The 72089-nt window shown below is 38.2% G+C and overlaps 1 long non-coding RNA gene and 1 pseudogene across 2 annotated transcripts; one reads left to right on the top strand and one right to left on the bottom strand.

Moving 5' to 3' along the window:
- The first annotated feature begins 26664 nt into the window (after positions 1-26664).
- On the top strand, positions 26665-35089 carry LOC309868086 (cytochrome c oxidase subunit 7A2-like, mitochondrial pseudogene; annotated as a pseudogene). Its single transcript has 2 exons — positions 26665-26832; positions 34542-35089. The product of its transcript is annotated as a cytochrome c oxidase subunit 7A2-like, mitochondrial pseudogene (transcript).
- Positions 35090-45651: 10562 nt separating this feature from the next.
- On the bottom strand, positions 45652-57290 carry LOC309868236. The gene is made up of 5 exons (XR_014313593.1): positions 57011-57290; positions 55564-55681; positions 53038-53108; positions 47198-47366; positions 45652-46003 (listed from the first exon to the last, which is right to left on the bottom strand). It is a non-coding gene; the product is annotated as an uncharacterized lncRNA (long non-coding RNA).
- Between the last annotated feature and the right edge of the window lie 14799 nt (positions 57291-72089).

Genomic DNA, 72089 nt, shown 5'->3' with positions numbered 1-72089 from the left:
GGAACCTTTATGGGCCAAATAGCCCAAGTTCCTCAAAAGAAAAACTGTAAGGAAATGAAGGAATAGAAGAATTTATAGAGCAGGAGATACTTAGATTACAATTTTTTTAAACCAGGCAAGACTAACTGATAGTGTGATGGGATCCGTGTTTGGGTGACAAAACTCTTTTTACAAAGCAAGGAAGTGGCTGTTATAAAAGCCAGATGGTGGTTATTTATGTGAGAAGGGTTGTGACTGGGATGGAACACATGGAAGTAGCTTCAGGAGCTGCTGGCAACAATCTACTTCTTGACTAGGGTGATGTTTGCCTTATGGTAATTTCTTGGGTTACTCATTTGTTTTATATGATTGTTATGTCTTCACTTCTATTTTACAATAAAATGATTCTAAAAAATTATTTCCAAGTGGATTTTTGGCTTGCACCAACATACTCAACCATCTGAACTAGGAATAGGACCTCAAGTTTTTCTTCCTGTCAGCTGATTGTAGGGAACGTCTACTAGGCCAAGGTATGAGCTGAGGGAAAGGTGTTGGTGCAACAGAGGCAGGCACATGGGATACAGGTTGGTGTTGTTTATCTGTGCCCTCTGGATCTATGCAGTCCTTTCTTCCCTGCCCCAACTTACATATTACTGGATGCAACTCTTGCTGAATAGCTCTGGTCACACAGTCACTTACTGTCCTATGGTCAGGTGCTCAGTCTCTATAAAGGCCCAATAGCAAATCAGAAGCTGCTTTTCAAATGATACATAATTTTCTGCTGTTGCTCCAAAACACTAGGGTCTTCAGTCCAGCTCTCCTATTTGAGACTTACCAGAGATGGCAAAGCATCCTTGTCTACCAAACATGTCTAGCACACAGTATTTGCTGGATTGTAACCTATATGCCAGGGTTGCTTGTAGTATAGACTAAGCCTGCCGCAGACCCCCTCTCTTGCCCTTACAGGCAGCATTTGGAGTCATCTGAGCAATGGGTTGGATTCCCAAATGTGTGCATGGTCTCCAAAATCTGAAGATGGGTTCCACTCACTGCGCCTTTCTTAGTAGGAGATGCAAGGTTCAGTAAGGTGTTCTTAACCTTAGATAAGCATGACCCCCTATCCAGTCTCACTCAGTACCCTAACTTCATTATTGGGGCAGGTCCTCTGATCACTGCAGGGTCTTCTTCCACTTTCCAATGCACACTGTTTCTTATCAGAGCATATAGAGTACTTGTTCCCTCCCTCCACCCCCAATTCCTAGGTTGATTAATAAGATGCCTCAATAAAACCGGCCAGCATAGCATTTTGTGAAATGTCCAGGCAATCCAAATTCCTTTGGCCTCTACTGTAATAGACAGCAGGAGAATTAATTTAACCAAGATAGTCCTGGGACAAGACCATGAATGTGAACTGATATGTGGTGCAAGTGAGTGTGAATTGCTTCCGATGTTTTTTCCTGGTAAGGATTTAAAAGACTACAATTTGCTAGATTAATGGCTGCACACCACATGCCAGAGCTTGTCAGTCTGTTCCATTAAACATAGCACACATCAAAAATCAACACAGCAGCCGGGGCTGGGGCTATCACTTGGCTCAGTTTATAGCAGCCGGATGTTCTGCCGTGTTCAGTATGAGTTTTGCTGATACTGGACCTGTACCTTAAAGAGATATGACGAGGACCACTGCCCTACCTCTTTTATCTTTTTTTTTTTTTTTTTTTTTAAGACAGAGTGAGTGAGGGAGTGCAAGGGGGCCTGTGTGGGGGCAGGGAGAGAAGGGGAGGGAGAGAATTTTAGGTAGGATCTATGGACCAGACGCGAAACACGCCGCCCCCACCCCCTCCCTGCTTGCTGGCGGCTGGGGCTCCATCTCAGGACCCTGAAGTCAAGACCTGAGCCAAAATCAAGAGTCAGAGGAGGCTTAACCCACTGAGCTACCCAGGTGCTCCTCGCCCTTACATTTTTAAGGATGTCATTACACTGACATTTCACCCAGCTTACAGTATTACTTTTAGTTGACTTATAATTTACTGATCAATTATTCTGAATCTTAATTTTCAAGTCACATGTATGCTCGATTTGTGTTGCTATAAACAAAATCTACAAAGACATCTTAAAAACTAAAAAGTTTCTAAATTTTCTGGTTACTGTAAGATTTAATAAGATTTTATACAAGTAAAGTTATAGTTTAAATCTATTGGTAGATTTATATAAACTGAACAATATTCCACAATTCTGCAAGAAGTTTTTTTTTTCTTTTTGCACTATGAATGATTTTCTCTTTTGTACATATTTTGATATGACTGTCAAGATTCTCTAGAAAAAGAGAACCAACAGGGTTTTTTCTAGGAAGAGATTTATTCTATGGAATTGGCTCACTTGATGATGGAAGCTGAAAAGTCCAGCCATCTGCAAACCGGAAGTCCAGGAAAAACTGATGGTGGAATCTTGTCACCAGAGACGGGTTCTTGGGCCCCACAACGATAGAAACTACCAGGCTGGGCCCAAAAGGCACAGGGATATGAAAGGCTTCTTTGGCGCTCAAGCACCAGCTAAACGGAGACACGGTACAAACACATAAAGTTGTTTAGGTGCCTTCCGGCAACAGCTGTTAACACCCTGCTTAGATACCGAAAAATTCCCTTTACGTTTCAAAACGCTAATAAGGGAAAAGGGTTGGGGGGACAGTGCTTCCTCCTGATTGGTTGGAAGGGCCTTATTTTGATTGGTTGGAAGGACCTATTCTGATTGGTTGATATTGGCAGGCAATTCAGGCAGCTCATTGGTGGTTTTTGGAGCGGGCTTGCCCCTTATATATAGGGCGGTGACGGTTGTGCTCTGGTTGCGAGCTGTGTTTCACTTGGTGCTTGTCCTGCAAGTCGCTCACTGTCTCAGCCTCACTCTACATTGAAAGACCTTGAGAAGCAGGAGAGCAGATGACATAAAGACCATTCCGAGGGAGGGAGACGACTATGTTCCAACTCAGCATTCGGGCGGGATGTAAAAAGGGCGGCCAAATTCCTCTTCCTCCTCCATTTTGTCCCATTTATACCCTCACTGGGGAGTGCAACTTATTTTTCTGAGTCCACCAGTTCGAATGCTAATCTCTTCTGGAAAAAGCCTCACAGACACACTCAGGAATAATAGTTAGTCTGGGCACCCTTTGGTACATAAAATGAGCCATCGCAGGCAGGTAACTGTTTCTTTTTTCCTTCTTTGATAGTATTTGAATTGTTTCCAAATGAATTTTTAAATTCGGGAGTTTTAAAGCTTTCATTTGTACTATTATTAGAAACTGATATTATTAGAAATTGAGATGTTTATTTGGATTTTGCAGGTTTATTAAGATATTTAAAGAAAACATTTATTACTAGGTCTGGCACATAAGTTTTTCTTTTAAAAAAAATAAAGTAGTTTGAGGGCGCCTGGGTGGCTTAGTAGGTTAAGCGTCTGCCCTTTGCTCAGGTCATGAGCCCAGTCTCCTGGAATCAAGCCTGGCATCCAGCTCCTTGCTCAGCTGGGAGACCACTTCTCACTCTGCTGCAGCTCCCCACTTTGCTGCTGCTCTCACTGCTTGTGCTTGCTTTCTCTCTCAAAAAATATAAATAAAAAAATATATATTTTTTAAGTAGTTCATGGGGCACCTGGGTGGTTCAGTTGGTTAAAGCGTGTGCCTTTGGCTCAGATCATAACTTTGTGGGATTGAGCCACACCTGGGGTCCCTGCTCAGGGAGCCTGCTTCTCTCTTTCCCTCTGGTGCTCCACCTGCTTGGGCTCTCTCTGGGGCACTTTCTCTCTCAAATTAAAAAAAAAAAAAAAATCTTAAAAAAGTAGTGGGGCGCCTGGGTGGCTCAGTGGGTTAAAGCCTCTGCCTTCGGCTCAGGTCATGATCCCAGGGTTTCTGGGATGGAGCCCTGCATCAGGCTCTCTGGTCTGCGGGGAGCCTGCTTCCCCCTCTCTCTTTGCCTGCCTCTCTGCTTACTTGTGATCTCTGTCTGTCAAATAAATAAAATCTAAAAAAAAAAAAAGGTATTTTAGGGGCACCTGGCCAGCTCAGTCGGTGGAGCATGAGACTCTTGATCTTGAGTTGTGAGTTCAAGCCCCATACTGGGTGCAGACATAACTTAAAAAATATAAATCTTAAAAAAAAAAAAAAAAGTAGTGGGACGCCTGGGTGGCTCAGTTGGTTAAGCCGCTGCCTTCGGCTCAGGTCATGATTCCAAGGTCCTGGGATGAGTCCCACATCGGGCTCCTTGCTCGGCGGGGAGCCTGCTTCTCTCGTCGCTGCCTCTGCCTGCCTCTCTGCCTGCTTGTGTGTACTCTCTCTCTCTATCTCTGGCAAATAAATAAAAATCTTTAAAAAAAAAAAGTAGTTTAGCTAAGATTAGTTCTTATTGCAGTGAATGCTATTCTTTTTTATTTTTAAGATTTATTTATTTAAAAAAGAAAGTATAGCATGTGAGTGGGGGGAGGGGCAGAGGGCAGGGGAGAGAGAATCTAAGACTCCACACTGAGTGCAGAATCTGAGTCGGTGCTGGAATTCCAGGACCCCAGGATCATGACCTGAGCTGAAATCAAGAGTCAGATGCTCAACCTACTGAGCCACCCAGGTGCCTCTTAATATTATTACTATTTAAATCTCAAGATCCAGCACTTGAACACAGATCTATAATTTTTTTACTTTATAATTGTTTTCTTCTCATAATAAAACCATCCTTTTATAGAAAAATTTGTACCAGTTCTGTTATAGTGTTACAATGATTATACTAGAAAAATATCCCATTTCCTAATATCGCTTGTAGAAAGCACACTGAAAGTTTGTAACGAGACATTTAAAAGTCTCGAAAATCTTTATTTCTAACACCAGGAAAAAAAAAAATGCTTTCTTAGTTCCCTTCATAACCAACTGTGAATTATGTTAATGTAAGATTCAACTGGAACATTCAGCAATAATTTTCAGTGATCATACTGATCATCAGATTACAAAACTCAAAAAAGATGCCAATAAAAAAGATTGAATGACTCTTAGCTAATGTGTATATTTATCACATGTGCTCCACTGTGTCTCTCAGACCACGGATAGTTGGCTGCAGTGGTTGTTGGAATAAGCACATTTCTTGCTAAGGATTCTTGTTTTGCACTCTGGTATTTTCTATTCTACTGTGGTAGTCAGATTCCAAGATGGATCCCAGTGTTCTCAGCTCTTGGTAGTCACATCCTTGTGTGGTCGTCTCTCACACTCAGTATGATTGAGCTGTGCAGCCAATCAGGCATTATCTAAATGATGGCGTGTGACTTCTGAGGCTTGGTCATAAAAGACACTGTAGTTTCTACCTTGCTATCCCTTGGATCACTCACTCTGGGAGAAGCTGGCTCCTGTGTCATGAAGACACCCAAGCAGTCCTGTGGAGGGGTCTACATGGTGAGGAGCTAAGGTGTAGGGCACCTTTTCAAACTTGTGAGTGATTTATCATTTCAAGAATGTTATATAAACGAAATCATATGCTATGCAATTTTTTGGCTTGGCTTTTTAAATTCAGTGTGATTCTCTGGTGTGGGACCACAGCTTTTTCTGTGCTATTTGGCTGGAGTAGAGTGGTAATTCTCTAGAAGTTTACTGTCTTGCTAGACTATCTCTTTTCTGGTACTTTGGCTTTAGAGGTTATTGCGGGGGCTTTTTTGGTCTGCACCCACTGACGATAACAGGTTGATGCTTCTTCATCTCCAGGTCTGAGATTATGTGAGACAAATAAAACAAAAACAAAACCCCAGGGAACTCACCATTATGTTATTCCTCAGATCCGAAGTCCTTTCGCTAGTCTGTGTGTCTTTTCCACATTACAGAGTCTTCTAATATTTGTGTTGTATGTTCTCAGTTTTAGTTAGTGGAAGAAATAGAGAAAATTATGCCTGCTCCATCTTTTTGGAAGTGGAAGTCCCCAGGGCTTCCCTCTTCCCTGGTGGGAAAGGAAATGATTTTTTATAATGTAGCTTCTATTTTTTTTTGTCCTTATGGTTTGAATATTTTAGTTGCAGAAGAGAACATGTTGATCTTTATTCATTTGTCCACCTTTTATTATTCACTTAAAACAAATAGAAATAAACTAGGTCTTTGGATTGTCCAGTTACTTCTGGTTGTTTTCATACTTACTTGGATGGATTGAGAGAAGTGCATGAAAGAGTCTGGAAGGTCACTAGCAAGCAGTCTTGCTCTGGCCCCTAAGGTATTTTAGGAAACTCATACTCAACAAAAACCTCTTCTACCACTGAATTCTACCCCCAAAGTCGGATAAAAATGTTTTCTAATTGACAGGTTTAACGTGGGCTTTATTGTCTAAGTAAATACACAGCGAATGACAGTTCCAACATTCCTTGGCCTTGAGTCATGGTGCCCCTTTTGAATGGCTGGTTGGTTTGGGGGAACTCAGCAATACAGTACAGAGAGCTTTCTGTAATTTCAGGTAAAGCCTTCGGGTCTATCCCGAGTGGTGCACAGACTGGAAAGGAGTGTTTGAATTAGCACAGAGCCAAAATTGAACAGGGATCCATTCTTCATACAGGCTATAGAGAAATTTTACCCCACCAGTACAATGAATTATTATAAGATCAGAATTACCCACTTTTAGTATAAAAAGACATCCAAGCTGAGGATAACACCCTAGACCCCTAATGTCAGTATTTTTTTAAAATTTTATTTATTTATCAGAGAGAGAGAGAGGGGAAGAGAGCGAGCACAGGCAGACAGAGAGGCAGGCAGAGGCAGAGGGAGAAGCAGGCTCCCTGCTGAGCAAGGAGCCCGATGTGGGACTCGATCCCAGGACGCTGGGATCATGACCTGAGCCGAAGGCAGCTGCTTAACCAACTGAGCCACCCAGGCATCCCTAATGTCAGTATTTTTACTTGACTTTCTCCTTGTGCTCCCCAAAGGAAAACAGCATCTATGTTAAACTGGATTGTGGGCTTTTGCCCACAGTCATTTGAGCTTCCCTGTTTTTTCCTCCTTTATCTTTGCTTTATTTTTCAGAATATGCATGATCTTTTTTCTGTGATCTCTCTATGCTTTCTATTTGTTAGTCTTTTCCCGAAGAATGCCTCAGTATATCCCGTTTTCCTACCCTTCACCCAGCCTTCCTAAGATGGATTATATCATAGACACCTAATATTAGTGACCACAACTACTTTTTATACTGTCTTTTGTACCTAGAGCTACCTTCTTTCAGTAGTAACTGCAAAAGAAGCTAGAGAACAAACTGTCCTTGTTCTTCTAAGGTAATTTTAAGGCTTTTGTTGTGAGTGTTAGTCTTGTTCCACCTAACCCACTTTCTTTCCCTTTTTTCTATTTCACATGGGTGTTTACTTGTCTTGCTTATCAAGACCTGGTTATCCTTACACCTATGCAGTATAACTTTGATCTATTTATTTCTAGAATTGTGACTTTTTCTTGGCAGTTGATATCTCATATTCCCTTGGCTAAACTGATCTGTTTCCCGACCTGAGGCTTACTCAAGACCAAGAGTTTGTGGAATCTTTACTGTCTGATTCCTAGACTTTGGCGTATTTTTGAACATCCACCTCAATGATTAGCTTTGGGTCACTTAACGTGTTTCTGCTCTTCATCCTTCCTCATCAATCACATGTGGCAGCTTTGTGAAATGTGAACTTCTTTTTGTCACACTTGAACTTATGACCTTATCCAACCCTCTCTAGGCCTACACTTACACTTGGAAAATTCGACTTTCTACATCCATTTGATCATGAAACCCTGTCAATTTTGTGTTCTAGAAATTTCTAAAACCTACTCCCTCAGGATTAGGCAGGACTGCTTCAGCTGCAAATTAACAGAAACACAATTCAAGCTAGCTTTGCAATAAAGGAAATTTATTCTTTTATTACTAGAAAAGTCTAGAGATTCATTAGAGTTCATTAGACCCATATATTCAAGTAACGTCTTCAGGAACCTGCCTCTCTCCATCTCTCAGCTCTGGTTCCTTCTGTGTGGCTTCACTATTTGGCAAGCAGAATTTTTTGTGGTGAGAAAGACGGTGATCTACAGTTCCAGGCTCACACAGCACTTAGACATGCCTCTGGGTAAGGCAATTGGAGGACTGGTGTCCAGCGATGGGAAGGAGACCTATTTTGGCAGGATTTGAACTCCTTTAACCTTGTGCTAACTGATTAAATAAGTGTACTGATTCATCATTACAAATTGTATTATAAATTGGAAATTCAATCCGTAGAGATATGAGCAAAATAGAAAATAAAAACCCTGTTAATCAGGGAGAAGGTGAGAAAGGTATGGACAACAGTATCAGATACTGTCCAGTGGATGAGCAGGAGAAGAACTGAAAAGTGTCAACAGGATGAACAACATGGAGGTCAGTGGTGATCTGACAAGGACAGGTTTGTTGGGACAAGTAGACAGAATATGGTGGGTTGGGAAATGAAGGGGAACAGAGAGGGAGTGAGCACGTAGGAGGGAAATGTTGGGAGACTGATGGGAAGGAGCCAGTAGAGTGAGACAGTTTGAAGATACAGGATAGAGTGAGGCACTTGAGAAGCCATAAGAGGTAGGGCACTTCTTCCTCTGAAACAGGAGGGAAGAAAAGAAGATTCAGACATAGAGAGATTTGTGTTATTGTTCTGGTGGCAGGAATTTGAGGGGGTCCTTTTGATGGCTTTTGTTTCTCTATGAAAACAGAAGTCTGATTGCCTCAGATTGCCTGCTGAGTGATTCTGCAGGGATGAGTGGGGAGGGGTGTGTGTGTGGCAGAATTCAGAAGTTTGAGAAGAATAGAGAAGATTTTTATCTATGTTACAGAGGTATGGAGAATAGAAAAGTAAGACAACTAGAAAAACATAATTCTGTAGTTTCTTTTCAGTGCTGAGAGGCCATTTGAAGTTGATGACCATAAAACTATAGTAGCTTCCATCTACTTGACTGTGATTTTTCTCCAGCAAAGCTCATAGGACAATTGGAGGAGGTAGGGAGTTGGTGTTACCCGGGGTCAGAAGGACAATGGGAAAATGGAATTTAAAGCTGTGTTCTTAATCTGTAGTCTGTTCTGCCTTCTTTGACAACATTTTCCATTTCTTTCATAGACATTGATCTGATCAAGTAATGCTTGTCATTTTTATTTTGTTTAGAAAATTCTATATTTCATATATATTTTTAAAGTTTTGGCATGAAATTGTAGACAGTATTTTGTAAAGAAAAAAAAATCTTCCAGATCTATCGTTATAGCCTTGGTTTCATTCCTTTCTTTGTGGATGTATTTGTTCTTTTTTCTTGATTAGCTAGAGGGTTTTTTTGTTTTTCTTCCTGAGATAACCCATTCATAGATCTCTTTCAATTCCTGTTTTTAAAGCCACCTTTAATGTTATTCATGCCTCTTTCTGTTTCCTGCATTAGACAGCTGCTTTGGGGGAAGAGGGACACATATTACCCATCCTCGTGCCCCTAATGACAGTGGACTCTGATGTCTTCCACAACCATGAAATTCAATTCATTTTTATGAGATTGGTTTTCATTTTAGTGTGTCATCATTTTTGCTTAGACTCTGTAAAAGAAACTAGAGGCTTCATTAAATTTGCCCTAGTTTTCTGGTTTTAGGACTCAAAGGTATGGTTTTGCAACTTTTAACAAATTAGTGGAAAATTTTACACATTTTATAGGTTAAAAGACTGTGCTTCCAGTGGCAATGTGGAAAAGGGAAGAGATTTTAAAAAGCTCTATTTTACGGTTTCTGAAATTGGAAGTAAGAGCTGAAGTTTAAATGGTTATCCAGCTATCAACTTGGTACCTTTGGATTAGACCCAAAGCTTCAATCCAGAGTATTAGGTGGTGTGTATACAACAGAACTGAAGAGGTTAATTTTCCTTCTGCAAAAATGTTTTGGTAGAATGTTAGTGAGTGGGTGGGTTAATGGGCATAGTACATTGCACGGGAGGAGGTAAATACCATTATGGCCTGCATGAAAAGCCATTTGGCAATATGAAAAGCCTTACATATGTGCATATTTATATGTTCCAGAAATACTGCTTCCAAGAAAGTATCCTATGACAATAATATAGAGAAGAGGACAAAGATATATGTAAGTACATAGATATTTATTGCATTACTGTTTTGAGTAGAAAACGGGAACTGAAAATTTTGAATAATAGTGATTTGTATAGATTCTAATATAGCTATCTAATAGCTGACATATTATGTAAAAACAGGAATGTATCTGTATAAATATATATATTATATGTGATTATAATACATATAAATTACATTTAAAAACCTGGAAAAGGTTTTAGTCAAGGTAGAAGCAGGATACAGATAGCATACTCAACTTGAGTAATGTGAGAGAGTTCATATAGGGATTATTCACAAGGTGTAGGCGGGGTATAGAGAAACAACAAGGAATGGTATAGAACCTAGAGCTGGTGAGGGTGTCAGGGATAGGATATTCTTACCACCTGCAGATCTGCCCGAAGGGGATAGAGGAAGGGGCTGTGAGGCAGGGAGAGCTATGTGGAAATAACTTTTGACAGATTTATGACTTTTTCTAAAGTGTGTAGCTTTCCCACAGCAACTGTACAGTGTGGGTGCTAGGGAATGAATGTCTTGGCCTCTCCTTCCACCCTCTACTCTCTTACCAGTGTCCTTCATTCACTGAGCTCAAGCAGAAATCAGGCTGCAAAGGGGTTCTTTGATGCCATCTATATAGATCAGTCTCCTGAGGCATAGATCAGGATTGAGAGAGGATCCAGAGGGACAAATAGAAAATATCCAGATCAACAGAGGTACACCAATATGTTCATAGAGGTTACCCTGGGCAGTGGGATCATGGATTGATATTCTTCTGATTTTTTGAAAATGAACACATATGACTTGGGTAATTTTTTTTTTTTTTAAGATTCTATTCATCTATCAGAGAGAGAGAGAGGGAGAGAGAGTGAACACAGGCAGACAGAATGGCAGGCAGAGGCAGAGGGAGAAGCAGGCTCCCTGCCGAGCAAGGAGCCCGATGTGGGACTCGATCCCAGGACGCTGGGATCATGACCTGAGCCGAAGGCAGCCACTTAACCAACTGAGCCACCCAGGTGTCCCTGACTTGGGTAATTTTTTTAAAAAAAAGTTTAAAGAGTTTTTTTCCTTCCCATAGTCATTATCTTAGTCACCTGAAAATTACGAACTTGCTTTGCCAAAATTCAACTTGCATTGCCAAAATACCTACACAGCTAAATGCTTTCTCTTAACCCTTAGCCCTTACTTACTGAAAAATATCCTCAGGGTTTCTTTAATTTGATAACAAAAAGTTTGCCTGATTTTCCAATGTTAACATTTGGGGGTGGGTGGGGGATTGGATTTATTTGGGGATGAAGATTGCCTTTTGATGAAACTCTTGGGACCACTGTGACATTTAATGTCATTTCATATAAGAGCAGCTTGAGTTTCTCAGAAGAAAGGAGCTTTAAAAACACCATCTAATTCTATAATCCTGATAGAATATAGAATTTAGTTGGGTTAATAGGTAGCATCGTTAAAGCATTATTCTTGAAATGAATTTATTAGACCAGTTTAAGATAAAATAGCTTACATTATGTCCTTCAGTAGCATGTAAGGAAACATTTATATTATTGGAGCAGCTTTAATGTATACTAATTTTCTTCCTTTATTTTGAGATCCTAGGACCTTGATAATAATGTATAATCATTCTAGAAATGTTGATATTGCCTATAGTTAACTAAAAATGACAATGTCTTTGAAAGGTGTACTTCAGTAGAAATTGTTTTGTATTATTAACCCAACTATGCATTGTTAAACTATTGCTTCTTTTTAATGGCACAATTTTTTAAATTGCATTTTCTATTCGTGCCTTTTCTGGGGAAAAGATGGGAGTATGTGTATGGCATGTAAAGATGTCTCTTTCAAAACCTGTGATTAAAAAGAAAAAAAAAGCTTAAAATCAGCCAGAGAAGAAAAAAGACATTGTATTAGTTTTCTATATCTGCTAACAAATTAGCTCAGGAGTTTAAATCAAGCCAGATTTATTATCTTACAGTTTGTTTTTTTTTTTAAAGATTTTATTTATTTATTTGACAGAGAGAAATCACAAGTAGATGGAGAGGCAGGCAGAGAGAGAGAGGGAAGCAGGCTCTCCGCTGAGCAGAGAGCCCGATGCAGGACTCCATCCCAGGACTCTGAGATCATGACCTGAGCCGAAGGCAGCGGCCTAACCCACTGAGCCACCCAGACGCCCTATCTTACAGTTTTGTTGGTCAGAAATCTGACAGGGGCCTCACTGGGCTAAAAACAAGGTATCACCAAGGGCTGCATCCCTTTCTGGAAGTTCTAGGAAAGAATTGGCTCCCTTGTCTCTTTGAGTGTCTAGAGGCCACTCACATTCCTTGGCTATGGTCCCTTCCTCCATCTTCAAATCCAGCCCATAACATTTCTGTGATCCTGCTTCCATAGTTACATTTCTTTTTCTCACTCTATTCTGCCTCTCTCTTCCATTTTTAAAAAACCCTTGTGATTAGATTGGACTTACACAGATAATGCAGGATTATTTCCCTATTTTAAGGCCACCTGATTAACAAACTTTACTCTATCTGCAAATTTAATTTACATATAACATAACATATTCATAGGTTTCATGAATCAGAACATGAGATCTCTGAGAACCATTTTTCTGCTAAACATAGTCCATCTTTCTGTCTCCCAAGTGTATCTGTTCATGTCCCACATGTAAAATACATTCACCCAATCTCAAAATATCCAATTATAGCATCAACACAAAGTAAAAAATTTCATTAGCTCAAAAGTCCCAAATCTCATCATTTAAATCAAGTATGGGAGTTGGTTTTTTCTTTTTGTTTTTTTTTTTTGCTTATCATATACATATTACAAACAGAGGAAAAAAGATAAAGATGACTGTAGAGTTTTCATTTGACACGCTGCCAGTGAAAAAATAGTGGAGCAACCTACTTTCAAGTAGTGAGGGCAAAATTGTCAGTTTAGAATTCTATACCCAGCAAAAATATATTTATTTTATTCAATTCAAAAGAAGGTAGAAAAAAGACGAGAAAGGAAAAACAACAGATGAACCATAGAGAAAAGAAACAGTAATGTGATAAACTCTAACAACTTAGCCACATCAATGATGACATTAAATGTAAATATAAATGGTCTGTAAGGTATAAATGATCATATTGAATAAAAGCAAAACTCAATAATATGCTGCTTACAAGAAACACAGTTTAAATATAAAGACACAAGTAGGTAAAAAATAACAAAGGGGAAAAGCTATTTCATGCTAATATTATATAAAAGCTGGAATGGTTATTGGTAACAAAGTAGATTTTAGAACAATGACTATTAGTAGGGATGAAGAATGTGATTTCCTAATAATAAAAGAGTCAGATTATCATGAGGCATAATAATCCAAAACATTTATGCAGCCAGCAAAAATTCAAAATACAAGAAACACAAACTGATAGGACTTCAAGGAGTAGACAAATGCACAATTATAGTCAGAGATTTAAAAACCTTTCAGGTTGATGGAACAACTAGACAGAAAATCAGCAAGGACTTAAAAGACTTGAACAATACTATTAACAAACTTCAGCCAACTGACGTTTTTAAAAACCCCATCCAAAAAAGCAGAATGCATATTCTTTTCTTTTCTAAAGATTTTATTTATTTATTTGACAGATAGTGAGAGAGGGAACACAAGCAGGGGGTGTGGGAGAAGGAGAAGCAGGCTTCCCATCGAGCAGTGGGAATCAGTTTGGGCAATCCTAGGACCCTGGGATCATGACCTGAGCCAAAGGCAGATGCTTAAGGACTGAGCCACCCACGTGTCCCTGCATATTCTTTTATATGTAACAGATCATTTACCAAGATAGATGGTATCTTGGGGCATAGAACATGTTTAAATGAGTTTAAAGGTTTTCATGTCAAGACAACATATCTTCTCTGGTCACTATGGAATTAAGTTAGGCATCAATAACCAGAAGATCTCTGTAAAATGAAGAGCACATTTCTAAATTCTAAATAATTGGATTATGGAACAAAGAAGAAATCAAAAGAAAAATTTAAGTATTTTGAAGTGAACTTAAAGGGAAACACAACACACAAAAACATGTAGGATACTGCTGCTAAAATAGTACTTAGTGGAACATTTATAGTACCAAGTGCCTACATTAGAAAGGAAGAAAATTCTCAAATAAAAGAACTCAGTTTCTACTTAGGAAACTAGAAAAAAAAGAGAAGATTATATCTAAAATAGAGAGGAGAAAGGAAATAATAAAGAGTGGAAATAAAATGAAACAGAAAACAAAATCAGGAGAGAACAGTCAAGGAAGCCAACAGCTGAGTCTTTGAAGAAAACAAAGTGATCAGCTTCTAGTCAGAGTGATCAAGAAAAAAAAGAGACAAGACACAAATTACCAGTATCAGGAATGAGAAAGGAAATCACAGTCTGTGTTACAGCTATGTAAAGGATAAAAAATTATTTCAAACAACTTTAGGCCAATAAGTTTAACAACATAGATGAAATGGAACAATTGCTTGAGAGATGCAAACTACCAAAGCTCTCTCAAGAGAAATAGATCACTTGAATAGTCTTATATCTATTAAGAAATTGAATAACTCAGATACCAATAAGGAAAAAAAAAAACCATACCTAGAAACATCACCAAAGATAAGGGAAACAAGAGCAAAAATGAACTATTAGAACTTCATAAAGATAGAAAGTTTTTGTACAGCAAAGGAAATGGCCAACATAACCAAAAGACAACCAATAGAATGGGAGAAGATATTTGCAAATGACATATCAGATAAAGGGCTAGTATCCAAAATCTGTAAAGAACTTACCAGACTCAACACCCAAAGAACAAATAATCTAATCAATAAATGGGCAGAAGACATGAACAGACATTTCTGCAAAGAAAACATCCAAATGGCCAACAGACACATGAAAAAGTGCTCAACATCCTTCGGCATCAGGGAAATACAAATCAAAACTTTAGTGAGATACCACCTCACACCAGTCAGAATGGCTAAAATTAACAAGTCAGGAAACGACAGGTGTTAGTTGAGGATCGGAGAAAGAGGACCCCCCCTACACTCTTGGTGGGAATGCAAGCTGGTGCAGCCATTCTGGAAAACAGTATGGCAGTTCCTCAAAAGGTTGGAAACAGAGCTACCCTGTGACCCAGCAATTGTCCTACTGGATATTTACCCTAAAGATACAAATGTAGTGATCCGAAGGGGGACATGCCATATAAACCCCAATGTTTATATCAGCAATGTCCACAATAGCCAAACTATAGAAAGAGCCTAGATGTCCATCAACAGATGAATGTGGTATATATCTACAATGGAATATTATGCAGCCCTCAAAAAACATGGAATTTTGCCATTTGCAATGATGTGGATGGAACTAGAGGGTATTATGTTAAGAGAAATAAGTCAACCAGCAAAGACAATTATCATATCTCACTGTTATGAGGAATTTGAGAAACAAGATGGAGGATCATTGGGAAAGGGAGGGAAAAATGAAATAAGACAAAACCAGAGAGGGAGACACACCACAAGAGATTCTTAATCTCAGGGAACAAATTGAGAGTTGCTGGAGGGGAGAGAGTTGGGAGAGATGGAGTGGGTGGGTGATGGACTTTGGAAAGGATATGTGCTATGGTAAGTGCTGTGAAGTGTTCAAGCCTGATGAATCACAGACCTGTACCCCTGAAACAAATAATACATTATATTTTAATTAAAAAATAAAAAACCAAAACTATAGATACATATCTCTCATTAACATATATGCAAAAGTTCTAAATATAATTTTGGCAAATCAAATTCAACAACATACAAAAAGGATACATTGTGACCAATGGAGTTTATCCTAGGGGTGTATGACAGGTTTAACAATTGGAAATCAACCAATAAAAATAAGTATATTGGGGCATCTTATGGTTCAGTTGGTTCAGTGTCTGCCTTTGGCACAGGTCATGATCTCAGGGTCTTGGGATCAAGCCCTGCAATGCAGAGCCTGCTTCTCCCTCTCACTGCCTCTCCCCCTACTTGTGCTCTCTCTCTCTCTATATCAAGTAAATAAAATCTTTAAAAACAATTAGTCTATTAAGAAACTAAAAAAGAAAAATCATATGTCCATCTCATTAGATTCATAACATTATTGTACAAAAGCCAACACCTATTCCTGATAAAAACTCTCAGGAAACTAGGAATAGGAAGGCACTTTTTCAACCTATAAACAATCAATGAAAAATCTAGAGCTAACATCATACTTAATGGGCAAAGAATTAATGTACTACTAAAATCAGGAACAAGGAAATTATGTATGTTTTCATCATTTCTATTCAATATTATGTTGAATTATATGAAAAGTACTAGCCAGTGCAACTGGCAAGAGGAAGAAAAGGCATCCAGGCTAGAAAGGAAGAAATAAAACTGTTCTGTTGACAGGTGACATGCAGAAAACCTTGTGGATTCTATGAATATAATACTAAATATTACTCTATCAAGGTTGCAGAACATAAGCTGTTCAGTTATGTTATATTAAATACCATATTATGTGCTATATGTTAGAATTGTATGTCTATACACTATTGATAAACAATTAGAAATTGAAATAAATAATATTTATATAGTATAAAAATGTAAAATACTTAGGCATAAATCTGACAAAAGATGTGTAACACCTATGTGCTAGAAGCTGCAAAATATCACTAAGCAAATTAAAGACCTAAATAAATGAAGAGGTGTGTCCTGATATATATAGGAAAACTCCATATAGTTAAGATATCAAGTGTCCCCAAATTATCTATAGATTCAGTGCAATCTCAATAAAAATCTCTGCACACATTTTTACAGAAATTAGTGAGTGAATTCTAATGTTTATAAGAAAATGCACAGAATGTAGAATAGTCAAAACAGTTTTGAAGAAAAGCAAAAACAAAAATACAGTTCACGTGCTCATATGACATTTGTTCAAGGGTTATTACTGAGCTGCAATAATTAAGATGGTGTGGTCTTAGTAAAGACAGATGAACAAATCAATGTAATGAAGTAGAAAGTCCAGAGAGAGGGGCGCCTGGGTGGCTCAGTGGGTTAAAGCCTCTGCCTTCAGCTCAGGTCATGATCCCAGGGCTGGCTCTCTGCTCAGCAGGGAGCCTGCTTCCTCCTCTCTCTCTGTTTGCTTCTCTGCCTATTTGTGATCTCTGTCTGTCAAATAAATAAATAAAATCTTAAAAAAAAAAAGAAAGTCCAGAGAGATACCCACATTTTTAAGACAATTGATTTTTGGCAAATGTGTATAGGCATTTTCATGTAATGGGCAAATGTGTATAGGCGTATTTTCAGTGGTGAAAAATCTTTTAATCAAAGGGTTCTGGAATATTGAATATATATGAAAAATAAAACCTTCATCAATACGTTATATCATGTATAAACATTAACTCAAGATAGATACAAATCTTAGGGCATCTGGAGTGGCTTAATTGGTTCAGCATCCGATTATTGATTTTGGCTGGGGTCAAGATCTCAGGACTGTGAGATTGAGTCCCAGGTCAGCCTCCGTGTTGGGCCTGGAGCCTGCTTAAGATTCTATTTCTTCTGGATGAAAGACCTAAATATGAGATAGGAATCCATCAAAATCCGAGAGGAGTACATAGGCAGCAACCTCTTTAGCCTTGGCCACACAACTTCTTGCTAGACATGTCTCCAGAGGCAAGGGGAACAAAAACAAAAATGAACCATTGGGACTTCATCAGGATAAAAAGCTTTTGCACAGCAAAGGAGACAATTGACAAAACTAAAAGGCAACTGACAGAATGGGAGATGGTATTTGCAAATGACATATCTTGACAGATAAAAAGGTAGTAATCAAAATCTATAAAGAACTTACCAAACTCAACACCCTCAAAATAAAAGAAAAATCCAATCAACAAATGTGCAGAAGGCATGAACAGACATTTCTCCAAAGAAGACACATGAACCGCTAACAAACACATGAAAAAATGCTCAGCATCACTCAGCATTAGGGAAATACAAATCAAAACCACAATGAGATACCACCTCACACCAGTCAGAATGGCTGAAGTTAACAACTCAGGAAACAACAGATGTAGGCAAGGATCCAGAGAAAGGGGCACCCTCTTTCATTGGTGGGGATGCAAACTGGAACAGCCACTCTGGAAAATAGTACTGAGGTTCCTCAAAAAGTTAAAAGTAGAACTACCCTATGACCCAGCAATTGGTCTTTATCAAAATGTCTTTAATTAGGTCTTTATCAAAAGGATACAAAAAAAGTGATTCTAAGAGGCACATGCACCCCAGTGTTTGTAGCAACAATGTCCACTAGAGCCAAAATGTGGAAAAAGCTCAGACGTCCATCAAAGGATGAATGAATAAGGAAGATGTGGTACACACACACACACACACACACACACACACCATGCGCGGATATTACTCAGCCATCAAAAAGAATGAAATCTTGCCATTTGCAACAATGTGGATAGAACTAGAGGGTATTATGCTAAGTGAAATAAGTCAGCCAGAGAAAGACAAATACCATATGATTTCACTCATATATGGAATTTAATAAATGAAACAGATGAATATAGGGGGAAGGGAAAGAAAAATAAGATAAAAACAGAGAGAGAGGCAAATCATAAAAGACTCTTAACTATAGGGAACAAAGAGGTGGCTGGAAGGGAGGTGGGTTGAGGGGATCGGGTAACGGGGTGATGGGCATTAAGGGGGGCTTTTGATGTAATAAGTACTGGTGTTCTATGCAACTGATGAATCCCTACATTCTACCCCTCCAAGTAATAATACACTATATGTTGACTAACATGAATTAAAAAAAAAAAATAAAATTCTCTCTCTCCTTCTCCCTCTGCTCCTATCCCCCTTTCTAAAAAAACCCCAATAAATAGAGATCTTATGTAAAACCTAAAAATATAAAATTGCTAGAAGAAAACATACAAGAAAACCTTCATGACTGTGTTAAACATTTCATCCATATGAAAACAATCTACAAGAAATCTTGATAAATTGGGCTTCATTAAAATTAAAAACTTTTTCAAAGATGCTATAAGAGAATGAAACGAGAAAATATCTTCAAAGCCTAAATCTGATAAAAGATACATAATCCAATTTAAAAACAGGCAAAAGATTTGAACAGAGACATCACCAAAAAATTTATATAGGTAGAAAATAAACATATTAAAAGATGCTCAGTATCATTATTCATCAAGGAAATGCAAAGTAAAACTACAGTGAATACCACCACACACCTTTTAGAATGGTTAGGATGAAAAAGACTGATCCTATCAGGAGTTGATGAGGATGTAGATGAGCCAGAACTGATATATGTAAAATGGAAATGTAGGTGAGTTTGGGAACTAGTTTGGCAGTTTTATAAAAATGTTAAACATACTCTTACCATATGACCTGGTCATTTTGCTCCTAGGTATTTACCCAAGAGGAAAAGAGAGCTTATGCCTATACACAGACTTGAACATGGTTGTTCTTAGCAGCTTTATTTATAATAGCCCCAACCTAGAAACAATCCAGATATCCCTCAGTAGGTGATAGATAAATTGTATTGTATCTATGCCATGGAATACTACTCAGTAATGAAAGAGAATGATGAGTACAACAACACAGATGGATTTCAAAATAATTATGCTGAGTGAAAAAAAGCAAGATATAAATAGTACCACTTAGGTAAAATTCTCAGAAGTGCAAAGAAATTTAAAGTAATGCAGTGCACTGATGAACATAAGGGAAGGGAAGGAAAAATAAAAGAAGATAAAAACAGAGAGGGAGGCAAATTATAAGAGACTCTAGGGAACAAACTGAGGGTTGCTGGAGGGAAGGTGGATGGGGAGATGGGGAGATGGGGTAATTGGCTGATGGGCATTAAGGAGGCACTTGATATAATGACCACTGGGTGTTATGTGCAAATGATGAATCACTAAATACCACCCTGGAAATAATATTCTACGTGTTAACTAACTTGAAATTAAATAAAATCTGAAAAACAAAGTAATTTAGTGCAGATCCAAGGTTACTTAGAGTTAAGGGAAGTAGGGCTAGTGAGGGGCAGGAATAGAAAATACAAATGAGAATGAGGAAAAAAATTGTGCATGCCTATAAATATATGTTAAAACTTGCCATATTGTACATTTATATATTATCAGCTTATTGTATCATATGGCAATAATTGTTAAATAAGATTTTTTCCCCCAGAAGTTGCTATGTTCATGTTATTTGTTCAATCGGTAATGGGTAATGATTGTGATTAAAAAATCCTTGGCTTATGCTTTTGCACTAATTTTTATATGTAAAATGTTTGGGAGAATACAAAAGTTTAGGGAACCCATCTTTTTTCAATGTTGCCCTTTGAGTGAAATACTGCAGTCTGACTATGTAATTATCTTTCGGTTTTTATCCATGGAGTGTTAGCCAATCGTTCTAGACCAACAACAAATTTCAAAATCTTTTTTCTTTCAATGTTATATAAATAATAGTGATAAACACTTTTCCAATGTTCCCTTTGACAGAATGTGAAGACACCTGAAATTGGTTCATTATCTTCTCTGACTTGTCTCCTTTCACATCCTCAGCAGGCAGCAGTGTGCATGTCTCAGAATTCTAAAAAGCAAGTACACTGAGCTGGTATTTGGGCTGTTTGGGTTCCTGGCAATCCCATGATGTTTTTGTTCACACACATAGGGGGATTTTAGAAAGAAACTGCTGATTTGTTTCCTATGCAATAATTCTTTTTTTTTTTGGATGTAAATAAAATGACATTTTGAAGCTCAGGATGCAAAATATACTCATGACCGTTAAGTGTTGGGGAGCCCTGGAGATTCTGGGTAGCAGAGATGCATGAAATTTGTCTTTGAGGGATAATGAAAGCTGGGGAGATTTCCGCCCCGGTTTCTACTTTTGGATTAAAGATGAGTCTAGAGATTGAGTCTTCACTTAAAGATTGTTCCACAGCTTTTCATAACCAGTGCATTTCAGTCGTAAAGGGGTGAAGCCAATCTTTTCACAGTGTGTTTTGCTTCTATTCTGATCTGGTCTCCCTCAGTTGCCAGGTGCCTCTAATTTCAGCTAAACTATATGGTAGTTTATGGGATCTAAAATAATTGTATTGGTCATTTTTGTTGCATTTCAAGAATGCAGGCATTAAGGAGGTCTCTAAAGGAGTAACCGCGTAATTGATATGTGGCTGTCAATGGACATTACTTTACTTTTTCTCTCCCTGTAGTCAGTCATATACATTTATGGTTCAGAATCAGCAAATGTGACTGATGCTTCCGGTTAGAACCAATCAAGGCAGGTAGTCGGTAACTTTTTAAGATGGCAATTAAATGTCTCTGCATTTCAGATGTTGATTGACATTTTGACATTTGTTTGATTTTTAATTTTTTCCCGAATTGGAGTTCAGATTATATAAGCTAAGAACTTGCACAATACTCATTAAATTTCTTACCCATGAAAAGTTATACAAATGTGTATAGATATATGTTTTAAAACAATTACTTTGGTTGAAACCTATTAAAAAAAGAAACATTAATTTTATCAATTATATTCTGTACTGTATTTTTCACGTCATAAGATGCTTGATAATCTCATATTCATCTATTTTGCTTTGTTTTTTTGCTCTTGGCTAGAGTGATCCAGATACTTGAAATTTTTGCTGCTCTTTTAAATTTCAAAACACTTACTTTGAATATTATCATAGTTCAGTTATACAGATAAGACAAGAAAGACCAGACTAATGATTAACTGAAGTTTAATAAAAAGTCAAATTATATATAAGATATATGTGTATCTCTTAAACATTTTTAAAGCTAACTTAGTCTGGGATCATACAGCTTTTCACCTGGACACTTGAGATATCCTTTCATTTGGTTCATTTTATTCTCAGACTGTAAGGTGGCGCCAGTCATTCCCATGCCCTGGTGTTCGTATCCTGTATAATCCGCTTCCCTTGAATATGAGCAAGACCTGTGACTTACTTCTAGCCTGTAGAATATGGCAAAGGTGAAGGGATTTTTCAGGTGTAATTAGGGTCCTGGATCAATTGATTGCAAAATCAGCTGATAATCCAGATTATCCTGGGTGGGACTGACTTATTCAGTTAAGAGCCCTTAAAAAAGAGGGTCTAGGCCCTCCCTAAGGTAAGACACTCTCCCCCTTGTTGGCTTTGAATAAATAAACTGAACAAAGCAAGTGGGCGTGTTGGAAGAAGGCCAGGTGACGAAGAGCTATAAGGGACTTTTAGGAGCTGAGGGTGGCCTTCAGGAGGAACTAAAACCTTCAGTCACGTAGCTGCAAGGAAGTGAATCCTGCCAGCAACATGCGGGAGCTTGGCAGTGGCTCTTTCCCCCGTTGACCCTCTGGTGACTCAGCTGACAGTTGGATTGCAATTTGGTGAGGTCTGGAAGCAGAGGACTCAGCTAAGCTCAGCTTCTGACCTATCGAAACTGTGACATAATTAACTGTGTTGTTTTAAGCTGCTAAGGCTGTGGTAACTTGTTACACAGAGATAGGAAACTCATACAGTCAGTCCCCTCATCTCTACTTTCTTCTTATTTTTCTTTCTTGTTTCACCTAACTTGGCCTTTCTGAATGAAAACTTTGATAGTATTTCTCCTCTGCTTAAAATCGTACAATAGCTTCCTCTGGCCTAAAAGATGAAGTCTAAACATCCCATGTGTGTTAAGAGTCTTCATGATTGGCACTCACCTGACTTTCCCTCTCCTCATGCTTTCCTTACGCATACTGTATGCTTTTATCATCAAAATCACCATTATAAAACACTCTCTCACTCCCATTCCCTTGCATATGTTTTTTGTCTTTGGTTTACTTATTCTCTCCACTCCTTGGTAGGCAATAGGGTTATTCCCCAGTGTTCCTAATTACTCCTGGGTAGATAGTAGGATGGTACTTCCATTCCCGTCGAAGCTAGGTGTGACCATGTGACTTACTCCGGCAAATGAAAACAGAGCAAAGGTGACACACGTGTTAGAGAGCCAGTGCATTATTTATGACATCCCCTTTTGTTGCTTCGAGCAACTGGTGACGCTCCAGATGGTGGAAGCTTCATCAGTCTGGGACCCAGAGTGAGAAGATACGAAGAGCTCCCAAGCTAACCTGACGGGTTTTGTGAACAAATGTAAATGTTTGTTATGAATCAGTAAGATTTGGGGTGTTTGGGGTCCTGTGGTCTATCTTGCACTATACTGACTGAAATATCCCTCTTTCTTGTGGATATATACATCCTATAGGATTAGCTCAAATGTCTGGCCTACCTAGGTAGAGTGGAAGGGCTTTCTTTGTGTTCCAAAAAATCTTAAATATACCTCTTTGTCTCTTTAATATCTATCTCATAGATTGCTGTGAAGATTACTTGTGTAAATATATAAGGTGCTTATTAGAAATGACTGGCACACTGTAAGTGCTCAAAAAGATTAGTTATTATTATTTTATAATACTTGTTTTATTGCAATTAACTTTTAAATGTTTGTCTTCTTTTAGACTGCTCATTTGGAGAGCAAGGACTATGTTCTCTTTCACTGTTGTATCTTAGTCACCTGGTCTAGTACCTAGGACATGATAAATATATATTTAACATATGCCCAAAATACCTATTTCTAAGTTCCTTCATGTAGAACTGTAGCGCCAATGTGTATTTTGTTACCAAAACTCTCAGACAGTGTGAATAAGAAAGTTATGTTTCTTACAGCTGTTGAACAATGAGGAACAGTTACGAGACTACATTGAAGATTTTAGTAAACTTGCATTCAGTCAGTGACCTTGGACAAGTTATTTAATCCTTTATTTAATCCTTTAAGTTTCTTTTTCCTCATTTGTAAAATGGGTACCTACCTACCTCATGTGGTTGTTATAAGGAATTAATTAATTTTTGTAGAATAACACAGTGCTTGGCACATAGGGAAACCTTTATTTATTATGATTTTTTAATTGCTTGACTTACATATATTGTGAAATAATTACCATAATAACTTTCGTTAGCATCTATCACACAGATACCATAAAAAAAAGCCAAAAAAATTTTTTTTTTCTTAATTTTTTGTTATTTGTTGTTATTAGTTTTTGTTTTCATCTTTGGCTTTTCCCTGAACTATTTGTTTAGGTACTGTTTACAAAGGTATGAGTCTAATACCTTCCCCTTTATTTTTCATAGAAATGATTGGATAATTAATAATTTATACCACACACCTTAAATTTCACACTCTAATTGCAAGTAACATGAAACAATATTGTGTGTATTTAACCATTTGAATTAAAAATGACAGCAGTTGTTTCTACTATCATTGTATAAGAAATTCACTAATGTACTTAGCATTCTCAATGTGATAAAATTCTACAAAGAAAACTGTGCTTGTCCAAAGAGATGTGAGCAGTGAAAAGCACATCTTACATATCTTTCCTGCCAATATCACAATTACATCGTTTCTATCTCAAAGAACCAAGTATTATCTGTATTAAATCTAGATGTACCATTTTTTACAGATCCTTGCATCTTTAAAGGTAGCTGCCAAAAATACTCTCAATGGGTAATCTTTAACTCATTCTAGAAAGCCTGTTCAATTCTTTTCAAATGAAATTGCAATCTAGTTAAAACTAAGTGTCCCTTTAGAAACAGAATAGAAGAGTGAAGAAGATTAAAAAAGAAAACGGTCCCAAAATGTGACTCATTCCTCTGGTTTGAGGTTTTAAAGAGACATGCAAGGGAGAGCAGAATATAGATTTTCATTTCATGGTGAGTAAAAAATTACCTGAGTGGTAAAGTGGATACCGTTTTGCATGAAATACTGCAATTTCTTGAAAGAGTAATCTGAAAACTTATTTGGATTGTTGTTAGCAAAGTTCACACCAAGTTTCTTCAAAACATAGCTCCTAATCTTTTCCCAGACTTTTCACAGAACTATAATGGTAGAATGAGGAAAATATTTTGATATTAGAAAAGATTTCCTCTGCATTGTAATGAAACCCCCAATTATCACAGTCCATTATTCTAACAAAGTTTATATTGTGAGCTCTTAGTTCTTTTCTCTTTCATAAACCATGTTCCAAAATTAATTGCAGTACTCTGAAATGTTAACTGTGGTGAGTGAGCATTTGGAATTGATTTGTTTCTTATAAAACATTTTGAAGGTTAGAGGTATCTTTAAATGGTTGGGCCAGATTTTCGTCTACCTAACTTTTAGAAGAAATGGAACTACTTTCACTACCTCTTAGAACTTTTCTGTGACGTGGCTTTGCTTTTTGTAAAGTAGGAATAGTTTATTGCTACTTTAATCAAAAGTGATATGGTGGATATTTGAAAAATAGGATTCTTATACATTTTTAACTAAAATGATTCAGTGGAAACTGTTTTGTTTATGTATCTGTTATTTCATCCCAGGACACTTCTAGATGACATAATTCATATGTAGAATTGGTAATTATATATTTATTTTAATACATAATAGGACTTGATTATAGTGCCGCTGTCACCGATATATTCTGATGCCATAGAGGTTAATATCAAATATTTAAGAATCTAACGGTTAACAAGTAATGATATGATAGCTTGTGTTTATAGCACTTAACTGTACTCATCTAAGCAACAAAATAAGAACAAAAGCAATTTCTTCTAGGATGCAACATTTATTTCCTTTTCTATAAAAGTAAATACTACACAAGAAGAGTCATTTGGAAAAAGGCTTTTATGAACAAAACATGCCATGTTTCAACTTTCTGATTTATAATAACATCTGCATTTTCAGAGGCATAATTGTCAGTCACAAAAAAGCACCATATTTTAATATGGGAAAAAGGTCATTGCTGTCCAAATAGTCCCTTACATAGGGTAGTATGGGTGATGTGCTTGGGTCTGGAAATCAGACAGACCTGGGCGTCTTCCTTAGTTTCTCTTTCTTGCAGTGTGGGACAGGCAAGTGACTCAGTGTCTCTCAGGTTTGTCACTTCTAAAGTGGCAATGATAGCATCTATCTCCCAAGGTTGCTGTGAGGTTTAAATAAACCCTTGTTGAACATATTGCCTGGTACAGAGTAAGCACTTAATACCTATTACTATTATTATGACAAGTATAGTGCTTTATATTTTACACTTTACAAGGTACTTTCACATACAGTCTCTCATTTGAGATAATTAGTTCCTGGATGACAGTACAAATTTTATCACAGAAAGAACTACGTGCAAATATTTAATAAGCATGATTGCTATTGGATTTGTTCAGATGGAAAAGCAGCAGATTACATTCCCTTTGCTTTGATGTAAGATCACAATGTGTTAAAGGTACAATTTTTTTTCTTTTTACTTAAATTGCACTGACTTCAAGTCATTTTAAGACACAATTTCATTCACTCACCCTTGCCTGCCTTTATCCCACAAAGCTATCTTTTATACCCACTTTATATTTGGGGAAGAGAAATGTGAACAAACTTCCTGAAGCCAGGGAGGGCAGTCAGCTCTCTAACCAGCCCTCACTAGATGATGCAATACTCAGAACACGCTATCTTCTGCTCTGGTGCTTGACGGATCCTGAAATTTTCAAATATTGTTGGTAAGCATTTGAATGCACAGAAGTGAAAAGCAGATGCCAAAACAGTGGCGGTATGAATGAAGCCTTTGGTAGCAGTCCTGACACCCAGTCTTGTCCATTTATGCCTTTAATCTTCTCAGTGATCGGCAAGTGTTCAACCCATGCAAAAAAATACCCTGTAACCTCCGACCTTAAGAAGATGAAAAAATGGTTTGGGGAGCAGTTAAAGGCCCCATTATATGTGAATAATTTTATTTATTTATTTATTTTTATGAGATTTCCTGAAAGTACTCACATTTAACCCCCAGGCTGAGAATTTTTTGTTCTCTCTTGGTCTGGATGGAGTTAGGTTCTTGCCAGAAGGAAACGGGGAAGTATTAGTAATAGTCTCAGAAGAACCTGTGAGCACACTCTGCTTTAGGGGTATTTCTAGAGGCGAATGACAATGGCTGCCATTCTGTCACCCTGAAACATGCTTGTGGTAGCGGTGGCCAGTTTGCATACACAGCAAACATTGCAGTTGAGCTCATTGACAAATTTCAGTTTGTTCCGGGGGGGGGGGGGGGAATATTCTAAGAGCCTTGTGGGAAAACGGGACGTATGTGGAGCCACTATTATTCCATTCCGTTTTCAGCACATTGCTATTTATGAATGGCTTCCTTTTAATTAGGTGTTTAATTTAAAACAGAACTAGTGACTGTAACAACCCCCAAAGCTCAAACTTGGAACATTAGCCATTTGATGGGGGGGTGGGGGTTTAGAAAGACTTTGAGTCATAAGGTTATAATTGATTGTATGGCACATGAAAGAATTCTTTATTATTTTACAGGATAACTAAGAAAACATTATGAAAACAGCTTCCCCTATTAAATAAAACCTAATTTGTTTCTCAGAATTACATTTTTTTGGGTAAAAATTTCTACCTCAGTGAACATTTATTTTTACTTTTTGAGTGGGGATAAATTCGAAGAGGTCTTTAATTTGGGTATTTAACAAGAAACCTTATTTTGAAAAGGCAAAAGCAAAAGTATTTTTCAATATCTTGTTCCCCTTTGCAGGTAGTTTCCAAGTCTAAAGCCATGATATAGGACAAAAGCAAGTGGAAACGGACCTTACATTATTAATGGTCACAGGAACAAAAGCCTAATAAACTGAGTCATCAGTAAATTACTATAACCCCAGGACTCTAACACCCTTAAGGAAAAACATGGCATGCTTGGCAAATAATACTTTAAGGGTTTATTTAACAATTTTCTCCCCAGATAAAAATTAAAAGTGTTTCATGGAGTCATTCTGAGATAATCTCATATGTATTAGCAAAAAGGAACTGGTCTGTTTTATACTTCATGGGGGAAAACGTTCGTATTTTAGAATAGCATTCTGTGATTATTTTTAATGGGAAAATAAAATATAGGTGACTTCTCCAGGAATCAATATCCTCTTTTCTCCATTCGTGGTGTTTTGCAGGCTGATTAATTTGCAGAGGTTGGGTTTGATTGCTGCTGAAGTAGAAAGCGTTATAGATTCTCTGTTATTCTTCACTCCACTTGGCCGAGGTCTATGGTTCTATCTGTATGTATTTATCTACCTTTCCACATGGTGCTTAGCACTGTAGCTCTGGGCCTCTCCTAAACATATTGTGAAAATCTATTGTACTGAACTCTCAAGTCTCTTGCTGTGAATAGGTAACTACTCTGCCCGCTGCTGCTATCCCCCCCCCCCGCCCCCAGGAGAGCTGTTCCGTTAGGTAAAGGTAAATGAGCCAGACAGAAACAGGCATTTAGAAAACAGCTTTGTGTGTATACGAAGGATGTATCCAGCTAAGTTTTAAAAGCAAAAAGAGGTCACACAATTTATATAATTCCTATAGCAATTAAAGAAATGATGACAGAGCCAACTTGCTCAACATGTGGCATTTGTAAATGGTTGGATGGAGGAGCGCAGTGTCTCTAATCTCTGACACTCTTGCGCACTGCCCCAGTTTGTTATCCCAGATACAGATTTTTTTTTTTTTTTTTTTTTTTAGTTTCTGGTGAACAGTTAATTACATGAACTAGATCAGCAATATTCTCTATATCAACTTTTTTCAAAAGTTTGAGAGAAATAAAGCATAAAAAAAGGGTTGGTGTTGTTTTGTCTAGTCTAGCCGGAAATGTTTCTGATAGATCACTTCTTTAATCAAATATTTCTCTATATTTGAAATATTTCAACTTTGAATTATTGAAAGTCCTCTGACTTTTAAGTGTAGGTATTTTGAAGTTGTGGGGTTGTGTGTGTTGACAAAAACTGGGTAACAATTGTATAGCTTCAAAGGTTAAGTTGATTTAAATACAGACCAAATCTAGTATAACATAAAAGCCTTTCAATATACTTGATCCATTTTTTAGTCATTTGATAACTTATTGTACAGCTTATTAGAGTGACCATCAAGACCACATTAAAAATGAAAACTCTTTAAAGTCATGCCATTTAGAAGGGTAACTTGATTATAAGCTAAATATATCATTTATGCAGGGATAGACTGATGCCTTAAAAAAATTCCTCAATTGGGTTTGTTGAAAATATTAATTTATAATATTTAATTCATTACCTTTTCTGAAAAATATAGTATTAAGTATTTTGATATAAAGTATACATATAAAATACTTTGAATTCTTTCCCAGAAGCAAATCCAGAATCATGTTGGTGAATAAACATTGCTCTAGCAAACAGCTCCTTAGGAAATCTGCTCCCAATTAACCTTATAGACAAGTGAAAAAAACATCTTCTAAAAACAGATACATTTATTTCTGTAAAATTGTGAATTCCTTAGCATTTCTGCAATGTTGAAATAAACTGTTTTCAATCTGTATTTATAGATCAGAGTTGGGAGCAATTTCTATGTCCTTTATAAACAGCCTTGACTGCCTACACTGAGTTCAAAACTGCCTTAAAATGTGTCATTTTTTGTATACAAAAGGCATTCTAAAATTGTATTATGCAGTTATTGTGCTGAAAGAATGACCCTTGCCATGCTTTGTTTACTGAATGTCAAATTTTCATTTGTATTACAGCTGTGTACCATAGCAGTTTCGGTTTTGTATGAAGGGCAACTAATGTACAAAACAGTCAAACCACAGAGCAGTAATTAGTCTGGAAAAGATCAAAGTGTGCTCTTCTAAATCCAGCCAATTTGCTCTGGGTGTGCAAAACCAATAGTCTTTCTTTTGCTAAGGTCTCTTATTAATTTTTGCTTTCGCTTGTTGCAGAGCAGCTGCTTTACTGTCAATCCAACATCCTGCTTAAAAAAAAATCCATTTTGATGCCACAAATGCAATTTCAATGGGTTTAGGAATAATAACCAGCTTTTTTTTTTTTTTTTCCCCATCCCACTTCTAGGAGATAGAAACTTGAAATGAAAGTTTTCAGCATCTGTAAAGTGAAAGAAAGCCACATAAGGCAGAGCCCTGTTTGGATTTGTTGCTCTAGAAAGAGCTGAAGCAGTGTGATCTGTAAATACTTCTGCTTTTAGTGCTTTTAACCAGCTCTGCCCTTATCACTATATGTCTGTGTCTCTCTTCTCCTCTTAATATGAGGGTTCTTTTAAAAAAATACTTACGGTCGCATTGTGGTTTCTCACAGAAAAATAGAATCATCCAAATTATTAATTAAGTGCGATACAACCGGAAAGAAATCCTTAAATGAATAGTTTGCATATCAGGATGAAAACATGAAAATAAGTACTATCACTTGCTATTCCCTGATGTAATTATTATTACTTTTTAGTGAATATGAAACTGGTAATTAAAGTTGGTAGTTGAACTGGTAGGTGAAGGTAATGATTAAACTTCATCATAGAAGTTAAGTGAATAGAACTTGTGAAGGGAAAGAGTATGATATCACTTACAAAATAAAATATGATCTTGGAGAAGATATTTTAAATGTAGTGTATGCATTTCTCCCCTTCTCCATTTTTGTTATTTCTCCTCTCAATATTCTCTCTGGCAAAGGAGGGAGATAAATAAACTAGTTAGTTTATTGATTCCTGTTAATATGGGAGCTTTTCTATAATTGTTACCTCGACCTCTGTTCAAATATTGTGTGTGTGTGTATTTTAAGTAAATTTCTTGAATGTTAACATGTATTAGCTGAGTGAATATATTTTTGTGTTTGCTGTTGCAGCAATTTTCCTGGCTTCACAACAAACCATTTAAATTTGATTCTGAGTTACAGTCCACTCCAAACATGTGCCAAAAATTTGTTTTAGTGTCAATGTCACTAGCTAACTAGACATTAAAATACAGCCAAGTAAAACAAAAAGTGTAATGATATACAGCATTAGCATAATAAAAAGAAGCACATACTGCAATTTACAATAATTGATTCATAAACAAATATGTAATGCCCCTGAAACAACCAAAAAGGTTTGCTCTGGAAATGTCTTCAATTGAACAGGAATTTAATGCTTTGGAAAAGCAACAAAATGATCATACAGAAAAGTTAAGGTATCTCTTTCTTCATGCAACAGGTACAATCAGGCACTAAGTCCTGATTTTACTCTCAATAAATCATGACATACTAAATGAACTCGAGCTTCGGAGCTCTTCATCCTTTTAGAATATTTGTTCATGTCTTATTAAAATCGGTTGTTACCTCTATCACCCTTGTGATACATTCTGTTTTCCCCACTCCATTCCATTATTTGAGGGGCTCTAAAGATGATAGTGAGTGGGAATAAATCTACCCCAGAAATGAGTATCCAACTGACATTTATAGCTGCTACTGTATAAAGCCCTCATTTCAGGTTCAAATAAAATTCCATTGATTACCTTTCTCCAGCATCATATAGGCTTTAACATGAGTCTTTCTTTTAAGAAAACTTGAGGGGAACCTGGATTGCTTAGTTGGTTGAAGATCTGACTCTTGGTTTTGGCTCAGGTCATGATCTCATGGGTAACGAGATGGAGCCCTGAGTTGGGCTCCATGTTCAGCAGGGGAGTAGTCTTGCGATTCTCTCTCTGTCCCTGCCCCTGCTTGCACTCTTCCTCTCTCTCTCTAAAATAAATATTAAAAAAACCCCAAAACTTAAAACAAGGTATTTATTTAGCAAGTAAAATGGCCCCAGGGAGTGTGCACAAAATCTTATTTAGAAAATTCTGAAAATCTTTGGACTGAGGTTTTTTTTTTTTTTTTTTTTTTTAAAGATTTACTTATTTATTTTGGAGAGAGAGAGAAATAAATATTTATTTGAGAGAACAAGAAGGGGGAGAGGCCCAGTGAGAGGGGGAGAGAATCCCAAGCAAACTCCCCACTGAGCACAGAGTCCCATACAGGGCTTGATCCCAAGATCCCAAGATCATGACCTGAGCAAACATCGGGAGATGGCCACTTAACTGACTGAGCCACCGGGTACTCCTGGACTGAGATTTTCTTTAAAAATTGAAGTTTAAGTGATGTATAATGTTATATTAGCTTGGTGTACAGCGTAATTATTCAATGTTTGTATATATTGCAAAATGATCACCACAATAAGTCTAGTTAAATCTATCACCATACATAGTAACAGAATTTTTTGTGTTGAGAATTTTTAAGATCTACTCTCTTAGCAACTTTTATATTTACAATATAGTATGGACTGAGATTTTTAAAGAAGATATTGGGGAAAATAAGATGTTCTGGAAAACTCAATAGATTTTCTTTTTTCCAAAGAAGAAGAGAAACTAATATGCAAACTGTGGACTGTTAGTCTCATTTTCAAGCTAGATAGAATTACTGAGAGGGTGGTTTGTGAATCCTTGCAAAAGTAATGATCTCTGGCCAGTGCAGTAAGGCAAGAAAAAGATATAAAAAATTCAAGGACTGGAAATTCAAGACAATTAACAGACTCTTAAAACTAATAAAAGAGTTCAGTGAGGTTGCTATATAGAAGACCAACAGTAACCACAACAAAAATACCAACAGAGTTCTTCTATACTTGCACTAACTAAAAATATAATGGGTAATATGATGCCTTGCATTATAGCAAGAAAACTTAAAGTATCTACCTAGAAATAGGTAAAATACTTTTGAAAAAAATATTAAAATTCTATTAAGAGAGGTAAAGAAACTTTTGCCTAATATGATCACACCTTTTAAAAGAAGAATTTGAAACACAGTCGGCACTGAGGAAATATTCAGTGAATGAATGAATGAATGAATCTCAGTAGATGGAGAGAGAGGTCATTCTCATTAATGGGAAAGTTAAGACTGTAGAGCGCTCAATCATTTTATTTTTTCGGTGCAGATCAAATATAGTAGGGGATGCTGGAAGGAAAAGAAAAGGGACTGGAAATGTAGTGTAAGGAAGAACAACAAAAAAAGGAAAAATAAAATAGTTGGGATGCAGTTTACTGATGATGTTAGGGTGCCATAAACCCATCAATTCAGTAATAGGTGCTTGGGAGCCAGGAAGGGCAAAAAGACATGCCATGAAATTTTCAGTTAACAGACATTAGCAAGTGATGATATGAAGCTGGAATTTCTGGTTGATGCGCTTGATAGTCATCACTAAGGAGAGCTCCATAAACCTTTCGATGTGTTGACTTGAGCAAGGCAAAGTGAGATAAGCACCAGGGAAATGTCCTGTTCTTAGGTCCATAGACATAATGGCAAATACACAGCATAAAGAGAAGTGCCTAAACGATATCACATGTGAAAAAGAATTAAAAGTTAATTTTAAACTCAGTATGAATTAGCAGGATGACATACTTACTTTTTCCCTCCTCAGAAAAACCTAAAACAGTCTATTTTTAAGCTGCATTAATAGAGTAACAAAGTGTAATCATACAAGCTGACAACTTTCAACTCTGTAAGCCCAGCCTTCTGCCATAGTATTTATCTCCTATAACATCTTGGTGTAGGAGATAGGGATAGATGTAGGATTTAGCAGGTATATTAGCTTTTCCTCCTAACCCTGCTGTTCTCTTGGTATTTTCTGTCTGGGAGGACCTGTCTTGGTGCGAACCTACTACCAATGAAGTCACTCTTGCCCCAAACTAGGCAGTCAACTTATCCTTATTTTGGTCTTTCTCTAATCCTTACATACGTTGGTTTTCCAAGTTCTAGTCACTTCAGCAACTGTTTGTCTCTCTGTCAATTACTACTGGTTTTTAATTTGGGACTAATTATCTCTACTTTACTGTCAGATAGTTTCCTTGTTCATCTGTCTCCAAATTTGCTTGGCTGTCTACACCATTTCTAGAGTGTGCATTCAAAACACAAATGTGATCATGTTATTTCCTAACTCTAAAACTTTCAGTAGACATTCATCCAGTCTTCCCATTGTCTATGTGCCCTATCTATAGCCATGTTGGAAAGAGTGCCTGGGTGGCTCAGACAGTTGAATGTCAGACTCTTGATTTCTGATCAGGTCATGATCTCAAGGTCATGAAATTGAGTCTGACATCGGGCTCTGCGCTCAACACAGAGTCTGCCTGACCCTTTCTTGTTCCTCCTCTCTCTAAATAAATATTTAGATAGATAAATACATAAATAAATAAAATCTTTATTAAAAAAGAATGGAGCATGTATATTCAACATAAATATGTAAAATAAGTATATAATGTAAATATTTCATACATCATAAAACATACACAAAACAAATTTTTTTTTTTTTAAGATTTTTTCTTTATTTATCTGACAGAGATCACAAGTAGGCAGAGAAGCAGGCAGAGAGAGAGGAGGAAGCAGGCTACCCGCAGAGCAGAAAGCCCGATGTGGGGCTCGATCCCAGGACCCTGGGATCATGACCCGAGCCGAAGGCAGAGGCTTAACCCACTGAGCCACCCAGGTGCCCCTACACAAAACAAATTTTAAAAGGATGAGATACAATAGGAATTTAAATCTTCAGAATATCATGTATTAATAAAACAAATAAAAACCTATTTTTGCAGTGTGCTTTAATGTGTTTCATTTTTTAAAAACTTAGCTTAGGCAGTCGCGCAGGCAGCGGCTGCGGGAAGCCGGACACCCGGCGTCGTGTATTACAAGTTTAGTGGCTTCACGCAGAAGTTGACTGGAACATGGGCTTCCGACGCCTATAGCCCGCAGGGATTAAGGCCTTTGGTTTCCACAGAAGCACCACCTATCATCTTTGCCACACCAACCAAACTGAGTTCTGATTTTCCTGTATATGATTATGCTGGGAAAAACAAAGTTCCCGAGCTGCAGAAGTTTTTCCAGAAATCCGATGGTGTGCCCATCCACCTGAAACGAGGCCTGCCTGACCAAATGCTTTACTGGACCACCATGGCGCTGACGCTGGGGGGGACCATCTACTGCCTGATTGCGCTCTACATGGCTTCGCAGCCCAGAAACAAATGACTTGAGGCTGCAGAGGACTGGTTTGCTTTTTGGCATAAACCCTTTGAATTTTCATTTTTCACTGCTCTGTAAACATTTTCTTTTTTACTTGAATGGTTTACTTAACATTTTCCCAGAGAAATAGGAAGATATTAAGGCGGTATTTTGGTTTATGAAATGCACATTGGACAGTTAAAACTATTGCTTAAAGAAATGCTGCTGCTCCTTGGGCTCCTGATTTCCCTGGAGGTTCTAGAGGGAGGCTGCACACAGGCTCTTTGACAGTAGTCTGTGCTGAGGTCCTTAGGGACTCACAGTGGTGTTTTTGAACGTGGGGTACAGAGGCCTTTTTGGATTTGGATGTGATTGAGGAAGGAAGAGAGAAACCAAGGCCAGGAGTATGAAATGGAGGTTTATGCTAGTAGACACCATGGGGTTTTTTCCTTCTTGCACTAAAATGTTAAAAATTATTTGCAGCCTGACTCTGTTCATTGGACAGTTTGTTTCCAAGGGTTATTTGCCTCACCTCAGATCTTTAGTGAAATTTTAGGTGTAATTGTTTGTATTTATTCCATCTCGGGAACAGAAGACACCTGTTTAGTGTTGTACTTTAGACCAGTGTCTTTTATTAATGCAGCTGTGACACAAAGTCTCCTTTACCTTTTCAAAATGTTATGGCTTTAAATTATGACTTATTTTGATTGTGGAATAAATACATGAATGAAAAATCTCAAAAAAAAAAAACCCCAAAAACCAAAAAACTTAGCTTAACCTAATTTTGGTATAGTGATTCAGAATTCAGTTTATTTTGAGATTTGCTTTTGATTGCTACAGTGGTTAAACACAGGATACTTCAAAAACAAATAGAAGTGCATCATTGGTTATAACTAAAATATAATTTTTATTTTTCAGTCCATCCATCAGTTATTCATTTTTTCATGAAATTTGGCAATATATTTTTATCTTCCATAATTTCAATCAGTTGTTCTTGTGAGCTAACTAAATGGTGTTATACTTCAGTATCTTTAAACAAGAAAACCCTACTGAAACCTTTTATTTACAAAATTTTACAAGTTAGATAATTTAATTTTCATGCTTTTATATGTGTAGACATGAGAACAACACTTTTGCATTGCTTTTGGGTAAAGGAAATCACACAATAAAGGAAATAAAGGAAAAATTTCAAGACAATATGCTCTGTCGTCCATACACATTTCTTTTGAAAAACAGTTGCTTTTTCACTCATTGCTAAGCTCTCACCTTTATTCTGAAAGGACAGATTGTCTATTTATTAAAGACTTAATTTTTTAGAGCAGTTTTAGGTTTACAACAAAATTGAGAGGAAGGTACAGAGATTCCCCATACGCCTTCTGCCCCCACACACGTCTCCTCCATTAGCAATATCCCTCACCAGAATTGTATCAAAATATCAAAGTGATATTTATCAAAGATGAATCTGCACTGCCAAATTATGTTTGTCCAAAGTCCATAGTTTACCTTAAAGCTGACTCTTGATGTATAATCTGTGGGTTTGAACAGACACATATTAACATATATCCATCATACAGAGTCTGTCCACTGCCCTCAACATCTGTGCTCTCCCTGTTCTCTTCCCATCTCTCACTCCTGACAACTGATTTTTTTACTTGTCTCCATAGTGGTTTTTTTGCATATAGTTTGAGTCATTCAACATGTACCCTTTTCAGATAGGCTTTCTCTAACTCATAGGGATTTAAGTTTCCTCCATGTCTTTTTCATGACTTAATAGCTCATTTCTATTTAGTGCTGAATAATATTTTATTGTCTGGCTATACCAGTTTATTTGTCCATTCATCTACAGAGGGACTTCTTGGCTGCTTCCAAGTTTGGGCAGTTGTCAACAAAGCTGATATAAATATCCCTGGGAAGATTTTTGTGTGGACGTAAGTTTTCGTCTCCTTTGGGTGCAGACCAAGGAGGGTGATTACTGGATCATATGGTGAGAGTACATTTCGTTTAGTTTTGTAAGAAACCAAACTGTCTTCCAAAGTGGCTGTATCATTTTGGATTCTCACCAGCAATCAACAAGAATCTGTGTTACTTGGGATGCCTGGGTGGCTCAGTTGGTTAAGCAGCTGCCTTCAGCTCAGGTCATGATCCCAGGGTTCTGGGATTGAGTCCCGCATCGGGCTCCTTACTCGGCAGGGAGCCTGCTTCTCCCTCTGCCTCTGCCTGCCTCTCTGTCTGCCTGTGCTCACTCGCTCTCTCTCCCTCTGTCTCTGACAAATAAATAAATTAAAAAAAAAAAAAAAAAAAAAGAATCCGCGTTACTCTACATTCTTGTCAGCATTTGGTGTTGTCAGCCTTCCAGATTTTGGCCATTCTGATGGGAGTGTAGGGATACCTCATTGTTGTTCTAGTTTGCATACTCTGATGAAATATGATAGGGACACTCTCTTCATATGCTTATGCTATCTATGTCTTTGGTGAGGTGCATGTTCAGACTTTCTGTCATCTAGGTTTTCTCTTCTGTTAACTTCTAGAGTTTCATAGTTTTGCACTTTACATTTAAGTTTATGATCTATTTTGGGTTATTTTTTCTAAGAAGTATAAGGTCTGTGCCTAGATGAATTTTTTTGCATGTAGATGTCTAGTTCTTCCAGCACCACTGGGCTGCCTTTGCTCCTTTCAAAGTCAAAGAGCAGTGACTGCATTTATGTGAGTCTCTTTCTGGCCTCTCTGTTCTGTCCATGGATCTGTTTGTTTATTCTTTTGCCAAACCACATTGTCTTTATGACTGTAGCTTAATTGTAAACCTTTGTTCTTTTCCATCAATTCTGGGTGGACTATTTGGGGTCTTTTGCATCTCTATAAATAGCTTAGAATCAATATTTTGATATTCATGAAATAATCTGTTAACATTTTGATTGATGTTTATTTATTTAAAAAACTCCATCTGGGGGGTAGTATGATAATGGAAAATTATTCTCATCACAGGAAAGGTAAGCAAATTTTGACTATTTCTTTGCTGTGAGATAACAAATTTCTATGTAATACCTCAGATTTTCATGATAGTTTTTTTAAACCTCATTAAAAGGTGATATTGAAATATTATAAAAACTTGGACAGCTCTGTTTTTATGAAATTAATGCCATCAACAAAATAAAATGCTCATCTGCTTTGCCATTTTTATTTGCCTATAATAATGTAGTTGATGAATTTTGCTGTGGTGCTAACTTTGTCACTTTACCCTAGGGCCTTTTTTCTTTTTCTCTTTAGTCAATTTTCTATTTATACCCACCATTTCCCTGACATAGTGTTTTCAAAAGATATCAATACTAATGAAAAAGTATATTCTTCATTACACTTTACTGGCTCAACAAAAAGTTGTTCATGTATTTCATTATTGAGAGTATAACAAATATCAAAAAGAAACATGTTAGAAACATCCATAGTTTTATTCTCAAGTGTTTAGCAAGTGTCTAATACTTAACTTCTTCAAATATTCAGCTTTGTTTTCCACTGATTTATCTGATGCATTTTTTTAAAGATTTTATTTGAGAGAGAGAGAGTGAACAGGAGAAAGCAAGCATGAGCAGGGAAAGAGTAGAGAGAGAGGGAGAAGTAGGGAGGGGGAAGCAGACTACCCACTGAGCAGGGGGCCTGAGGGGAGGCTGGAGCCTGAGGTGAGACATTCTGGAGCTCTGGGATCATGACCTGAGCCAAAGGAAGATGCTCAACTATTCAACCAAGTGAGCCACCCAGGCGCCTCTTATCTGGTGCATTTTAAGCAGTCACTGTCTTAGGTTGGGTTCCCAAAGAAGCAGATCTTGAAAGAAGGATTTGAGTGTAAGTAGTTTGTTTGGGAGAAGGCGATCCCAGAAAGCATGGATAAGGGATGGCAGAAGTGAGAAAAGGAAGAGAATGATCCAGTACAGGACATGTCACCAAGCAGGTTCCTACTCTGGGACACTGGGGTTCACGCCCGCTGGAGAGCTCAGGAGCTAGCACAGAATTTCTCTGAGGAGTTGCCCTCGAGGCATAGTAAATATTCTCCAACTCTTATCTGTCAGCAGCAGACAAGAGTTACTGAGCACTTCTGGCCTACCTGTTTGCGGATCTAGAGAGCCCTCAGATGGAGCGCTACGGTGTATTAAGATGTAGTCTCCAAGGCTCAGGGACAAGGGATGCGGAAGGGATGTGAGCAGGGTCACTGCATCATCACTGCATCATCTGCTAAGGTCAACAGAGGCCTTCAGCATGCTTTGGACTGTGTTTCCTAAGAAGGGAAGAGCAAGTATTTTTAACTAAACTTATTACTGCTAAGTAAAAGTCCTGCAAAAGAGGGGCACTTGGGGGGCTCAGTCAGTTAAGCATCTGCCTTTGGCTCAGGTCATAAGCCCAGGGCCCTGGATTGAGCCTTGCTTTGGGCTCCCTGCTTGGCAGGGAGTCTGTTTCTCCTTTTTCCTCTGCTTCTACTCCTGCTTTTGTGCTCTTTCTCTCAAATAAATAAATAAAATTTCAAAAAAGTCCTGCAGGGGCGCCTGGGTGGCTCAGTGGGGTTAAGGCCTCTGCCTTCGGTTCAGGTCATGATCCCAGGGTCCTGGGATTGAGTCCCACATCGGGCTCTCTGCTCAGCAGGGAACCTGCTTCCTCCTCCCTCTCTGCCTGCCTCTCTGCCTACTTGTGATCTCTCTCTGTCAAATAAATAAATAAAATCTTAAAAAAAAAAAAAAAGAAGCTATTAATCTATCAAATTTAGAAAAAATTTCTAAGGTCTTCATATTCTAGATATAAATTCATATCTTAAAATAGTATTCTTTATGTATGTATATACATATATATACACATGTATATGCATTATATATATACATGTATATGCATATATATATATATATATATATATATATATATATATATATATGATTTAACAGATCTGAACGTGTCATTAGTATTTTTACCTGACAAAGAGATTATACAAGGAATAGAAGGATCAGCTCTGCCCTTTTCTTAGGTTTTTCTTTGCTTACCCTATTAGTGTTATCTTCAGTTTGGGGTTTCTTTGAAGAGATCTTTCTTAAGTCACCTGTCTATTTTATGAGGGTTATTTACTTAAAAATAGATAATATAATCTGTAAATCTACTGAACTAGATATCATAAAATGCAACATTTTTGATAAAAGTGAAATGAGTCACAGGGAGATGGCCAGCGTCCAGCCCTTCATGTTGTGGAATTCTTTATCATTAGGATGTTTTGCTTACTGTATGTGATATGTGACAGTTTGAATTTCAAATCTATTGATGGAGGTTGCCAGTGTCAATTCAAATGAAATACTAGTGAAGCCTAACATTTTCCTGATTCTTGGGGTAAAAATCAAATAAACTAGAAGTCCTCCTATTTTACCCTCGTTGGAGCATTTTGTGCATCCCCTGTGACATGTATGCCCCAGTTTGGAGACCACTAGATTATAGGACAAAGTTCACATGTCTTCGCGTGGGGCACACAGTCCTCCATCATTTGGCCCTTGCCTACCTCTCTAATGTAAGGTCTTGCCTTATACCCTGCATTTCAGTTGTAATGGACTTTTTGGAATTCCCTCAGTTTTTCATGTTGAATCATTACATCAGAGCTTCCCAGAATGTTCTTTTTCTTTGGACTACCTGGGAAAACCTTCTCTCTGAAACTTTTTCTGACCCTTTTCCTCTCCACCTGGAAGCATTGAAAATATACTCTTTAAAACATTACTGTGTTGTCAACCTTAGCTTTCAGCCCTCCTGTTGAAGCTATTTGTTAACACTCTTGGGTACTCCTTTAGATTATCATCTCCCTGAAATCAAAGATGTTGTCGAGTTTATCTTTGATCTTCAGCATATAGCTTCAAACAGGCACACAACCATGCTTGTTGAATTAACTACGGGGTCATAGTCCTATCAAACACTGTCCTGATCAGCCAGCACACAGAGGACTGTGTTTAGCTCAGGATGCCTCTTGAAGAAGGACTTGGAAACCTCATGTATAGACAAGGTGAAGAATTCCAAACAGTGTTATGAGAGCAACTGTAGCCTGGGACCAATGGATAGAACAACAGGGAAGAGGGATTTGAATTTACTATGAGGAAGAATTATCCGACAATTAGAGCTGCTTGAACACAGGATGAATGGCTTTGGGATATGGTGAAGTTTTATGTTTTTTTTTTTTTTTGGTTTTGGTTTTGTTTTGTTTTTTAGCCAGTGGAGATGTTGAAATAAAGCCTGAATGGATAACCTTCTTGAGCAGAGCCAACAAGTGCTTAAAGCATCTGGAATGAATATGGTGAGCGGAGGAGGATTTAGCTAATCTTTGAAATATTCGATATGTCGTGATAGGTCTAAACTTTAAAAGGTATTGTTTCCAAAAAAAAGAAGAAAAAAAGCAGTGATGCCATTTTAAGTAAATAATTCCTCTGTGATTCAGAGTGTATGGATCTGGGTAAGACACCACTGTAATGCTGCTTTGCCTTCTTGTGAGCCAGGCTATGCAAATCTTTGAGCTTATATTGATGCTGTTATTTTTCTTTGTGAAAACACTCACAGACATTTAAGTTGCTCCCTCTTTTCATCTGAGAAGTAGGATACCTTCTCTCCGCCTAACCATGGAATTAAAATTTATAGTCTGAGAGTCTGTAAAAAAAATAATAGTGTCTCTTGAGTATTGGAGAAGCAAAAGGTACCTTAATCTTCTAGACATTCAAGGCTGCCTGAGGCAGAATTATAGAACAAGATATTGAATCAATTAAACTTAATTCAGGATATATATAATAAGCACATGTCACAGGTTTCAATAACACTCTCGATAATATAACATAATCTAATTTTTATAACACTTTAAAAAGGCATGAGTCTTATAATATGGAAACAGTCTCAGTGTAGCGGAAGGCATTTGGCTGTGTTGTCTAACTGGTTTCGGAGCCTGGGCCGCAATCCATCACATCTGATTCCCCTTCCATGGGTTTCTCGCTTTCATCACGCTGCCTCAAAAGTATAGCATGTGGTCCTAACCCTGAAGAATTTGAAGGGATAAGATATATCCATCAAACAATTAGAGAACAACAAAAGTGTAGTAAGTGCGTTACAGCTGAGGAGTAGTTTGGAAGGTCAACAAGGTGAGAAATCACGGGCTAACGGATATGGAAACTTTTATTAAGAGCAACTTTGAAAATAGCTCTGAAGGATAATTAGGCTTACAAAATTTTTTTTTTTTTTGGTTCCCAAAGTGCATGTTGGCTTTGTCCACATTCACCCGTGCCTTTCCTTCTCTTTTATTTCTTTTTAGTTTTACTACTCTCTATCATACTGGCCAATGGGACACAAGCATCTAATTGCAGCAAATTCTTATACATTCCAAGTGACCCCCACAAAAACAGGTTGCCATGGTAACCAAACAAAAAGGGACTAGAAAACAGAAGCAAAGTATTTACTTAATGTCTGATGGGCTCTCTGCACGATTTTCATTAGACCTGTTGCTGGCTTTCTTTTAGGTTTGGGTGCCAGTCACTGCTAATTTTTTTAAGTTGTTAAAAGATTGAAAACTTTACCAAGTCCTTTAGTATAGAAAACTGTACCAAGCAGTGAAGTCACAGCAACTGATTTTTTTAAATACACCAATCTTATTTAGAAATGTTGATTTATTACATAGAATTAACCCAGAAGCTTGCACCTCTTGCTAGTGGAATTGAGAGAACAGCAGGGGCATTTGGTGATGGTAAAGAGTTGTTTGAGAATGATACAAAAAGGGGAGGTAATAGTAGATCTGAAATAATTTTGTTAAAGATCCTATCTCTTTTTGCCACGTCAATAATAAAAGTCTAATCAGCTGGCATAGATACTTCGTGGTTAATTGTTTTATGTACAAAGTCTTTAATTAATAGACTATGTAATTAATACAGTCTACTGTGTTCCAGCTAGTTTTAATCTCTTGGTGAAGAAAGATTTTGACAATGAGACACAAAGTCATTTAGACTCATAAAATATGTCTGACATTTTTTGAATTGGGGAATGGGACCCATTCCCTGCATCCCTACTATTGTCTTGGTACCTCTTTGAAGTGCAAAAACAGGAGAACTTCAAAGGCAGTTCAGAAAGATGGCATCTGTAGCTCTGGCAAGCTCTGAAGGTGCCCTGCATGTCACTAGGTGGTGGGTTTGCTTGGGATCTTGGCACAATGGGCTATTCCTTTAAGAAAAGATAATTATAATCTGCATTCAATAAATAGCTTCAGCTGACACTTGCTTTTAAGAATCACACTCAACAAGGGGCACCTGGGTGGCTCAGTGGGTTAAGAATCACACTCAACATACACCTTGAAAAAAAGTGATTCTACGATGTAAATAACATTTGTAGGAGTAGAAAACAAAGCTGGAGGCTTGTTTGGAAGTTTAGTTAGGCAGAAGGGACAAAGTTATCCCGTAAAGGCATGGGTCTTCTCTGCAGTGTTGCTGCTCTGTGATACAGGTCCACCCACTTGCATATACAGAATTAGCTGTATTGTACTAAAATGCCTTTTTTTTTTTTTTGCATTTTTCTATGTTAAATCTCTTAATCTAGCAGCTGAGCGTGGGATTCATGGAGCAAGATTCTCCTTCAATGAAGGGATTTGTCCCTTAGGAATAGAGTCAATTCAGTGCCAGGTCACAAGGAAAAAGGTAAGAAAATATAATGTAATTATACAACAAACACTTGTTTGTAACAACAGTGACAAAATACATAGGGGAATGCTCATCATGTATGTTTCTATTAATGCCTCACATGTGATCTATACTATTTTTGTTCTTTGGGATGTCTATATAATCATTCTTCTTTCTGAATTATGCTGTTTCTGTGGAATATGTTAATGTGGGCTTCACCAGTATCATTGCTACCATTGTAGCCATACAGGAAGAGTAGAGCCAATGTGATGGCTAATTCCTATTTAAGTATTCTGTGCTGCAACCTCTAATTCAGTCATTCTTTGGAAAGGAGGTGGTAGGTTTGAGTGAATTTTTGGAGTTAGGACCTAATAAGAACACACATCATTGAGTTCCCGCCCAAAGGTTAGTCAAGGCAGATATTTTGCTCTGAGGGCAGGGTTAGTAGATACAGTCCCATCCTAAAGTTCCTGCACATGATGCCCAGTACATGTACAGAAAAGGCCAGGCTTTAAGGGCCAGTATCAATCAATATCAAAAGAATCCTCTGAAGAGTTCTTTCCTGAAGTTAGGGAGATTAGGAGTGTAACTTTGTCCTTTGTATATCTCCAGTGGAAAATTTAGGCTGGAGAAAAGAAAGGATTTCTTCTAAATTCTTTTTGACTTTTCCCACAGCAGTATTTAAATACTTGGTTTTCTGGGGCGCCTGGGTGGCTCAGTGGGTTAAGCCGCTGCCTTCGGCTCAGGTCATGATCTCAGGGTCCTGGGATCGAGTCCCGCATCGGGCTCTCTGCTCAGCAGGGAGCCTGCTTCCTCCCCTCTCTCTCTCTGCCTGCCTCTCTGCCTACTTGTGATCTCTCTCTGTCAAATAAATAAATAAAATCTTTAAAAAAAAATACTTGGTTTTCTAACTTATGAAATGATTGGTATTGACTTTTTCTTGTTTAACTAGAATTTATTCACTGTTCCATTTTTGTCTAGTGAGCCAAATGCTAATGAGTTTTCCTGGGTATAGTCTTAATTAATATAGTTTCAATTATCTGAAACATTTATTAGGAGTCTTCAGTAAGTGGCCTAAGGATAATTTAAAAAATTACTCCCCTCCTCTGAACAACAAACCACCCCCATCTCCACTTCCATAGTAGCGTTTCCTTGAGTCCATAAAGGATCTAGTAAAACAACATCAGCTGCTTTCCATTTCTTTTTATTTGTTAGCCAGAGTCTGGTGAGGCTCCTCAGTAATTCCCTTAAGTATCCAAAGGAATCCCTCTCTTTCTTTGGCTTCCTCTCTCCCACAGGGCCCATTATCTCTATTAGCCTGCTTTAGAGAAAGAAGGGACATCCGCGACATGGTCTAACTTCTCTGCAGTCAAGGATGCCTTCAAAAGCAAAGTTTGGGTGACTGGGGGAGGGGGGTGGGGTAGGGCACATTGCAGGGGAGGGAAGGGATTATAAGCAAAGGGACAGCTGGGGATCGGCCCATTCTTTCTGGGCATTTTTGTAGAGCCTCTATAGAGGCAGTAAAGAAAGTAAAATCTAGATACATCTTTTAAAACCTGCTCTTGAAGTGTCTGACTTTTTTTTTTTTTTTTTTTTTTAAAGATTTACTTATTTATTTGGGAGAGTAGAGGGTGGGGAGAGAGAGAATCCCAAGCAGATTCCCCGCTGAGAGCAGAGCCCTGACTTGGGGCTTGGGCTCACGATCCTGAGATCATGACTGAGCCACCCCTAAGTTTCTGACTTCTTAAGCTGATCTCCACAAGGAATAAAGATGAGAGAAATAATGCAAGCCAGGGGGCCAGGTATGAACATAATCCAATTTTCATTTAAGTTTATAATAGTTTTGAAGTGACCATCATATTCTCTGTTTGGAAATAAAAGAGAGGAACCAAAATGGGTAAGCTCTGACATCTCATGGTTGGAGTTCCCTGGAGCAAGATCGAAGTACCCACGAATGCTACCCCAGTTAGTGGAGTGTGAGCTTTAGAGATAACTCGTCCCAATAAGAAGCCATAGGGTTTTTTTTTGTTTGTTTGTTTTTAGTTTAAGTTTACACCTTAAATAGCGTTAGGTAAAGTATGATTAAGAAGGAGGGAAATTATGGAGAGAGAAGACAGCAAATTTTTTTCTTGATTGAGTAACTTGAATTTCATTTTTCAAAAATCAGCCAGTAGTTTCTCTTACTAGGATGTCATGCAAATATTTAGTTTATCTTAGGGATTTGAGGGCAAAATTCTACTTCCAAGGAATAAAAGATTGAGGCTCAATTAACTTTACTATTTAAAAAATAACTCCTTTTCTGAGTATGAAAACAATCCACATCCATTATAAAAATTAGGGAAATAAATGAATTACCTATTACATAAAATTATAATAATTTGCAAAATCTTCTTTAGTTGCTTCTTTAGTATTAGAAGATGAGGGACAGTGAGGGAGAAACCTTTTATGTGGCTGCAAAGGAAAAAGAAAAAAAGATTTTTAGGCTAGAGGCTTTTAGGATAGAGGACCCATCATCTTCTCTCTAGTGCCCAGGAACCACTGTCCTTGAATCTCTTAATATATGTGAGCAACAGGACTGTGTAGGAATCAACTTAGGGCTGTAGTTTTAAAAGAAGTCTCCTCTAAGGACAGTTGTCCAGCACCAGCTGCTGGCTTGGCCGTCAAATACAAAGCCCAACGAAGACCTCTTTGCAGGGACCGAATAGATAATGTGGGCCCCAGAGAGTGCCCTCCACAAAACCAATCCCTCTTTAACCTGGATCAAAATGAGTTCTCAGTGCCTACTCTGTAGTTGGGAGAGCCCCAAGGTGAGCACTCTGGACTATTTAAGAATTACTTCCACGTGGGTTGAATTCCATTTTTGGTTTGTGTGTGTACTGTGTGCTTTATCCCCCAAGAAAATGACAGTGTTCCAAAATTAGCTGAGATGTTGAGATATCCTATACTCTTTGGTGTGCTGGTATTTTTTTTAAAAGATTTTATTTATTTATTTGACAGAGATCACAAGAAGATGGAGAGGCAGGCAGAGAGAGAGAGAGAGAGAGAGAGAAAAGCAGGCTCCCCGCTGAGCAGAGAGTCGGATGCGGGACTCCATCCCAGGACCCTGAGATCATGACCAGAGCCGAAGGTAGAGGCTTTAACCCACTGAGCCACCCAGGTGTGTTGGTATTTTTGATTCAGGAGTGGAGAAACAGTTTTGAAGGAGCTGAAGAAATGAAATTGTTTTTGTATATGTTGACTTGTAGTGAGTGGCCCAGCAAAATGTTGGGGGTTCCTGAAAGGCTGAGGTTCTCATGACCATGGCCGGCTCTGCAGACTGTCACCAGGATTTAAGGATTAGGAATCGGGGAGACAGTGGTACTGGTTCATGTTGGTGGCAAGTTTGGGCGAGAGTGGGACTATGATTTTGTGTTATTCTTCCAGGCTGATGTGTGGGAATGCTGTGTGTCTGTGAATAACTCAGAAATCCAGGGGTCTTCGGTGAGTTGAAAAAGAATTTTAAAAATCCTGACTTGCTGGTTGCTTTTATGTTTCTTCTCGGACACATTTAGAAGGAAAAATGGGGAGTTGTGTCTTCCTTTCTTTTCCCTTTCATTTGCCCTGATTATAGGAGGAGGGACCGCAGGACTGGTTTAGTCATCATACCTTCATAATTTCGTTGCAGTTCAAGATGTTCTCTTGTGAGACTTAGCAACACGGGGCTGGGATGTGACATCTGTTTTGCATAATCAAAATATTCTTTTGCTGAGTGAAATGCCTTTTTAATGCTTTGGGGGTGAGCCTTGAGACAATGCTTTTTCTGCTTCTGTACGGTCTATGAGAAAATAAAGGGGCTTTAAGAAAGCTTTTCAACAGGAGAAGTAAACCTCAGAACAATGGGGAACAAACAATGCCCGTAGCCTTTCCCACCCAAAATGTCTTCTTCAAGCCTGCCCCAGAGCCAGTGGGAGAAGGAGGTGTCTCTGCACATTTATCTGCAGGTTGGAAGCTGGAGAGAGGATTGCCTTGCAGGTGAACTCTGCACTGTGATTTCATGCTGAAGTGGCTGCATCTGTGCCCCCTGTTGCTGGCATGATTGGAGCATTAGCCCCGGCTCAGCCTTTGCGCCATTGATAACTCTGCTTAACGTCACCCCAGGGGAGGCTTTATTGGAAGCCCAGTCACTTTGCCTCGGCAATGGTGTACATTGGCGCCCCATTCAACCCTTTTTTCTGACATTAGCACATTTGAATGGGCCACCAGTGAAGCCATTCAGCGAGAACATGCAACCGGGGTTTCTGGGTGGCCTAGGGCTGAGCTGAGAATTCTCGTTAATGGACTGCCAGACTTAGCCTATTGAGGTGCATGAACTCAGTGACCAAAGAAAAGTGAGACAAAGATGTCCCTCACGGGAACATGTAGGTCAGAAGTGGACAAAAGCAGACATGGACCAGTCAGAGCTATTTGATTACTGAACTGAAAAGGGAACACGGATCCCCATGGGGGGGCAGTGCGACTGATTGGACCGAAATCTCAAAAATGCCCGCACACTCTGAGAGCAAGGAATTTACCAGAATTGCAGGTGGTGTGTGAAGTTATTTTAAAAATGTTTTTTCCTTCCACTTGTCTTTGTGGTAATTTCCTATTTGGTAGTACTTGGAAAAGGCCCCCAATAACTAGAAAGAAAAGAAAGGGTCACCCAATTGAACTGGAAAAAGCCTTCTTAAAAGGGAAAGGTGATCACGGGAAACCTTCCCCATAGTACTGTGCTCAGTTAGTTTCAAGCTCTTAAGGGACCAGAAAATATGCTTTGGGAACCAGAACTTTTACACATGTAGGATTATACCTTTAAAACATGAGCATAATTTTGAAAGCTTTTACTCCAAGATACAGGATAAAAATAAGAGTTTTTGAAGTTTTGCAAAAAGATAAAGGAAAAGAACAACTGGAAAAAGTTCATGGATCATTTTGGGTCAACATGATCAATAACAGCATGCTTAATTATGATTGACCCCACACTGTTGCTTCTTGCTGTATAAGTGTCTGAGGGAGAGGCGTTGGTCCCTCAAACTTAAATATGTGATCTATGCAAATATCTAGAGATCTGATATTCAGATGCTCATGAAATTTGAAAAGTGTTCTGTAATTTTTCTAAGTGTCATTTTAATAACAGTATGAACAATTCATGGCAAGCCAACCTTACTTATTAGAACTTGATTAAAAATTTTATAGCTTCTTGCGAGGGGGCTGGCAGGAGAGGGTAATTGGGTGATGGACATTGGGGAGGGCGTGTGATGTAATGAGCACTGGGTATTATATAAGACTGATGAATCACTGACCTGTACCCCTGCAACAAATAATGTATTCCATGTTAATTCATTGAATTTAAATAAAATTAAAAAATAAAATTAAAAAAAAATTTACAACTTCTCGAGATAGCAGTATATTTTAAAATGTTCCACATTTTGGTTTTATAAGATTTTGGGAGCCTAAAGATACCCGTAATCCTGTTCTATAAAAGGAGCTCAGGAGAAAGCATGTTTTTTATTGTGTCATATATAACACAACTATTTTTATGAGGAATGTATTCAATTTTAAAAGTGTGACTGAAGGTAAAGGAAGAGTCACATCTTAACAAGAGAGTCCTATGCATTTATACTGAAACACAATTTTATGAGGGAGGCCACTTCAGGGTCCATTTTAGTCTTTTGTATACTTAGTGGGATTGAGACCCACAAAGGTTCAGTGGATTGCCAAAGGCCTACCTAGTACCTGGACTTAAAAGAAACACTTTCTTTCGTTACATTTTATCTAGAATTGTTTCTTTAGAGTATGAATCAGTTTTTCTTTGTTAAGGGCTAGAATCTTTAAATTTAGATGGTCTACCTCATGTTGAGTTTACTAAAGGTAAAATTGATTTACATTCTTTCTCTTTCTCTCTCTCTCTCTATCTGTCTGGCTATCTTTATTTGTTGTGATACTTTCACTAAATTTTTTTTCAACATTTTAAGCTCTAGTAAAAGTTAACAAGAATAATGTCAAAATTTCCCTGGGTGGGGGGGGGGCGTTTGATACCATTCAGCTTTTCTTGTTTTAGCATTTTAAAAACCAATTCATGGGGTGCCTGGGTGGCTCAGTAAGTTGAGCGTCAGACTCTTGGTTTCAGCTCAGGTCGTGATCTCCTGGGTTGTGCGATCGAGTCCCACACAGGCTGTCTGCTTGGAGATTCTCTCCCTCTGCCTTTCCCCTCACTCGTGTGTGCATGGTCTCTCTCTCTCTCTGTCTCTCTAAAATAAATAAATCTTTTAAAAAATCAATTCCCTTTCTTTCATCCTTCATGATAAGAAATCTTTAGCTTTCTTTTGTTATATGCTGTCTAATCCACTTCGAATATTTCTCCTTGAGGGTACTTCAGCTACATGGTAGAACAATTTTATGTTTTATTCAGAGCAGCTTGCCTTAGGAAACTTCAGCGTGAGTCCTCAGCTGCTTTCCAGTGAAGGGGTCCAGAATGTGCCAGCCCCAGATATGTCCCATTGGCGTAAGGATTACCTTGAGCTGATATTTGAGAGGCAATTGAGAAAGACAGAGAAAGAGTTCTCTGTCCTCTCCATTATCTGCCCTAAAAGCAGGGCAGAAACTTCCACTTGTAAAGGTGTTCCCACGTCCTGTACCAGGAAGACCAAGATAGCACAAAGATGAGTGCCTAACGAACCTCACTGAACAGCCACCTTCCCACAATTTACTGCTCTTAGGTGCCCTGCTCTCCCACCTCCTGTGTCTAACCATTTCTCCACAGCTCATGACAGTCTAACCACTTCTTTCAGTTTTCACTTCTTTTTTGTGATGCCCCTGTGCATGGTGTTAATATTAAGATCAGTGCACTTTGTGTACCTTTTTCCTGTTAATCTGCCTTTTATCTGTTTAATTTGAAGGACTCCATGTTCTGTACCTGAGAAAGTAGAAGAAAAGTTTTTTCTTCCTTTCATGAAGTAATCATTAAATTCTTCCTTCCTTTGTTCCACTAAGGCTTATCATATCTCTTTTGCTCCTTTGGTTTCCAACTTTTTTTTTTTTTTTTAAAGATTTTATTTATTTATTTGACAGAGAGAGATCACAAGTAGGCAGAGAGGCAGGCAGAGAGAGGAGGAAGCAGGCTCCCTGCTGAGCAGAGAGCCCGACGTGGGGCTCAATCCCAGGACCCTGGGATCATGACCTGAGCCGAAGGCAGAGGCTTTAACCCACTGAGCCATCCAGGTGCCCCTTGGTTTCCAACTTTTAATAGATTGTTTTTCTTCGATTTCTTCTTACCCAACATGGTTTTTAAATCTCATTTGCTTTATTCTTTTCAGTTAAAAATTTAAAGTCTCAAATGCCTCATTGTTAGTTAACTGAATGTCTTGGTATTACAGTGGGAACAGTCCCACTGCATTACACTGTATTACACTGTGTTACAGTGGGATTGTTCCCACTGTAATACGAACTTTGTTATTAATTTGGAGGGCGTGTCTTAGGTTTAGTTAGGAGAAATGGCAACTTATAAAATTTGAAGCCATCTTTTCTAGAAGTGGTTTATCTTTGGTTTTTTGTTTTTTTTTTTTTTTAAAGGACAGTGGGTTTAAATACCTAAATTTTGTTTGAAGATACTGTCAAAAACAAAGTTGGCATACATCAGTCCATCACCACCTGCTGAAATTTCAAAGCTTTCTCATATACAAATTAACAGAAATAGGGGTTAATTTGGATTTCCATTCATTTGTTTTTGCATGCACAAAACTGCTGGGTTTGGATTTACTACTATATTAATAATATAGTAATAGTTTCCATTTAGCCAATGATGCTATGTATGAAGGAACTGTATTAAACATTTGACATGCCTTCTCTTACTGAATCCTCATAACCACCCTATGAATTAAGCCCTTTATTATCTCTGACAGACAGGAAAACTTGAACATTGAGAGGTTAAGTAACTTATCCATGATTATGTGGCCGTTAGTGAGGAATTGGTTAGTTTTGGGTAGTAGTCTAGTCCTGGTTCCTTTGAAGAAGCAGGAGCCTTATTAGTAATTATATCTTATTGTGCACCGTGAGTGCCTTTTCTTTTTATATTTACTGATGGCACATGGTGCCTTCCCAGCATTCAAGGTCTCTAAGGGCACAACCAAGGGCAGGGAAATGAAACCTAGATATGTCAGATCACCTGGGTTGTAGCCAAGATAGAGGGGCTGTCGTGGTTGAAGGATTATGGGACATGCTCAGCATTCCAACCAGCACCTAGGTGTGTGTGTGTGTGTGTGTGTGTGTGTGTATATATATATATATAGATATATATATATATATACACACATATTTTTTTTTCTTTTCAGTGTAACAGTAACATAGGTATATTTTTTCTTTTTTTGTTGTTCTTTTATTTATTTTCAGCATAACAGTATTCATTATTTTTGCACCAAACCCAGTGCTCCAGGCAATCCGTGCCCTCTTTAATACCCACCATCTAGTTCCCCCAACCTAGGTATATTTTTATCAGGAACTTGTTTTTCAACATTGGCAGCTGGCTAGATAGATGTGCTAAAATGTTCATATTCTCATATTCTTATTGTGCTTGCTGATTCTGATATCCCCTCCTACACATCTCCATTTCTTCTCTCATTCAAATGGTCTACCTTTTGATTTGGTTTCTCTAGGGCACGAATGAAAATGTTTTCTGAATTGCGAAAGTCCGAATGATCAAATAATGTAGTAAAACCGTGAACATCTGTACTGTTCAGGCAATGATTGTGCTGTGAAACCTCACCCAGACTTCTGGTTTACTTGCCTTTACGGTTTTCACCAACTGAAGAAAGAGCATTAGGTATAACTATCTATTTTGATAAATTGAAGCCCAGATAGATCCATTTTATATTAACAACACATGAGGTTCCGGAATCCCTATCCCCAAACACTGGACTTTGGCATATTGACTGTTTTAAGCTGAAGGAGTCTGAGAAACAGCAGGTGCAGGAAGGACTTTCTGACCTTCCCCTGAAGAAGGTCATGAAACCTCAGGTGAGAGGTGACTTCCCTATACCCAGAGGAAAGGAGCATCCTTCTCTCTGAAGATGAGGGGACACAGAAGAGGAGATTGGCTAAGCTTCCCCCAGGTCACTATGCTTACCCCATGCCCTCTGGCTCATCATATTTTCCCACAATTTTCCACTCTTCATCAAACCTAATATAAAAAGTCTCAGGTTTAATTATTTCTTTGGGTCTTCACTTCCTTATAAGGCTCCTGTGTCATGTAAAATGTATATTAAATAAATGTGTATATTTTCCTCTTGTTAATCTGTCTCTCATTAGAGTGGTCCCAGAAGGATAGAGGAAAAAGATATTTTCCCTCCTTTATCCAACCTGCATGAAGGTGTTAGAAACCATCTGAGGGAAAAAAAAACAAAAACAAAAACAAACCATCTGAGGTTGCTCAAGAAATCGGAGGACGAGCACTGATCCTAGGTGCGACTACATACCTGCCTCCCTCTGGTACTCCAGCTTCCTCCAAAGCGGGTGGAAAGTTGGCAGCAGTAGCGCTAACATTTCACTAAGAAGAAACACAAAACATTAACTTTTTACAAACACCATGGGAATTTTAGAAAATATTGAGGCCTAGGTCCCACCCCAGACCAACGAAATAACAATATCTCAGGGTGGGGGTCAAAGCATCAGAATTTTTTTTTTTTTAAAGCTTTTCAGGTGATTCCAATATGTAGCTAGAGTTGAGAAGCCCTGATCTAGCATAGCAGGCAGAGGAAATACCACCATGAGTAACCAAGTTTAACTAGGTTCTTTAGGAGATGCAGACATTTGGGTTAAGTCCTGATTCCTGCCTTTAAGGACATTTTCATTTGGTTGAAGACACTCTTGCCACAAAAACGGTCACTGATAATATAATGTAGGTTCTCATTGTGAGTGAGTGAGGTCAGAGTTTCAGCAGAGTGTGGAGCAGGTAATGGCGGCGAAATAACCTCGAAGTCCTGTCCTCATTCCACCAGGTAATCCACTAGTGCCTTCTTCTGTGCCGGACATTTTTTATAAACCTCATTAAATCTTCTCCACTGTACACCAGTGAGATATGATTATCATTTCACTGCAGAAAATCTAAAGCTTGGGGCTGTTCCTTGCTTAAGGTATGAAAGGAGCATTGAACATTGGTCTGTGAACCAACATCCATCCCCTGTAACCATTAAATTACACTATTTCGTCTTGTTAGTTGCATGGCCAGTAGTTAAAGGGAGCTGCATGCCATAAAATATCAAACATTTTATTATCTTTGCATTGTTTATTTTTATTAAGCTATATATTTTGAAAAATTCCAAACTATAGTAACGTTGAAAGAATAATACATCAAATACTGAAGATCTTTTATCTACATTAATCAATTATTGATATCTTACTCTATCTGCTTTATTTTGCTCTCTTATTTATTTACAGGCAAAACCTCATTTTATTGTGCTTCACTTTATTGTACTCCTCAGATTCTGGACTTTTTTACAAATTGAAGGTTGAAGGTTGTGGCAAGTCTATTAACACCATATCTTCCCAACAGCATTTGCTCACTTTGTGTCTCTGTGTTGCACTTTGGGGACTCTCACCATATTTCAAACTCTTTCATTATTACTATGATTATTACGGTGATCTGTGATTTGTGATTGCACTTGCTGAAAGCTCAGATGATGGTCAGCAGTTTTAGCGATAAAGTATTTTTTGATGAAGATAGGTACTACTTTAGCATAGTGCTATTACACACTTACCAGACTACTTAATATAACTTTTATATGCACTGGGAAGCCAAAGAATTCTTTCAACTCATTTTACTGCGATACCTGCTTTATTGCCATGGTCTGGAAGCAGGCTTGCAGTGTGCTTGTACGGCTGTGCCTGTAGGTATGTATAGATGTGTCTTTTGTTCTTGTTGTTGAACCATTTAAAAGGAAGTTGCAGACATTGTGGCAGTTCACCCATGAGCCCTTCAGTGCAAACTGCCTGAGAATATGGACATTCTCCCATATCACCACTGTACTATTCACACCTCAGAAAGTAAACACTAATCAAATTTTGCCATCTAATGTACGCCTTTTATTTATGAGGTGCCTGGGTGGCTCAGTCGGTTGAGCATCTAACTCTTGGTCTTTGCTCAGGTCTTGATCTCAGGGTCCTGAGTTCAGGCCCCACATTGGAGCCTACTTAAAAAAACTTTCCTCATTTATACCCAATATGTCTGTTCATTTACTTTTGTTGACCTAAGATTCAAGCAAGGTTTATTAGTTTCATTTGGTTGTGATGTTTAGAGACTTTGAGACTTTAAGTAGTCTCTTCTGTTTCTGATACTGACTCTGTTTTGAAGAGCTAGGTCAGTTGCTTTGCAAATATCTCCCTTTCTTGGATTCATCTCATTGTTTTCTCATGACTGGATTCAGGTTAAACATTCTTGGCAAGAATACTGGGTAGGTGACGGACATTTCCATCAAGAGCCCCCTATGCAGTTTTTCCCATTATTCTTGGTGCTAAGTTTGATCATTTTGTTACAATGGTGATGGCATACCCAATTTCCCCATTGTAAAGTTAACCTCTGTGGACATATTTTTAAACCAGTAAACCCAGTGATTATAGCATCCGTTAGTGATTCTTACATAGTGGGTTAAGAAATGGTGACTTTTTTTTTCAGTTCTGTCATTTTCTTTCTTTAAAAAAAAATATATATTTTATTTATTTATTTGACAGAGATCACACGTAGGCAGAGAGGCAGGCAGAGAGAGAGAGGAGGAAGCAGGTTCCCCACGGAGCAGAGAGCCTGATGTGGGGCTCGATCCCAGGACTGTGGGATCATGACCTGAGCTGAAGGCAGAGGCTTTAATGCACTGAGCCACCCAGGTGCCCCAGTTCTGTCATTTTCTTAATATTTGTTAGCTGTTGTATTAGCTGTGTGGCTCAGGCTGTCAAAACAAAATACCTCAGACTGAGTGGCTTAAATAGTAGAAAGTATGTATTTTTCTCACAGTTCCAGGGGCAGAAGTCCAAGATCAAATTGTCATCAGGGTTGGATTTTGGCAAGGCCTCTCTTCCTGGCTTGTAGACACCTGTCTTCCAATATCTTCACAGGGCCTCTTCTGTTTGCTGTGTGGAAAGAGAGAACCCCTTTGTGTTTCTTGCTTTTCAGATGAGAACACAGGTTCTGTAGAATTACCGTCCTATCTTTGTGACCTCATTTAACTTTAATTTAACCTCCCCAAAGGCCTTACCTCCAAAAATAGTCACACTGAGAGTTAGGGCTTCAGCAAATGAATTTTGGGTGGGACACAATTTCATCCGTAACAGTTGGTATTCTCCTGTAAAGTAGAACTTTGCTCTTTTGTTTTTCCCCTTTCTGTACTCTTTACTCTCCCCTCGCCCCACTTTCTTATTCTCTTGACTTTCACTATGGACTCATGCATTTGTTTTTCATTTAGGATATTATTTCTGTCATTAATTTTGATGCTCAAGGTGGGATGTGGCCGCAAACCAGCACCACTATTCTTTTGACATGAGTCTATTGGTGTTGAAGCATTTCCTGGCTTCCTTGAACAACAAGATGCTCACGGCTGTGAGCCAGTCATTTCTCCAAGGAAACTTGGTTTCTTTCAGTGGTAGATGCCACTGTTTGTATGGCTGTTATTACTAGCTATGATTACCTTGTAACTCTGTTATTTTTAATACAGTTCTCTGTACTATAGCTATAGAAACTATCAGTAGAGACTTTATTAGGGACTAAGTCTTCAAGAGTACAATCAGGTATGTAGTAAGCATTTGAAAAGCTTTCAAGTGGCTTGGAACATAACATATACCTAGTAAATAATGATGAATGAATGAATGAATGACCTTGAATTACGGGGTTTCCTTGGTCTGTTGGGAGGGCCTTCTAACCCAAGTGAATTTGCACAGGCTGTAGTGAGTGGAGGAGACTGGGATTCATTCTTGTATTTTACCTACATTTTCAGCCTGTAGCTTCCTCTCTTTTTATTGAGCAAAATCCAGATTCCCACGTCCTGATCCTCTCTAGACTCTTACGGTTGTTTTCCCAGGAAGCGACTCTTTGGGGCCTCTCACTCCTCATCTGTGGTTCTCAGTGCGTCCCTTCAGATTTCTAGGGGGATGAGATAACTTATCTTGAAAAGAATACTTGAAAAGAAATATTTTTCCTGGTTTTACAAAACAGGTAGCTAAGGAAATTTTTTTTTTTCATGAAGAGAATCCAGTTAAAGCGGAGCTAGGAATACGGATTTCAGAGCTCTTGAGGCTCTCGTATATTTAATATCATTCTGAGTAACAAGGATTCAGCCACAACCACTCTTTAAGGATCTATTTACTGTCAAAGTGTAATTGGATTTTGATATAGCAGTTCATTTTGGTGGGGGTGAGGATGGGAAGGTGATTACTAAGTAACAAACAAAATATAAGTGATGGTACCTTTGATTTTTTTTTTTTCTTTTCTTGCTCCTGGATCTTTATAGATACTGGGAATAAGCCCCTTATCCCCCACAGTGGTCTTAGAAAACAAGGCATACACTTCAACTACTTCTGCTGTGAATAATCCATTGAAGCCAAGCAGTATTATGCTAGATTCATCAGTGTTCACACAAAGGTCATATCCTTACATATCTCTTTGAATTTGTGGGACGCATATGGTGTACCACTTCTATAGAAGAAATATTTTCATTTTAGAATTCAACTTTTGTAACCTTTGGCAACATGTAGTATCAATGGCTCTTTGTTGTTCAAAAAAAAAGTAAAACTGTAAGCTATCCCCAAGGATATGCAGGGCGTTGCTATAGCAACAGAATCTGCCTCCCAGCACCACAAGAGAAGCTATGAATAAAAGATGGTGTTCTAAGGACAACAGAATAGAAGAGGTTGTTTCGATCCTTCTAATACCTGAAATTTGCTGTTATTTTGTTAAATGCAAAATAAAAATCTTGGGAAAAGGCCCAGTTCACTAGAAGGATGAATTTCTATATTGTACTTCAGATGTCATGGGGAAAAATACATGCAGAATAGAGTCAGCCCATGGTAAGAAGACCAGGGAAGGGCCAAAATATTTGATTTAGGTTTTTCTGTATGTTTAGTTTTTTACTTCAGATACAAGAACTCAAAGACAAAGATGCTACTTGGACATACAAAAAGTGGGGCTATTTTAAATCCTGACCCCAAATAGTCTTCTGGTTCTATACTTGAACATAAGCACATTTTACACAAAAGAGAAGGCAAAACAAAATGCTCTAATCCTGGCTTGCATTGTTTATTCTGAATCTAGTTACTTCATGTATACCCACTTTGGTCACTGAGTTCTAGTTCCTAGCACGAAAGCTGCCCATCTACCTACCAGCCTAGCTAAGTAGGTGACACTGGATGTTTTAGGACCCAGATCTTAAGGTAATAGCTAAAGGTGTCTGATGACACAGAAATGAATGAACTTTGAATCTCCCTCTTTCTGCACACACACACACACACAAACACGCAAACACGCACACACATATCTTCCCATATGTATCTTTATATCAAGTTAAGTTTTTCAAAAACATGTGTTTGTCATGCAAAGTTATTGGTAAAGTTATTCAGAGAAGAAGTAATGAGCTCAGGCCTCGGGAAGTGCTTATTTTCAGTACACTGAGAGCCAAATGAAATTATTGCCAGAGATATGACTATCAGAGCAAAGGGATTCCTGTGGACTGAATTGTGCCGCTCCTCCCCCTTCATATGTTGAAGCATTAGACCCAAATGTGACTGTATTTGGAGATAGGGCCTTTGTGGAAGTAATTAAGGTTAAATGAGGTCATATAGTACGACCTTGATCTGATAGGATTAGTGTACCTATAAGAAGATAAAAAGAGACCAGAGCTTTCTGTCTTCCCTGGTGTGCACAGGCCAAGAAAAGGCCACGTGATCACACAGCAAGAAGGCAGCCATCTATAAGCCAGGAAGAGAAGCCTCACCAGAAACCAATCACACTGGTAGGCAGACCTCAGACATCCTGCATTCAGAACAGTGACAAAATGAATTACTGTTGCCTAAGCCACTACCGTCTGTGGCATTTTGCTATGGCAGCCTAAGTGGACAAATACAGGGATTAAACATTTGGTATGATTAGTGATGGAGGAACGACGTTAGGGTTCAACGCGCATAGCCAAGAAAGAATTCTTTTTTTTTTTTTTAAAGATTTTACTTATTTATTTGATAGACAGAGATCACAAATAGGCAGAGAGGCAGGCAGAGAGAGACAGAGAAGCAGGCTCCCTGCTGAGCAGAGAGCCCAGTACGGGACTCAATCCCAGGACCCTGGGATCATGACCTGAGCCGAAGGCAGAGGCTTTAATCCACTGAGCCACCCAGGCGCCCAAGAAAGAATTCTGGAAACGTCTTTGGTGCAAAAGCATAGGGACAGGACCAGAGGGCAGAAAGAGCTGCACTGGGATTGTGAGGGATGATTGGTTTTATACCTTCAAGATGGGAAGGGTTTAGGGACAGCACAAGCCTCCAAGGTATTTTGGAAGCCATGTTTCCAGGATCCTGAGGAGGCTAAGTAGTGTTAGGAAAAGGTCATTTATTACAGTCTGATAAAACCTTAGTCATGAGACCCTTCAGATGTGTATCAGTGGGCCATCTGCTTGGGCAATGATTGCCAACACTATATTGGGGATACGGATAAAGGAATTTCCAAAGGAATTTTTATATGTTAAAGTAGACTTACAGGATCCTGGGGTGGGGGCTGGGGGTCAGGCTAAGATTGCCTGTTGTCCTGAGCCAAGTGTCACCTTTGAGGAAGCTGAGTCCCTAGAGGAAGGTCACTCTGCCTGTTTCAAGGACGTGTCAGTGGGCTGCAGATAGTAAGGAAATTTAATAATTTCCCCTCTGCCTTTGTTTCCCACATCAGTTACTTCCGTTATTTCTTTCATAGTCAAAATCCAACCTCTGTTTGTAGGGAAACAGGCGTGCACACAATTCTCAAAGTTTTTCTAGGACTTTTCTTTTGCTACTGTCACCTTGACAACTTAATACAACTGAGGATCGAAAGGTCACTCATACAGTTATTAATGTGTGTTTAAAAAACCCCACTATTTTGGCTATGATACTAGAAAACAGGATTTTCTGTTTTAGTTAGAATGATTTTCCACTGAATTTATGGGCAAATACAATTGTAGATGCGTAACAAAAAGGTAGTATTTTGTTTTTCAGCTCTTTTTTTTTTTTTTAAGATTTTATTTATTTATTTGAGAGAGAATAAGAGTGAGAGGGCATAAGCAGGGGGAGGAGCAGAGGGAGAGGGAGAAGCAGGCTCCACAGGACTCTGGGACCATGACCTGAGCTGAAGGCAGATGCTTTTAACCAAGTGAGCCACCCAGGCATCCCTCTAGGGATTTTTTTGATTAGCAAGGCGTCTATTCACCTGAGCTGATTACATGACTTGGTTGTTTCTCCTACATTTAAAACTAAGCAGCACAGGGTGCCTGGCTGGCTCAGCCAGTAAAGCATGCAACTGTCGATCTTGGCGTTGTAAATTTGAGCCCCACGTTGGGTGTAGAGAGTACTTAAAAAAATAATAAAATAAAAATTTGGGTGCCTTGCTGGCTCAGTCAGTAGAGCATGTAACTCTTGACCTCCGGGTGGTGAGTTTAAGCCACACATTGGGTGTGGAACCTGATGCAGTCCCAGAACCTAAGTCAGGTTCGGTGGGGTAAGGTTCGGAGCTGATGACTAAAGAAAGAATTATTAAGACATCTTTGATGCAAAATGGTGGTTTATTAAAGCATGGGGACAGGACCCATGGGCAGGAAGAGCTGCTGCCCTGGGTTGTGAGGAGTGGCTGGTTATATACACAGGAGTTGGGTAGGTGAGGACAAAGGGGTGTCCCGAAGGGCTATTGGGGCAAAGAATACTATCAGGATATTGAAGGCTTGGTTACTATCAAGTAAAGACAATTGAGAGTCTCCTCGTGGAATGTTACATTCCTGCTATCAAGTGTCCTTGTTAATGAGATTTAGGTTTAGAAGAAATTTAACTTTACTTCCTTTTCCTTCTACCTCCACCTCCTTCGGTTTTTTTATGGAGGGGAGGGTGACATTAGGGCTTGAGGAACTGAGTTCTGTGTCTTTGGAAATTGGGCTATTGATAAGGTAACTTCTTTGTTGTAATCTCAAGGACATTTGCAAACCAAAGGAGACTCCTGTCTTGCAGGATTGTGATCTCAGCAAGTTAACTAATTATCCTTTTATGGCAGTCAGGGGTGCCTGAGGAATGCTACACATATGGAGGGGAGCGGGTGGAGGGGGGGTGCAAGGCGCCAGCTTTTGCTTTGTCCTCAGCCAGCCTCCTGCTCCCTCATCAGAGCCTACTTAAACAAATAAACACAAAAAACTAAACAACTCACTAAACAATAATGGGTGGTGGGAACATAGGTGATTTTTTCCCTCCTTAATTTTCCACTTATTTTTCTAGATTTTGGATAATAAGCACTCATTACTTTCATAATGAAAGATAATTTTTTTTTTTAGTGAAAAATATAGTACAAGTTTTAAAATTCCAAGTATTAGAAGAACCTGTAAAAATCCTTTCTGGTTTCAAAAAGAATTTTATGGGGTGTATAGTAAGGGCCACTGCCTGGTACGATGAGGCTAGACTAGCCAGGAATGAGAAATCTAAAAGCATACAAAGAAGAAGGAAGTGAATACCCTGTCCGTGAGATTTAATATAGTTATAACTGAACATTAAATTTAGCCCTGAGCTTCCTGGTAGTTAAGAGAAAGAAATAGTGAATTAGAAAATCCTCATTATCTGATCAAAAGAAAGTATACCAGCACTTTGTGAAGAACATCTTTTCTTTGATAAACTCCCTTAAAAAAACCTTATTTTTTTTAAATGTTCTTATTTGTGTAAATATGTTCTTATTTGTGTAAAACACGAAAAGAATATTTTTATGTGCTTCTAAGTGCGAAGAAAACGTCTGGAAGATACTATTGTCTGGAAGGCAACTGTTGACAGTAATACAAAGACGTCAGACACTTCAGCTCCTTGGCACACTTTCCCCCTTTTTTGAGGACACCATCCCTCTCCCTCAAGGGACTGACCCTCTCTTGTTTCAGTCATGAGTTCCTGGGTGCTGCCAACCACAGGGTTCCCTTGACCTAAACCAAGCCCATCAGAGCATGTCCCTATCATTTTTTCTACAGGAGGAAAAAAAAATTCCCTTTCCTGTCAGATGACAGTGATGCAAGGATAAGATCCCTCACCCCAAGCCCTGCCCTTCACTGCCTGAGAAAACAAAGAGACTAAGTATACCATGCTTGTAGAAGCAGAAACAAGAAGTTCACACCCCAGGTCTGTTCCCTGGGGCCATTGGTACTGCCCTGGTTTTCAGAGTGGTTGCTTTGATTCCTGTCCTGCCCTAGCAGCCTTCAAACTCCTCTCTTGCATAGAGCTTCCTTCACACTACAGGTCTGTCCCTTGCAATGGAAAGAATCTTGACTACTTAGATACCTCTGCGTGGGACTTGTGTGGACAGGAAAAGAGGAATGTGGGAGCTTTTATATGGCTTGAAAACTTTCTCTTTTCCACAATAAGCATATACTACATTTATAGTAAAAATACCAGTAGGAATACAGACAAGGGAAATTTATCATGAAAAATTTGTCTAAGAAATATTGAGCAAATAGAGACCATTTCTACAGAAAATCAGATGTGCCAGGGCTTTATTCAGGTGTCTGTTTCTTATATTGGGCTTTGCTAAAGTCTAGAAGTAACACTGAAGTAGTCCTCAGTGAAGGCACTAAGTTAATGTGGTGCTCTACATTTACACTAGAACATACTATAGAATACTTAGAGGAGGGGACAGAGAACACATCTCAGGCTAACAGCCTAAGGACATAAGGGTCTTTGACAATTCCAGGTGAGCTTTTCTGAAGAGATGACTCTGTATTCTGTTGAAGGCACAGTGACATGCTTTTAAGACTGACCCTTTCTCCAGAGCCACCACTGAATATGTGTCATTATTCATACAAGACCTCATAGTAGGGGTAAAATCACGTGGTAGTCTGTATTTATAAAAAGGAAATGGAAAGAAAATATATATTTCTTCCCCTCTTCATTTTAAAACTTTATATTCAGTTCCTTGGCTCAGAAGATAATGGATTCAGATATTTGATTTGGAAGTTCCTTTACCTTTTGTTAAATACTCTCTTAAAAATAAAAGGAGATTTACAGATGAATTATTAGGATTCATAAGAGACTTCATCAGTGTTTTCAGATATAAGTTCAACATACACAAAAATTTAGAAAATATAAAAAATTATGTCCTTCACAGTAATGATAGAGGCTTCAAGATACTGAGAATATATTTGACAAAGGATGTGTAAGACCTTAAGTCAATTATAAAACTTTACTAAAGGAAATAAGGTAGAATTAAATAAATGGAGATGTGTAAGAAGTTTATGGATAAGAAGACTCAATATCAATGTTATTTCTCCACAAATTAATCTATAAAGTCAATTTATTCTAATATAAGTTCTAATATATTATTCTAATATAATTTCTAATATAAGTCTTGAAACTTGACAAGTTGAAACCAAAGTTCATATGGAATAGTAAAGTGCCTAGAGGAGCCAAAAAAATTCAAAGAATTAGGGGAAGGATATCAGAGTTGGCTAAGTGCGTATCATTCCATTCGGCTGCTCTCACAAACTACCTCAGACTGGGCAGCTTATAAACAACAGAAAATTTTCTCACAGTGCTGGAGGCTGAAAGTTCAAGGTCAAGGTGTCAGCATGGTTACCTTCTGACGAAAGCCCTCTTTTGGTTCATAGCCAGCACCATCTTCCTGTGTCCTCACGTGATAGATGGGGCTGGAGATCTCCTTGGAGCCTCTTTTCTAAGGCACTAAATCCATTCATGAGAGCTCTACCCTCATGACCTAAGCTCCCCTGGAAGGTCCCACCTAATACCATTTCCTTGGGCATTAAGATTTCAAACTATGAGTTTTGAAGGGATACAAACATTCGGACCATAACAATCATTATTATATATTCCCCCGTTTAATGTAATTACTGATGTATTTGGGTTATACATATATATATTGTTTTATTCCTTATTTTGTATTTTTCCTGTGTTCTCTGTTCTCCCTTTTCTCTCTCTCTTTTTTTTTTTTTTTGGCTTTTATGAATTAAATATTTTAAATTAATTTCTCCCCTCTATTAGCTCAATAGTTTTGTTTGCCCACGCTATGCTTTTTTTTCCCCCAAAAGATTCTATTTATTTATTTATTTGACAGAGAAAGAGATCACAAGCAGGCAGAGAGGCAGGCAGAGAGAAAGGGTGAAGCAGACTCCCTGCTGAGCAGAGAGCCTGATGTGGGGCTTGATCCCAGGACCCTGAGATCATGACCTGAGCTGAAGGCAGAGGCTTAATGGACTGAGCCACCCAGGCACCCCCCAAGCTATGCTTTTAATAGTTGCTCTTGATATTACAACATGTATCCTTGTTTGACTAAATAAAACTATTACAAATTAGTATTTTTATCACTTCCCAATCAATACAAGCTCTGTAGAACATTTTATCATCACCCCCTTGCTTTTTGTGCTATTTGTTATTTATTTCACTTCTACATATATTGTAAAGCTGCATTATCATTATTGTTTAATTTTTTAAAAAGATTTATTTATTTATTTGTGTGTGGGGGGCATGGTAGAAGGAGAGGAAGAAATAGAAAAGAGAGAATCTTAAGAACTGGACGTGGGGCTCCATCCCATGATCCTGAGATCAAGACCTGAGCTACGAGTCAGAACTGACGCACAAGGCACCCATTCATTATTATTTTAAAAAGTTAGAAATCATTTGGGGCACCCAGGTGGCTTAGCTGGTTAAGCATCTGCCTTCAGCTCAGGTCATGATCCCAGGGTCCTGCCCGGGAGCCCAGCATCCGGCTCCCTGCTCAGTGGGGAGCCTGCTTCTCCTTCTCCCTCTGCCTGCCTCTCCCCCTGCTTGTACACACACACACACACACACACACACACACACACACTCTCTCTCTGTCACATAAATACTTACAGTCTTTAAAAAATAATAAATGATAAAAAGTTAATAGTCATTTGACTTTGACTACACATTTATGTTTTCTTTTCCATTCTCTTCTCTTCCATTCTCCATTCTATCCTGCATTCCTGTGCTTCTGTCTGAAATCATGGTACTTACTTAAATATTTATTTTAGTGTGAGTCTTTTGGTGATAAGTTCTTAGAGTTTTTATTTGCCTGGATATATCTTTATTTTTCTTTCCTATTTGGAGGATATTTTGCTAGGTGTATAATGGCAAATTGGAAGTTATCTTCTGGCAATTCAGTGATATCAATGAATTTTCCTTGATTTCTTTTTTTTCTCTTGACAAGTCAACTAATTTATTGTTCCTTCTTCCTAAGTGTAATGTGTCTTTCTTCTCTGGCTCCTTTTAAGATGTTCTCTTTGACTTCAGCTTTAATCAGTTTTACATGATGCATTCAAGTGTGGTTTTCTGGGTATTTCTCTAGCCTGTGTTTAAAAAGTTTCTTTAGTCGAGGGCTTGAGATGGTTTTTGTTAGTTTTTGAAGATTCTCATTGAGCATCTACATCGTTCTTTCTTACCTCTTCTCTCTGAAACTTTGGTTGTACACGTATTTACCATATTCTACATTTCTCTTGTGTTCTTTTTGCATCTTTAAAAAGTTTATTTTAAAGAGAGCGTGTGCACATGCATAAGAGGGGAGAAGAGGGGAGGAGATGGGGAGGAGAGGGAGAGAGAACCTCAGTCAGACTCCATGTTCAGCTCCGAGCCTGATGCGGAGCTCGATCTCACAACCCTGAGATCATGACCTGAGCCAAAACCAAGAGTTGGGTGCTTAACCAACTAAGCCACTCAGAAGCCCCCTCTTTTTGCATTTTTAATTTTTTCCCTCTGTGTTCTAATCTGATGTTATCCTAGACCAGATAGAAGTTAGTTTTATTTTTTTTGTCTCAATGGTACATAGAGTGAAGGAAAGTCATTGATTGAATTAGGGAGAAAGATGTTTCAAGGATGGATTCAAGATTTAAGTCTTTGTGGAAGCTGGTCTATTTCTGTTTTTCTTTACTGGGAAGACATAACATTTGGGGGGACTGAACTAAAAGCCTGGGGTATTTATCAGATCATCGCTTCCTTACTGGGCCTAGAACTTCAATTTCTGTCTCTCTAGCACAAAAGACAGTTGACAGCTTGGCTTAGATTTAGCTGTTACTTTTTGGTTGGCTTCCTGGCTTCTCACTTTTTGTGATTTAGGAATTAGTAAGTTTCTCAAAGGGAAAAGTGGCCAAGAATTTCTAGCTAGTTTTTCTGTGATTCCTTTTTCTCCTGGATCCTGCTCCTAATTCCTGTATATCCTAAATTATAATTTTTATCTTTCTATCCCTATAAGATTGATAAAATCTCTGAACCACTGTTTTCCACTTGATTTAGTCCTGAGCCTTTTAGGAGTTGGTAAATGCCTTTAAAGAAAAGGTGGTAGGAGGTGTCATGGTCATTTCAGGGCACTTACCTTCTCACAAGAATTAGCCCTCAAATTCTGGGAGCCTTGGTTGATCTCCTGTGCTTTAGAAAATGACTTTTTTTTTTAACTTTTTGAGATTTTCTTGCTATTCCTGATATGAGGGTTGTTCATATAGGTTAGTCTGCTAGTTACTTCAGCAGAAGTCCTTAATTTCCTTTTTATATGTTAATTCTTCTTTTCTGTTGCTGATGAGTTATATCTGATTTAAGATGACACTCCCATTCATTACAATAGGTAACCTCTAATTGATCTGTTACTATTAATTTATATACAAGTGGAGTAAAATATCTCAAAAGGAGTAATAATATTGGAATTTAGCATGGTCAGAGAACTATGCCAGATTCCTGTGATTAGAGACTGAAGTCACACTAGATCATTTGTATTAATCCCTTTCTCTGAGAAAAAGATACTATCTATGGGAAACATATTCATAGATTTTATAATGTCTTCAGACTCAGTGATGAGGCAGATTAACTTGAAAATTTTCCTAATTGCTTTCATTATCTTTTTTGGTCTGAGAATTATTTTTAAAAATGCCCTTTCATTGCTCTACTGGCTAATAGTATTCCTTTGTGGCCTGAATTTACTAAATCAAGAAAAATTTTTCTAGGAGTCAGGCTTTAATTATACTAAATACTCTCTACCCATTAGCTCTGTAATTTCACCAATGTGAATTTTATAAAAATTAAGAGACAAGGTGCCTGGGTGGCTTAGTTGGTTCAGTGTCTGACTCTTGATTTTGAGTTAGCTCAGACTCTCGGGGTCATGAGATCAAGCTCCATGCTGGGTGTGGAGGCTGCTTGGCATTCTCTCTCTCCCTGTCCCTTCACCGCTCCCCCACTCTCTCTCTCAAAAAAAACAAAAAACAAAAAAAGAGGCAGTGTAAATTGGTGGGAAAGAACATGGACTAGAAGTTCAGATGCCCAGTTTCCAGTCTCCTTTGCCATTGACTGTGTGATTTGAATCATACAGATTTCTCTGGGCCTCTGTTTTCTTATCTATAAAATAAAGCAGTCAAATTTCTTAGTGGTTATGGCAGATTTTATGTTCCAAAGATGGCTATACCAATCAATATATCCTATCTCACACATTCTTACAATGTGTGAGATACTGACACTGTTTGCTAAGAGTGGGGTCTGTGTTGTTCTTCCCTCCACCTTCAGTTTTAATTTGGGCAGGAACTTGTAACTACTCCAACCAATAGGGTATGGTAGAAGTGATGTTATGTTACTTTTGAGTAGCTAAATCATTAAAAAAAATACAGCTTCCACTTGGCTCTTTCTCTCTAGGGGCACTTGCTCTTGGACATCAACAACTCTGCTGTGAGGAAGATCAAATTATTCCTTTCAGAGAGACAAGATGGAAAGGGACCCATATGGAGAAAATTTTTTTTCCCATTTCAGCTTCATCCAGTATCCTGACTTCAGAGTTAATTGGTATCTCCAATTCCTGGGTTCTTGTGTAGAATTGGCTTACTTCTTTTTGGCTTTCCTTACTGTCATTACTTAATGCCTAATTTTCTCAAGTATGCAGGGTTTTTGACCATTCATCTTTCTGGTTTCCAGGTTCCAAAATTTTGTCTTTCTCTCTCATTGGCTGGTGTCTATTCTCCTGTATTCTTTAGCCTTGGGGCTTCATGTCTTTTTACTTCTTTTATTTTGTTTAATAGGTTTGAGTATGAAGCAGAGATAAATGCTTATATTCTGTACTCCTTGTGTAAGTGGAAGCACCCTCTTTCCCTTTGATATAAAAATTTCTTTGTAATATAAAATTACAACTCTGTTTTCTTCTTTGTCTTTGCATAATCTTTGAGAGCTCTAATAAATACTAGAACTTCCTGTAGGGTCAGATATTTGCTATCATGTTTCTAATGAAATCCACTGTTAGATGCTTTATTTTAAGTAGCCCATGGAGAAAAGAGTGGGCATTAAAAGATGATCTCCCACACATATATGATCAGTTGACTTCTTTTTATTTTAAAAATAACTAGTAGGGTTTTTAAAGTAGTTTTAGGTTGCAAAAACCTGAGTGGAAAGATCAGTAGTTTTTTGTTTGTTTTTTAACAAAAGTGCAAAGCTAATTCAGTGGGAAAACGATATCCATTCAACAAATGGTTCCAGAACAAGTACTTTTGATACTTATAAACAAAAAATAAACCTGCATGTATACCTCACACCATATACAAATATGAGCTCGAGTGGATCATAGACCTAACTATAAAATCTAACTCATAAAATGTACAGAAGAAAAGAGGTGAAAGCCTTTATTACTTGGGTTAAACAAAGATTTCTATTTGTATAAACGATTGACCATTCCAATTGTTAGTGAGGATATGGAGCAACCGGAACTCTCATAACAGTGCTGATGGGAATGTAAAATGATACAAACATTTTGGGAAACAGTTAAATATGACCTACCTTAGGTTGCAGTCATTACATTCTAAGGGATTTACTCAAGAATGAACGAAAGCATATGTCCGTACATTGTATGTAAATGTTTACAATTTTATCTGTTATAAGTATAAGCGTTGGCAGACTATCCAAATGTTCATTAGCAAGTGAATGGATGAGCTATTGCATATCCAAGTAATGGAATATTACTAGCAATAAACAGAAATTAACCATTGTTACATGAGCGATACGAATACACCTGAAAAGAATTGTGCTGAGTTAAAGAAGCCAGCCTGCAAAGAGGACATTTTATGTGATTCCATTCGTATAAACTTCTAGAGTTTGTAAATTAATCTGTGGTGACAGAAAGCAGATTAGTGGTTGCCTGGCAGTAGAGTGGGGCAAGAGTAGGAAGGAGGGATTGTAATGGGCAGGTAGAAACAAAAGATTCCCCCCAAACGGATGATGGCTGTGTTCATTATCTTGATTGTAGGTGATGGTTTCATCTGTGTATACTTATGTTAAAACTTACCAAATGGGACACTTTAGGTATGTGCAGTTTTTTAAATATCATTTATACCTCAATAAACCTGTCAAAAAAGGGCAACCTAGACATTTATGCCTTGAATGTCTTTTAGTGGTTTTAAGGGGAAAAAAAGCCCCAAAGTTAAAAGAGAAATTCTGTCTCAGAAGAGTTAAAAGTCATCATTAGAAACGCTCCATTAACCTGAAGTGTTTCTTGCCTCTTCTCATTTGGAAATATAAAATGATGACTAAAAACTACTCAGTATGCACGCCAAATTGAAGTTGATTAACCTCTGACCTTTACACATCATTTAATGAGGCAGCATGCACACCAGCATGAAGAAGGCACTGTCAAAATGCTGAGTTTGAGATGATTCCCTTCCTGGACCTCTTTGTTTTGCTCCCAGCCCACCTAATTTGACTCTTGTCATGCTCATAGGAGGCTGGGGGCTTTATGAGAATTTCAATCAGTCACAGTTGTTGGCAGAAACAGCCTGGTAGAGGATGATAGTGGCGTGGTTTTTCATGTATAAAAAGATGTATGTGATCAACAGAAAATAAAATTTCCTTTTGTCTCTGGTGAGTCCAATTTAGCAATTATTATGGTATTTGAAGGAAATGTCAGTGTAGTCATTTTGTTTAGATTATTTTGTATCTTGATGAGCGAAGAAAGGCGAGTGAATGCCGGGATAGGTGGTGTGTGACAGAGAGCCGACTGAATTTTCTGTGCTGTACACAAAGACTGAAAACAAATTGCCCACAGATTGAAATAATTTCCATGGGGTCACAGATGTCAACAACATCTTTCAGAATTGGTTTTCTTTTTAAAACTGAGAATTTCTTTCATGATGTTGTCCGGCTATGAAAACGAGCCTCGCATAAAACATGTTTAGAGCCTCCAGAGCATAACCAAGCTCTTGGCGATGTGGCACCCTTTTAGATTATTTATTTCTGTTGCCATTATATCACGATCATTCCCATTGTTATTAAACATTTACTGACTGTCAGTGTGCAGGGGCAAACAAAATCCCACAGAGACTGAACCTTTAAAACAAAGTGAAAATTAAAGACTCTCTTTATATAGTCTCAGTGAATCATGTGACAGATCTGGGTGTGATGAAACATTTATAATTCTCACATCAGCAGTAAAAACTTCTTAAAATTGAGCTTTTAAGAGAAATATAGTTCCCCAGTTAGTGGATGATGACTATTATAGAATCTTCCCATCTCTATTATATAAAGTTGCCTCAGGAACTATTAAGGCTCTTCAAATGGAAGCAGTAATTTGGGCCTTAGTTTCACAGAAACTACTTGTTATCGGGAACAGGCCATGATGTAAGATGATTTTCTTATTCGCTCATACGGTTGAGATAAAAAACACAAACTCTCAGAGGGACAGTACTGTTCTGTCATCTATCTCACTTCTTTAGTGAGCGTGCATTCATTCTTGGCATGCATTCATTCAATAATACTAATCGACTACTGTCTTGGAATACAGGTAATAAGCAATTACTTTGGTAAGAAGAGGATAGCACAGAAATATGATCTAGGCATTATGAGAGGCACAGAGGAGGCTCCTGACTTCATGTTGGGGGTGGTAGTGGTGCTCAGAAAAGGCTTTCTGGAGGAAATGAAGTCTTAGCCAAGATCTGAAAGATGAACAGCAGTTTACAAAGTGGAGGGACCAAGGAGGTAGAAGATTGGGGCAGAGGCCAGCACACATGAGCACTCAGAGGGGAGAGAGGGCTTAGTGCTTTTGTAAAACCAGATGTGGTTCAGTCTGGCTGAGGAAAGAATGAACAGAGGAAAGGAGTGATGCATATGTCTTAGAAGGTAAGGAAGGGTCTAGTAGGGCCTAGCATACGAGATCAATGGGGAATCATTGGGAGAGTTATTGGTGGATTCGCTTGCTTAATTTCACTTTAGAAAGAGCTTAATAGGCACGCCTGGGTGGCTCAGTTGGTTAATTGGCTGCCTTTGGCTCAGGTCATGATCCCAGGGACGTGGGATCGAATCCCACATTGGGCTTCAGCCTGCTTCTTCTTTCTATGCCTCTCTCTGCCTCTGCCTGCCACTCTTCCTGCTTGCACACTCTCTCTTTCTCTGACAAATAAATAAATAGAATCTAAAAAAAAAAAAAAAAAAAGGACTTAATACGGTCTGATGAGAAAAAAATAGATTTGAAAGATTATTACAAAATATTTTAATGAAAATTTGTTAAATAATGAATGGTAATAAACATATTGTGATTTATTTGTCCCTTTTTAGTTATTTGGGGTCATTTTCATTTTATTTTATTGTAATATGCCTTTTGAAATAGACTCATATTCATGTTCGAATGCATCATTTAGAATTTAACACCACAGCTAGTAGGCTACTTCCCCTGGAGGTATGGAAACTAAGAAAAAAAATCTCCAAGGGCACCTGGGTGGCTCAGTTGGTTGAGTGACTGACTTCAGCTCAGGTCATGATCCATGAGTCCTGGAATTGAGTCCCACACCGGGCTCCCAGCTCCATGTGGAGTCTGCTTCTCCCTCTCATGTTCTCTCTCTCTCTCTTTCTCAAATAAATAAATAAAATCTAAATAAAAAAAAAAATCTCCAAGCACATTCATAATGTTCTCCCAAGCACAGGCTCCATGAAAAACAACTAAAATGGGTATGGAGGAATACCGAATCCTGTCATACTTATCCTGTGAGTTGGGTTTGTATTTTTATGACTTAATTAGAAAAACTCAATGCAGTTAAGAAATGGAAATTAGAACTGGACGTATCTGTGTTTTGAGATCAAGCTTTTTACATGGTTATGTCGGAAACATTGTATGAAATAGTTAATTCATGGACCAGCAAACATTTATGGGTGCAAACCTTGTGCCAAAATGATGCCAGAAGTTTGAGCAAACTGGACAGATACAACTCCTCACCCTCATGGAGCGTATAGTAGGTCTATGAAGAAGAGACATGTCAACCAACTAGTAAATGGGATAAAGGGTGGTAAAATATTCCTATGGTCAGTATAAAACTTCCCAGTGCCT

Source organism: Mustela nivalis, assembly GCF_964662115.1.
Source record: "Mustela nivalis genome assembly, chromosome: 6".
NCBI classification, from domain to species: domain Eukaryota; kingdom Metazoa; phylum Chordata; class Mammalia; order Carnivora; family Mustelidae; genus Mustela; species Mustela nivalis.
Note: the sequence above shows the minus strand (reverse complement) of the source record. Positions and strands in the feature narration are given on the sequence as shown.